Source organism: Selaginella moellendorffii, unplaced genomic scaffold (genome assembly GCF_000143415.4).
Source record: "Selaginella moellendorffii unplaced genomic scaffold, v1.0 SELMOscaffold_27, whole genome shotgun sequence".
NCBI classification, from domain to species: Eukaryota; Viridiplantae; Streptophyta; class Lycopodiopsida; order Selaginellales; family Selaginellaceae; genus Selaginella; species Selaginella moellendorffii.
Window position 1 is genome coordinate 54,323 of NW_003314288.1, and position 60,670 is coordinate 114,992.

Genomic DNA, 60,670 nt, shown 5'->3' on the forward strand with positions numbered 1-60,670 from the left:
TCAGGACCAACCTTCAAGCATCACCTTTAGGAATGTAAAGCTGCTCCCCACAATACAACAAGCCATCTAAGAACTCAAACTCATCAAATCGCCAGTAGTTGGGAGTCACTAGGTATCTAGCCTAAAGATGGGGGAAAATGTTGCTAGCGAGGTCGTCTGATTGAAGATTGTTTCTGATCGCATCCATCAAGGAGGAGTCCTGAGGGGCCAGGGAAATTGCCATAACGTGAAGCCGATTAGGACCGAGGATAACTTGATCTTGTTGATCGAAGGCAGGATTACCAGGCCTGAGACTGAGATAGGAGCGCCTTGAAAGAGCATCAGGAAGGCCCTAAAGATTTCCAGGTCTGTACTTGATAACAAAGTCAAACCAACTTAGGAATTGTGCCCACCTTGCCTGACGACAGCTCAAAACTCAGGAAGTAGCAAAGTACTCAAGATTTTTGTGATCCGTCTAGACTGTTGTTTGATGGCTTGCCCCCTCCAAGAAACAACGCCACTCTCCAAAGGAATCCACAATGGCAAGGAGCTCCTTGTCGTGAATTTTGTAATTGATCTCTGCAAGCTGGAATTTCCGAGAATGGAAAGCGACTGGATGAAATTCCTGATCCACTCCGAGTTGAGACAACACAACACCGATGGCAAAGTTGGAGGCGTCTGCCTCGATAAAGAAAGGTTGTGAGGGATCAGCATGGATCAAGACAGGAGCAGAACTGAAGGCTGCCTTGAGTGTGTCAAAGGTCTGCTGGGCAGCAGCAGACCAAGAGAAGGGAACATCCTTATGAATGATATGCATGAGGGGAAGGACAATGTCAGAGTAGTGAGCAATGAATTTGCGGTAGAAGTTGGCGAAGCCAAGGAAAACCTAAACGTTCAACATTGATTGTGGAGGCTCCCATTCGAGTATAGTCTTGAGTTTGGTAGGATCCATCATGATACCCTCAGGAGTGACAATATACCCAAGGAACTCCACAAACTCCTGATTGAAGGAACATTTCTCAAGCTTCGCGTATAGGCTGTGTTCCCACAGCTTCACCAGCACCTTGTGCACATGCTCGTCGTGCTCCTCCTGAGTTTTTGAATAGATGAGGATGTCATTGAGGTAGACGATCACCATCTGATCAAGAAGCTCCCGAAAGACATCATTCGCCATGTGTTGGAAAACTGCTAGAGCATTTATCAAGCCAAACGGCATGACAATGTACTCAAAGTGGCCATAGCGGGTTCGAGACACAGTCTTCCATTCATCGCCAGGCCGGATCTAGATCAGGTTGTATGCTCCACGGAGGTCGATCTTGGTGAAGAAGTGAGCAACACCAAGGCGTTCCAATAGGTCCGAGATCAGGGGTAGCGGATAACGGTTCCGAACAGTCACCTTGTTCAAACCTCAGTAGTCGATGACTAGCCACAAACTCCTATCTTTCTTCTTGACAAAGAAGACAAGTGCTCCAGCCAGGGACTGCGAATGCTAAATGTACCCCGAGGCAAGGTTCTTGTCCACATGCTCTTTGAGAGTCTTAAGCTTGGACGGGGATAACCCGTAGATAGGCCTCCACGGAGGTGATGCTCCTTCCTGTAAATCAATGGGATAGTCATAAGGCCAATGAACATGTAGTACACTAGCTTTTTTCTTGTCAAACACATCCCCAAAATCATGATACTTCTCAGGAAGACTGACAGGAGAAACATGCAAAGAAAAAAGGAAAATAGGTTCTTTGTGAAGGAGTTCTTTCATAGTGATTGTGGAGATAGGAGGAGGTGTACGATTGAATGGAATGATGAGACGAGGATACTGTCCAGTGTAAGATGGAAGAGAGGGGAAAGAAGAGGGTGAAAACTTTGTAGAGTCAAGAACAGAACCCCGATTTGAGTTTAGGGAACTTTTCCTGATTCGGACTCGATGAACAGCAGGGGAAGACGTGGGAGATGGTGACGTCGGAGAGATAAGCTGTAATTCCTTCCAACAGATCTAAGGTTGGTGCAGTTGGAACCAAGGAAGGCCGAGCACCACAAAGGAGGACTTGCTGTTGATGATGTTGAAGGCGATATCAGTGATGGTGGACCCGATGTGTACTCGAATAGGCAACATTTCCCTAAGTCTAGAAGACGAGACACAAAATGCCCGCCGATGCCTTCAACCGTCATATCCCGTATGGTAGGAGAAAGAGGAACGTGATGTCAAGTAGCAAAGTCCGTGTCCATGAAGCAGGAAGTTGCACCCGAGTCTAGTAGTGCCTGAGCCTTGAGTCCTGATTGTCCAGTGAAAGAAAGTAGACATGGGATGCGGAAGTTGCAGGAATTGGTGGTAGCTTTGATGAAAGGTGGTGAGGAGCTTCATAAAGAAGAAAAGTGATTTTTATTCGGGGAGTCCAAATAAACAGCTCCTACTCTGTTTGGACAGGGTCGTTTCCCGATTGCAACAAAGGTGGACCTTGAGGCAGAGTGAACTCGAGCAGTCGGGGAGGCTTCTTGGGACACATAGCTACTTTTGATTAGGATCAGCACAGTAGAGGCAAATATTATGAGATACTCGACATTGCTTCTCAGCAGGATTCAACTTCCCTCTGATGAGTCGGGGAGTACCAGAGATATCCATTGGGACCGGAGCAGTAGGTTCAAGAGTATGCCCCGAAGACTCAAGCTGGGATTCCTGAGTTTGAGACGGGAAAATGGCTGTGCATCAAATTTCCTGATGATGTTTAAAGAGATGATTGTCACATTGAACAGCTTTGTTGATGGTATCCGATAGGTCTGTGGGATCCTCCATGGTGAGCAACAAATCCTTAACACCGTTGTTGAGGCAGAAACAAAATTGATCAATTAGGGCCTGCTTATCCCACTAAGTGTCCAAGACAAGGAGTTGGAACTCCGTAGCATAGATCGAGGCAGGACGAGACCCCTAAGAGAGACGTCTCATCTTTGTAGTGGCAGCCCGAACTCGATCTGTCTTGCCAAAACATGCTTCAAGCTTTTCTTTGAACAATTGAAGATCCATCAGCTTTGGAACCACGACCCCTTTCATGCTCTTCTCTAGAAGAGGATAAAACCATGACAAAGTTACACCTTTGAGCAGCGTCTCAATCTCGCCGATTTGAGATTCAGGAGTGGGGTGCCGCCGATGTTAAAGTGCGAAGATCAGCTCCATCTGGTTCAGGAATCTATGAAGCTCTAAATGCTTGCTTAAGAACTTTGTTGGGAAACTCACCTTCGGTTCAGGAACTCTGCTTGATCCTTGAGCCGAAAGTGAAGGAAGTTTCTGTTGCATGTGAAGAAGGGTCACCTTCAACTCGGTATTCTCAGACTGGATTTTTGCAAGGACTTCGGCAAAGAAATCAGGATGACTTGGAGACTCCATTGGCAAAAAAGAAAGAAAAGGGGGGAAAAAAGCAAAGGCTCAAAACGAGCTAAAGCAAAAGCAAAAATCACAATTTGAATCAAACTGTCAAGACCCCCAACAAGATCAAGACTGGAAAATGTAAAAGACAAAGAGAAAAGCTAGTGGAAATAAAGAAAAAGCCTTAGGTTGGCGTTAATTTAGATTGTGGAGAAATGGAACACAGCTAACCTATATATACTATAGGTTGATGAAGCTCTACCACTCTTGGATCAAGGACGGTCTAAACATAGTTGAGGTTGAGGAGGCGCCATATCATCATTAAGAATGTGGTTCGAGACTCAGGAATCATATGGGAAATCAGAGAGTCAGGAATAGGGAAGTGTCTTGAGAGTCAAGAATATGGTCTATAGGTCAGGAATCCAGCGAGAGTCAAGAATGTGGCAAGAATTCAGAGATTCCTGACAGGATGTTTATTTTGTATTTTGTAGATGTTGGTGTTGGACGGCATAAATATAGGCAAGATTTCGATGCTTAAGTATGCTGCTAGGTCATAAAAATTTGTGTTAATATGTGAAGTTATTAGTAGGAGGAAGTTGGTTGAGTCTTGAAAATTCATATTCCTAGACTTAGAGTCATTATTTCTTTAGGATAGAAGATTTCCACAAATTTTCTTAGACTTTTCCAATAGTTAATATGTTGATAATTTTGCCCAAAAACCATTCCATTTTTGTAAGTTAGTACAAATTAGTGAAGGGGTTGGAGTTGACTTCGTTGGCTTCTTGGAGACATGTGGGAAACATATACAAATGTAAAGTATCATGATATATGGCAATCACTGTAAAATGATCAAATCAATGGTACACATCATCCCAAGGATTCCCACGGAAGAACTCCAGCAAAACTCGAGGATTGGCAGCAAGAGTAAGAAGAGTTGTACCATGCGTTATGAAAACTACCATCAACTGAGTTTGGTTATTCAACTATAATCACATAATATTGAGCAATTGCATCAACTACTGCTCTAGAGGTAAAGGAGGAGGAGACTATTGCTCTACTATAAAGATGAATGAAAAGGAAAGGGCTAAAGAAAAGAAATAGAAAAAGCTAGAAGGAAAGGGAGATTTAGACAATGCAAAAGCTAAATTTAAAAAAAAAGCAAAAAAACAAAAAAGGAAAAAACTAGAGCAAAAAAGAGATCTAAATAATTCAAAAGCTACAAAAATCCCAAATCCAAGCACTCCTCAGGGACAATCAAAATTGCCCCTCACCTCCATGGAATATGGAAAGAAAAAATATAACAAATATACATATCAATTAACCAAAAAACTTTAGTTTATATACTAGAGTGAGTAGTCTAGATTGAAATCAATCAGATATGTTCTTAAATCCCATTATACTAATAATAGTATATAGTATCGTAGCTATATACTTGAACCTCATAAAACATATTAATGAAATTAAAAATGTAATGGTAAAATATCTAGGTATATTCTAGCTATATCCACTACCACAAATGTTTTTTAAAGTAAAACAAAAATTGATAAATTTAAAACCATAATTCTATTTTACAAAAAGTTACTTATTGAATTACATTATATAAAATTAAATTTTTATTAAAGGTTCTTAATGAAATTGTCCCATATATATGTTGAGTTAATCCCATGTACCAGTAAACACCCAATTTTGCCATCCATACCATTTATCAATTTGAAAAAAACCATATCCATTATAAGTGACTTCTATAAAATAAGTTCCATGTAATGTAAATTAACATTCTTCAAAAAATATATTACTTTTAAAGTTTTTTATCATAACACCAAACAATTACATTTCCATATTTAGTACATACTTGAACTTCTATTGTCATATCAGGAGCCCAGTCATAATTATTTAAATTGTTAAATTGGTTCATATCAATGGTTATATTAGGATTATTATAGAGCTGTGTATTAATAAATGTACTGGAAGTGAAGGTGTTTAATTTTTTTGTATTAAGACTAAGCTAACCAACATTTGGTTTGCTTAATAGTAGTGTTATTCTTACTTAGTAATCCAAAATAAAATTTTATAATTATAAATATGTTTATAATGTAAGATTAATCTTATTGCCTAGATGGTAGAATAAAAAAGAATATACTAGAAAGTGTTTAAGAAAGTTTATAAATTATAAATACAAGATTAATCTAAATGAATAATAACCGTTAGATGGTAAAATATCCTAGAATATCCAAGTTTATTCTAGGTATATTCAATACCATCCCAGTCCACATGTTTGCTTAAGCAAACCAAAAACTAAAATATTTATTTATTTGAAACTGTGAGTGCATGCAATATGGAAAGGGAATACAAAAAATATACATATCAATTGGCTGAAATACTTTAGCTTATAAGTGGTTTGGATTGAAACCAATCCAACAACTACCAAATCCCATTATGCTAATATTAGTATATCGTAATATCGTAACCGTACACTTGGACCTCACATCATCCCCTCCTCTCAGAATAATAGAAGAACATTAGGGTTCTCTTTTAGATGGGCCGAGATCTGGTGAAACATGAGGAGGAGGCATTGATGGATCTGTAGGTGGTATCAGTTGTACAAAATATTTCAACCACTACACATGCATAATTTTTGGAGGATCGGCTTGCTGGATGTCATGCCAAACCTCATAAACTTGTGGTCTAACTTGCTGCAACACCCGATACAATTATTTCCACTAAGCAAGGAGCCTCTTAGATAAACCATATACTGTAAGATGGGGAAAATAGACTAACACTAAGTCATCCATTTTGTACTTCGCAGGTGGACGATGATGGGAGTTGTAGTGCTGCTATTGTCTCACTTGTACATGGCCTAGGTGTTCGGCAAACTTTGCTCAGACAAGTGGAAAAATGCTTGTCAAATATTGATCCCACGACATAGCATTGGCAGCTCGTAGCAATTGCAAAAGTAAACCCAACTCTATTAGTAATATTGGATCATGACCATATAGAAGTTTATATGATGAAGCACCAATAGAACTCTACACCCCTATGACATATGGATACCAAAGAGATGGTATGGAGAAGGTGGTAACCTTGTGGTACTCGTGATCATCCCTTTGAATGTCCAAATGAGCCATTCCACCAAATTGTTTGATTGCAGATGATAACCTCTCATGAAAGTGTGGCATATCCCTAATCAAGATGTCAAAACATGAAATGCCTCAGCTATAAATGTGGGACTATTATCCAAAAGAATCCGCTCTAGACAAGAAAGCTAGAACACCACTCAATTGAGGAGGAGCCATGCTAAATATCCAAGTAAGGAGTGCCACCCACACTTGGACTGGGAGCATTGACCATTCGATCTCTTGGGGGAACTAGAGCCAACTCTTAAATATTTCACTAAACTACCCCATTTGTCAGTCTATATTCACTCTAGCCTTGGACTCCTCAATAGATATATCCTCACCCAACACCTGGGTATAGCTTTCCTGGATTACATTGGCCTTTCCTCACCAAACTGGCTTCATTGGGGTCCAACCCCCACATTCTCCCTACTATACTTTTGGAATCAACAGCCACCCCCCCTAGGGGACAATCACTTTGGGCTTTCACCCAATAGCCTATATTAGTATTTGGACTCAAACTCAGACTCAGACTCGAACTCGGACTCAGACTCGGTCTCAATCCCGGTTTCGGACTTGGACTCGGTTTCAGTCTCGGTCTTGGTCTTGATCTCGGTTCCATCTCGAGCTCCATCTCAGGTCCATCTCGGGCTCCTCTTGGGTCCATCTTGGACTCCATCTCGAGTCCATCTCAAATCCACCTCGGACTCCATCTCAAACTCCATCTCGGACTCCTCTTCTTGGGTCCATCTTAGACTCCTTCTTGGGTCCATCTCGGACTCCATCTCTGGTCCACCTCAGACTCCATCTCAGACTCTATCTCTGGTCCATCTTAGACTCCATCACGAACTCTATCTTGGACTCCTCCACATATCATATGTTGGTCCTTTAGTATCCCTTTTTTAGAGCGTCACTTATTGCTCGCTTTGTGCCCCTTCCTCGAGCACTTAGTTGGGAGTTCCACTCCCGCTCTTGACTTTTTGAATTGGAGCTTTTAGTCCATATATGTCAGTGTTTTATTTCGGCCGCCAAAAAGCCATTTGAAATGGCTTTTTGGCAAAGAAAAAGCCATTTCAAATGGCTTTTTGGCAGCTGAAATATAACACTGATATATGTCACATCATTTGGCTTCCACCTCAACCACTACCACATAGCACCGTTTCAGCTCCTCTTTGGGGCCTAAGGATTTTATGTCTCACACTATAGCCACAAAATAAAGAAGGCTATCTTCAATGCAACATTGAGAATATAAATGCCAAAATGATAAGTCATCAACAAGTGATGTAAGATTTTCAAACTCTTTTCGAATCCTTTGAATCTACGGCTCAATCTTTTGAGCTTCACAAACCTCATCAACAGAAGGTAAATCTTGCTCTACACCTTGTGGACACTAAACATCAAGTACAGTAACCACCAATGGCATAGAATCTTCATCTAGAAAATCCACAGATGCTAGAACAACAGGCTCATCAGAAACATGAGAAGAGAATAAAGAAGGAAGAGGAGCTTAAGAAATAGCATCAACATTAGCCATAGAACTCCCCAGGTGATGAATAACATCAAAATTATATATCTGAAACTTCAAAGCCCACTGAGCAGTATGATCAACCAAGTTCTTCCGCTTCAATAATGAAGTAACAGCACCATGATCACCTTGTAGTAGCATCCGAGAACTATGTAAATATGCATGAAGTTTCTCAAAACCCCAAACTACTGCTAAATACTCCTCTGTCGTGGAGTAGTTCACTTCCACCAGTTGTAATATATGGTTGATGTATGCAATAGGATAGCACTGATCAGCCACACTTGAGCTCTCTTTCATTAACAGATTTGCAAAACCAATATCAGAAGCATCCACGTGCAAAATGAAAGGTCGAGTTAGACAATCCAAAAGATTAGTAATGTGAGAAAAAGGGTACATATCCAAAATCATCATTTTGTTTAACAAACGATAGTTGATACAAAAATTAATACTCCCATCAAATTTCATCAGAAGATGAGGTCCACATGCCCAAGGACTTCGCAACTTTTAAATAACACCATTTTCCAACATCTCTTTGACGTTTGCACTTAAAATCTTAATCTCTTTGGGTGACCGACGACGAACAAGAACCTTAATTGGACGAGCATCCCTAATTGGAATCAGATGATATGTGGCAATCTTGGCCCTAGATGACAAGTCAAATTCAAAGAGATCAACATACTCCTTCATAAGTTGGTCAACCGCTGCAACACAGAGACTGTTGAAGGGATCGAAAAGGGAAGAGTAGAACAAAATGAAAACATAGGAGGAACTAATGGGGAGACAAAAATAATAGAAGTAGAGGTAGAAGTAGAGGAACGAAGAGGTACGGAAGTGAAAAGAATGGATGAAATATAAGAAAATATTACACAAGGAGGAGAAGTCTCAAAGTCACACTTGGCATGATTGCATTGTAACCAATCCATACCAAGAATAAGATCAAAAGCTTGACTCAACACCACCCGCAATAACTACAACTCAAGCTTGAGATTGCCAACATGCATAACCAGATCTACCTCATCCCGCGCACATGCATGTGTACAGCCGTTGCTATAAAGAATGAAAACTAGCTCCGTCACATGACGCAAGTGTAAATAGCAATATATGGCAACAGGTCAAACAATAGAAAATAAAGTCAAACCTATATCAACCAAACTAAAAAAAAGCAAGAGTGAATCACCACCCAAAACATTTTAGTAACCAAGTTAATCAAAGTCGAAGATACAACCAACATAGAGAGAATAATAGAAGACCTCTTATTATAAAAATGAGCTTGAAAAGTAAACATTAGATGAATTGGTGCCGAATGAACCCTTTGATGATACTCCTGAACAAAAGATGGAAGGGTCGCTGACTTATTTGCGCAAAGTCTCTCCGTTACTCACACAACTCCTCATTTCCTGAATGCATCTCGATGTTCAAACTTTCCACTGCAGCAGCACCAATAGGACGTTGTTGACACCAAGGTCTCCACCCAGGAAATGAAGGCTGCCAATCTGGAAAATGCCGACAATGCTGATAAGTGTGACCAATTTCATCACATGCCCAATAATGAACATTAGAGCCACAACCTCATCCTTGCCCTTGTCCTTGGACTCAAGTCGTAGTAACATCAACCTCCATTGGAACAGGGAGCTGAAGGAGGTGTAGCGAGTCTCATAACATTGTGTCAAGCGAAAAGCATCGTTAAGAGTGGCTAAAGCAAGTGCATGCACAAGTTCAACAAAATCTTGATGAAGTGTTGGCCACAACATTCCTAGCTTGATCCGCTTTGACATATTTGGCTCTGCACAAAGTAAGAGGCTTCGAAAACGAACACCAAATTGCATCACTAACTCAGATAGCTTTTGATGAAGATGATGCAATTGTTGGAAGGCGTCATCACAATCATCAGCATGTTCGAATGTGTTTTTGAAGATGTCCGGGAGAACACTCCAATCCCCACGAGTGGCTGCATTCAAACCATTGTACTACTATAATGGCATCCCTTAGAAACACATGGGAAACTCATGCGAATATTAAGCATCATCTCAAAAATGATATGTGGTAATCACTATGAAGTGATCAAATGAATGGTACACATCATCCTCTGGATTCCCATGAAAGAACTCTAGTGGAACGCAAGGATTGGCACAAAAAGTAGAAGGAGCTGTACCACGTGCTATGAATGCCACCATCAACTGAGTTTAGTTATTCAATTACAAATGCATAGCATTAAGCAATTGCACCAACTATTGCTCCAGAGTCAAAGGAGGAGATTATTTCTCTACCATGAAGATGAATGAAAAGGAAAGAGTAAAAGAAAAGAAATTAAAAAAGTTAGAAGAGAATAGAGATTTAGACAATGCAAAAACTAAATTAAAATTAAAATCTTGAAAGGAAAGAACAAAAGAAATGAAATGGAAAAAGCTAAATCTAAACTAAAATCCCAAATCCAAGCACTCTTCAAAAACAATCAACGATGCCTCTTAACTCCACCAATGTGAGTGCATGGAATATAGAAAGGGAATATAGAAAATCTTTTTCATATAATATAAAAATTTATAGTTTTGTAAGGTCCAAATGTACAACTACAATACCATATACTAATATTAGTGTAGTGGGATTTTAATAATTGTCAGATTGGTTTCTACTCGCTCTTGTATATAAACTAGGGCTTTTGGGCTAATTGATATGTATAACATAATGTATTAAAAATGATATTTATAGGATTAAATTTCTCTTATTAATCTCAAGCTTAAGTTTTTAATTTCTTGAATTTAAATTTAACATAGTTTTAGTTTTCAGTTAAAAATTATAATAACGTACTAGCAATTATAATAACAGTTCTGATTAAATCAACTAGAAGAAGGATATATTACCATTTCAGACAGACATACTGACGATTTTTTAAGCTTCATTTATAATTTCTTAGCAGCCGTCGCAATGCATGTAGTTCTCGTTCTCCGAGAGGGAGAGCGTTGAGCTGTTTCTCGTTTATAGCCTCTGGATGGACAAGAAACCATCAGCAATGCATATAGTTCTCGTTCTCGTCGTTGTGATCGTTGCTGCCAGATCCAAATCGCTTGGATCCTGGCTCTAGGCTGCTGCACCAAAACGCAAAATGCTCGTCTCGTCGAGCACTGCTCACCAATCCACCGCAGTCGCGGCACACAAAGCTGCTTCCATCGGCCGACGCGTCCACCACCACTTGCATCCTTCCACTCTCGGCGAGGATCGGGACGAGGTCCGGCGTGGCGTGGGAGTGATGATCCTGGGACGACGACGAGGATGATCCATTCTCCGTCATCGCAAAGTCCATGCCCGCTGCCGTGGGTGCCAAAGTCGGCGTGGAGGTGGTGGCCGCCTGATCGCTGCTGTTGTGGGATTTTTGGGAGGCTTCTTCCACAATGGCGCAAGCCTCGGCAAACAACGCTGAGAGATCGCTGGCAACCGCGGCGGCTTTGGCTTGGCTGAGGTACTCTTCGTGTGCTCGTCTCAAGGCCGGGACTATTTCTGCCTCGCCTGCGGAGATCCTTAACGCTGTCACCACCTAGAGCGATTTCCACAGATGTTAGAAAAGCTCTCAAAGTTGTGTCGGCAAGCAATCCTTGGAAAAAACTATGGAGAAAACTAGTCACACCACCTAGAGAGATTTTCACAGGTTGCGGCAATCGATCCTCGGAAAAACTATGGAACGCAAACAAACAATCTAGGAGAAAACAGTCACACCACCAGAGAACCAAAAAAAGGATGAAAAGAAAACTGTTCATAGTTGCCGAGCTACAAACTTCAAAGTAGCCAAAAGAACGAGCGACATTGACAATCGCTTAGGGCAAGCCAGCAGCAAGGAAACGATACAATGCGCGAAGAAATCACTCACCGCTTGCAGCGCGAGGCCCGGATTCCCCTCGCTGATCAATCTGCGCGCTCTCTGGAGGATCGCGACGATCTCGTTGGCTCCAGAGGGACCGCGGTCCATCGCGAAACCCAAAATCTTAGACCTAAAAATGTGGCTATAGGTAACAATATCTCTTCTCCATTTTATACACAACGAGCTCACTCGGTTCGTTCTTTCTCACTCTGGAGGAAAGAAGAAAAAGAAAAAATTTAGAACTTCTCGGATCAAAATTTTTTTCAGCTCTTTTGCTGCTGCTGCTGCTCCTGCTGCTGCTCCTGCTGCTGCTTCTGCTTCTTCTTTTTCGCGCTTTCATTCAACTCATTCGCTAGAACTTCCGAGTCCGCCGTGGTGCCAAGCTTCACAATGTCCTCCACTAGAATTTTTCCCTCTGGAGAAAACCGAGAAAACTTAGCACGAAAAGCGAGAGTTTGCTTTTTCCACAAAAGCTTACCCGGATCTTTCGCGAGCTTGCTAACGAGCTCTTGGACAGGCTCGTGGCCCAGGGTGTCTTTCAGGAACATCGCCGCCGCGGCCACCTCCTCGGCTGTGACTTTACCATCCGAGTCTCTGAATGACAAAATGTGAGAAAAGAATCCATCGAGGACGAGTAAATCAAAACTAAACCTGTCCAGGATTCTCCATTTGTCTCCAATCTCGGCATCCACAGCGTCAATCTCCTTCTCCAGCTTATGGAGCATTCTGTCAACCTGGAAACAAACGAAAGGCTCTCTCTTGTCAGTCAAACATGGATGTGAAAAGCATTTCTCCACCTTCGAAATCAAGGCTTGTGAGATCTTCGTGCCAGTAGACGCGTCGTCTTTGTCCTCCTCTTTGTCCTTCATTCTTGCGGCCTGATATGCCTTTTTCGCCTCTTCCGCGCCTGTGTCCTCCAGCATGCTATTGTAGATTCCAATCTGGAAAACCCGCAGCTTAGTCAAGCGTAGCACAAACACTGTCGTACCTCTTTGTTGACAAGCCGCAGGAACTCTCCCCTTTCCTTGCTGACAGAGGATGCCGAGGCCAAGACAGCAAGTGCGCTACTGAGCTTGCACAGTCTGTCTTGTTGCTCTTTCCGCTTCTCCCTTGCTAGCTCTACAGCCTCCTGCGCAGTAGACACCTTCATCTCTGATAGTGCCTTGTCAACTTGTTCAGCTGCCTCTTGCTTGCGTCGTCTCTCCAGTTCTTCTTCCTCGTCTTCTGCCTCTTCCTGCTTCGACAAAACATGAGTCCAATCAGGAAACAAGAGGAATATAAACTCTGCATGCCTTGATAAACTCCTCCTGCGACTGCAGGTACTCTATCTTCCGTAGCCGCTCTTCCAGAGCATCTTCGCTTGGAAGGACCGTCACACCGACGGATTCCACGACCTCATCCGGCAAAGAAAGCAGCGTTGCCTGGACTGCTTCTTCGAGCTTCAGGTTGCCAGAGAGGAACGCCCTTGGAAAAAAAAATGACAAAAGCTCAGGTTAGATTAAAGCAGCATTAGAACAACGGCAACCAACCTCGAGAGGATAAGCAGTGAAGAGGGAAGAGCATGGTTCAAAGACAGATCGAGCCAGTTGCGTAGCTGCCAGAAAAATTGATTGAGCCTGACAAGGTATTCCCTAAAACCAGCATACCTGTTGTTTTAGCTCGTCAACAGAAGTGATTTCAAGTATTCCTCGTTCTCTACACGCTGACACCAGCTCCGGTTCTGATAGAGAATCTATGCCTTCGGTTTGAATCATTATATCATCGGCTTTGATGCTATAAAACACAGGCGTTTAAAACTCTTGGAACAAGCAGCAAGTAAACTTACCGAGCCAACTTTTGACGAAGGCTGTACCGCAAGTATGCGTCAGTTCCATACGCCTGAATCCCCATGTATTTGCACATGTTTAAAAGCCGGGGCCTGTAGTAGTAGTAGAAAACAAAAAGAATGCTATCATTTGTTCATACTCGAGGCAAACCTGGAGATGTTATCAAGTGTCAGCTCGTCGTTGAAAAACTTTGCGAATGCAAGTATGTCCTCGTTGCTGACTCTCCTACCAGTTCGAACCTAGAAAAGTAGCCAAACATACGAGTAAAGCTGGTTGCAAAGCATGTTGCGGGACTTACTTTCACTAAGAACTCAGTCAAGTCCTCGGCAGTCCGTTGGACGTCGCTGCTGTTACTCTTTGTCTTTACCTCCTTGGCCATTTCCTCCACTGTCTCCTGTAAGAACCTCGCGTACTCCATGCGTGCATTCAGCCTCTTCTTCAGCTTCTCCTACAGCAAGGAAACAAAGATCGTTGTACGTGATCCTAGAAGGTAGCAAACCGCTTACCTGTTCTTTCATCTTGTCTTGAAACGTCGATGGGAGCATGTTGGGAAAGACTTTGAGAAACACCGGGAGAAGGAACTCCATAAAAGGGACGATGATGAACACCGCAAACGGGACCAATCTGAAAATGTCGGCCGCTGTTCGCGTCAGCTGCTTCCTCTCGCGGCGAGACAAAGTCTGTCCCCGGAGAAGCTTTAACAAAAGCCGCGACGAGATCCTCACGTCAACCCACAGGAGCTTTGTCCCGAGCCAGTAGTGCTGCAGAGTTTCCTTGAGAGACTTCGACCACCCTTTGATCTTCACAGCCCAGTCCGCTCTACAAGAAAAAAAAAATTAAAAATTAAAAAACGAGTGTTAGATTTTTCTGCCTGGAAGAGAGGAAGGAAATACTAGCCTGCTCATAGAAGCGATGGCCCTGAGCGCTGGTCCAATCCCGATCAGAGCGTTCCACACCCTTGTCACAACGCTAACTTTCTTTGGAGCTTCTTTGGTGAGCGCTTTGGCCTTGGCGGAGCTCAATCCTTCCACTGCCTGGTCGCATTCCTCCGGAGATGGATCGTGCTTGGCCGGCTTTTCTTCCGGCTCGTCCTCATCGACCTGGACTGCCGACGAGCGCGATGGCGCGCAAGGAAACCTGGTGGAGCTAGACAGAAACCTGGATTTCGCTCCAGCGCTGGCCTGAAATTTCTCCTCCGCCAATCCTTGGACGACGCCAAAAGGCCCCAATCCTCGAAATGCCGCGGCCTTGCGATCCTGGAGGGCATGATCGGGGGCGAAGCTCGGCGTCGCGGCTTCTCCTGCGGGAGCATTCTGATGGAGGAAAGAAAAGGAATGGAGAGAATGCAGCCGAGGCGCGACGAATCGCCTCGCAAGCCTGCGCTGGTCAACACTACGCAGCATCGTCAATGCGACCTAGAGTCGCGGTGTCGATCACGGAGCTCGTGTAGCACCACACCCTAACGCCATAAACCCTAAAACTTGGAAGCCACGTAGGGAAGAGAGAATATTCTACGCATTTAAAGGAAGAAAAAAATTCCTCGACCTTCCGAGAGATTCTAGCTCGCTCTTTTCTGGCTCCAAGGAGAAATCTGAAAGAACCAACGCAGACAAAGCTCCTTGAGCTTGGAAAATCTATGATCTCACTTCACTGACCTTGTCTTGAAGCTGTGAAAGCTTGAGCTCGCATTCTTTCTTTTGCTCCAAGGCTCTCAGCATCATCGCCTCCAGCCAGTGATTCTCAGCTTCGACCTGTTTAGACGATCATCGTTGCAGCTAGTAACAAAATCTACGAGCCTCAATTCAATCACCTGGCCAAGAGCTGCGAGTCTCTGACGCTCTAAAGCAAGCTGTTGTGTTAGAAACGAGTGCTCCTGTCAAGAGCATGTAAGCTTCGCATGAAGTGCTGCCAAAGTTTGTGTACCTTTCGCACTTGATCGAGCCAGGAAGTGTCAACTATCCATTTTTTCTGCTGCCGCGGTGGTACTGCCAGAGAAAGAGCTTCCGGAGCCGGCAATTCATGAGTCCATCGGTCCTCGATCGTGTTATCCCTGGACACGCAGCTAAAATCTCCAACAGTGAGAATAGAAAACAGAAAGAAAAAAGTTTCGAGTACCTTAGAGGATTCCATGATCGATCACTCGAAGTTCCCGGTTGGACCATCAAGCTCGTGAGGCTTCTCTCGACTGCTCGCGGTCGCACTGACGGCGGAGAACCATATTTGATCAGCCTGGACCTCCTATCCGGAGAAACGCTCAGCATCTCCTTCTCCACATGAAGCAAGGCTTCGTCCAGCTCTTCCTCTCTCGTTGGCTTCTTCACTTTCGATCTCTCCAGCTCCACCACCTTGCCTTTCAGCTCACATATGTACTGATCCACCTCGTTCAAGTGAGAAGCGTGAACTTTAACCATGTCACCTTTTGGCGTGCTCTTGAACAAGTGATCCACGCTCTCGTCCGGAGCTTTCCTCATCAAAGTCCACTGCAGTTCTCTGATGGTCCCGTTTAAGAGCGCGATCGCATCGGAGCTCTCAGAGCGCTCCGTCTCTAGCACCTTTAGCAGCTCCGTCTTCTCGGCCAGAATTTTCTGCTCCGTTCTCCTCCAAGTTTCCACCTTCTGTGCGTACATTGCCTCTTGGCGTTCTCGTTCTTGCGTCCACGCTTCTTCCCGTCTTTCTAGCTCCAGTTCGGGTTCACTCCTGGCCTTTTGTAGCTCAGCCTCCTTCACGCACAGCTCTTCCCGCAGGTTTTGTATCGCAAGCATTGCCTCGCTAATCTGCTTGTCGAATACGGCAACCTTCTCCAGAGCAAATTGCCACTCTTCGTGTCTCTTGTCACCAGAACTGCTGCTTGTGTCTCCTGTCCGTTCACTGTCCATGCCGTTCTCTGGAGCTGCTACTGCAAAACTTAGCTCCGCGTTCTCGTGCTGCAACCTTGAGACTTCGTCTTCGAGCTCTTTCTGGACCACAAGCACCTTCGAAATGCGAGCTTCTTCCATCCTTTTCTCTCTTTTCAAGCAATCAAGCTCCTCCGTTTTCTTGCGCAACTCCAACCTCAAACTTGACAGCTCTTGCACCATCTCGTTCACTCTCTTCTGCACCTCTGCCACTAGCTTCCCCTTCGATGCAAGCACACTTTCTCTCTCCAGTCTTTCCTTCTCAAGCTCCCGTTCCATAAGCTGCATTTCGCTCCGGAATTTGTCGACCCGAGTTTCCATCTCAAGCTCCTTTGACTCGAGCTGTCTCCTCAGGCTTTCGGCTTCAGCAGTCCTGTTGGTTACGATGGTCTCCATTTGCTTTCTTTCCCACTGCATTTGGCTTTCCTTCTCGTTCATTTTGCTTTTCAGCTCCTCCACCAGCGATAGTGTGTCAATAACTTTCTCTTCCAGCTCGCTTCTTTCGGAACTCGCCTTCTCTGTTCCCACGCTGTCCGATCTGTTTGAAGCTCCTTCTGAATGTCTCTCAAGGTCCACAGCCATTGCATCGCCACTTTGGTCGACACTTTGTTCCGGCCTGGTATCCTGAGAAGAGTCGGTTCGTTCTTCAAGGTCCTGCTTCTTATGCTTCTTATACAGAGCAAGGTCGCGCAGCAGCTGTTGGTGCACCGTTTTAAGCGTATGAAGCTCTCGGTCCTTCTCTTCTATAAGACGTTGAGTCTCCTCTCTCTGTGCTTTTAGCGCATTTTCTCTATCCCGAACGGCTTCCTCCAGCGCACTCTTTTCATTATCCCAATCCTTCCGGTACTCTCCGGCATTTTGTCTCCGCGATCTTTTCTCCAACGCAATATCCTCTTCATACCGTTCCGTCCTCTCTTCCAGTGAAGTCACCTTCTCGATAAGCAACTTCTCCCGTTCAAGCCACATCGCATCGATTTCTGCCTCTCGATCCCTAGACCTCTTTAGCAACCGGTTAAGTTTCTCTTCGAGCTTGTCTCTCTCGGCCACGGCTGCGTCACGCTGCTTCTTCAACGCTTCAAACTGCTCGCCTTCCATCGCCTTGTGCAAGTCTTTTTTCACGCTGAAAATCGACGAGAGCCTCCCAACTTCTTTCTCAAGTTCCGTGAGGAAGGCACTGCTCGCATTTCCAGCTTTCTCTCTCGCTATCCTGTCCTTCAGCTTGTTGAAAAAACTCTCGACCTTCTTGAGCTTTACCGTCGCAAATTTGTGCGCCAACCTTTCATCCTTGAGCAGACTAGAAAACTTTGCAGCCGCTTCCTCCGCGGCCAGTCTCCGCTCCTTCTCCATCGCCACGACAGAATCTCTTTCCTTCAGCAGTCCGGAAGCGCGTCCAATCTCTTTCTCCATCGCCAGCATCTGGCTCTCCATCTGCTTGAGACGAGCACGCCATTCGTACCGCTCGTGCCGAAACTTTCTCTCGGTCTTCTCTTTCTCGAGAATGGTATCTTCCATAGCTTTCTTCTCTCGATCGTGCCGCTCGTCCGCCTCCTTGAGCATGTCCTCAAACGCGACGAGGATGTCGTGGGTGGGATTTGGCAGCGGCTTGTCACCACCATCACCATCACCACCACCACCACCATCGAGCACTTCGATATCTTTCGGTACCACATTCTCGATCATCAGAGCTTGATTTCCATCCCCCTCGTGGAGCATCTTCTGCATCACATCGGCCGGCGTGCTTTCAAGCTGTGCCATTCTAAGCTCTTCCTCCAATCTCTTAACTCTATCCTTCAACACTTCCACCTGTTCTTCCAGTTCTTGCTCTCTACGCTCGAGCTCCCACTCACGCTCTCGTCGCTCCACCTCCATGGCCTCCTCCTCGGCTCTAATCCTCGAGCACACATCGTCCAGAATTCCCTCATACTCCACCTCGTCTTCTACCTTGTCGACCAGCTGCTGGACCTTCTGCCTCTCTAGCCTCTCTTGTACCTCTTTCTCGGTCTCTTGCAAGCTCCTAATCTGCCGCCACAGCGCCTTGGTCAAGACGATCTCTGGAATCTCTGGAACATCGGGCGCTGGCTCGCCGCCCGATCGCTCCTCCTGCATTGCCGCCGCGCCATTCTCTTGACCGATTCCTCCCTGCTCGCGATCTACAATGCAAGAGGAATCCGGAGCTCCGGCATCATCCATACCAGATCAAAGCGCGCTGCATGCTCAGTCGATTGAATATTTCGAGCGCTCGATCCGTCCAGCCTCGCTGCCGCACAAAACCCTACCTCCGCGACACCGCCAAATGGAGCTCAAATATCGCCATAGCCACATTCTCTTCCTCATTGAATGGACCGGCGGATAAGGCTATTGCCCAGTGCGCTCTCGCCAGAACCTACCGGCGGACAAATCGCAAACGTAGTAACAGTTACCTGGTTTCTACTACCCGTTACCTTTCTCTCTCTGGTTTTAGGGTTAGGGCTTAAAGGAGCTTTTCATTCTCCCAGATCGATGGAGTGTCCCAAGAGTTCACTCAATTCCTTTTCTAGCAAGCTTTGGAGCTCCACTTTCGTGCGTCGATAGACCCACTGTAAATCCTGCCAGTCGAATCTCGCCGGGCCACTGTTCCAAAACCATGAGATCGATCGAAAAATGCGAGTGGAAGATCATACCTCACAGGAGATGAGAGCCAGATTTGCCGGTTTGGAGTTTGCTTGTTGATAACATAAGTTCCCAGATCACCCAGACGAACAGTGAGAACTCCCTCCTGGAAAGAACCACAGCGCTAGGAGGAAAAGAAGATCAAGGCAGCGGCTAGCTTACAGCGAAGTCAGTGTCGAAGCCATCAATCGCGAGCTTCTCCCCGTATTCCTGATCGCCCAATACAAAGTTAGAATGGATCTTTCCACCGCTCGCATTCTCACACTTACGTCGATCTTCTCTTGCAAACGGTGGAGCGTCTCGTTTGCAACACTGTGGAACTCTTTCTCGGGCAATTGAGAGCTGGAACCAAGGAAAGAAATCAGCAAATCGAATCATAGATAAGTTCTTACATACCTATAGTCGACTGTGGCAGTGCCATTCGAGCCCTCTTGAGCTCCACACCATGCCCCGGCCGAGTGAAATCCTCTCGCCTCCGCCAAGCGAGAGCTCCCGGTGGAATTCCAGCCCCGACTCGTCCTCTCCATGAGATAGTAGCGCCCAACACTTGCACTGAGCCTCCATCTCCCACTAGTAGCCCGCGAGAACAGCGAAGAAATCACACGGGCTGCTAGCTTCACCATCGCTTAGAAATAGGGTTCTGCCACGTGGCCCAACCCCCGGCCAAACCAATCAAACTGCCACGTCTCCGGCCACAGGACACGTGGCCCAATCCCCTGCCCGGCCAAACCAATGAAATGGCCAGGTCCCCGGCCCCTCAATGATGTAGCGAAAGAAGAGAGGCAGAAAAACCGATGAGAGGATCCTTCCCTGTCCCTGTGTGTTCTTCCCAGAGAGAAAGAGAAGATCGCTTGCTCTTCTCAGCTCGACTTGGATGATCCCTGGCTATTCTCCTCGATTCTAATCCCGCTAACACCGCCGGCCAATTGGTTCCTGTCCAGATCCAAATCCTCCTCATCCTTCACATTCTGGAGTAGCATCTTGGACGTCTTAAACTCGGAGTAGTGCTCGCGCCGGACATCCTCAAAACTCTTGCGCCTCGATTTCCCGTTGCTAGCACTGCTGCTAGATCCGTGATCGCTGCTGGAGGAGGCGACGTTCTCGAGAGCGTGGCGGAGGACATTGGGATCCACGGACGTCTTGGAGTCGTCGGGAATCGGCGACAAATCTCCTGCGCCAAGCCAAGAAGAAAGATTTCTCTGAAGAGGGGGAAATATTTCGGTGGATCGCGAGCAAAAGGCCAGATCTCGACGTACCAGGCGCGTGGAATGGCGTCTTTGGCTCGTCGATCTTCTGCTTGGGCGTCTTGTGCGTCTCCAGATAGTCGAGATTGTTCTCGTCCCACGCTACTCTGAAACTGGGAAACGATCACGAGCACAGAGATCAGCAACGAAGAAATGCGCTCTCGCGATCGATCGATCGAATGATCGATCTTACCTCGCTCTGCTGTGGCTGTTGCCGCGCTTCATTCCTCCGGGAGAAATGCCGGCCCTAATCTACCCTAACTCCCGATCCTAGCGCCGCCTCCTAGGATGATCGATCAGGGATGCGATTGCTCGTCGCGCCGCGATGGAATGCGCCAAAGCTCTCCCTTGCTCCAAACGACGCCGAAGCATATTCTTTTAGGATTCGATGGCATTTACTCGTTTTTTTTAAATCTCAGCCGCCCACTTCGCGCCCAAATTTTGAAAGTTTCGCGCTTTGACTACTCTTCCCACTTAGGGTTCTTCATTCGTGGGGCTTGTGGAGCGAGGTATGATCATTGAAATCTCTTGCGCTCTCCTCTAGGTAACGAGATTCTTTGCTGCAGGCCGAGAGATGGATGTGATCATGCTGAAAGACGATCAGTCGAGGGTATTGACGGAACAGCAGAGAAATCGAGCCCTACGGCAGAGGGACCTGGCGCTTGCGCGGCGACAGGCGAGAATGTCAGGTAGTACGCTGGTTCCTACACCATCCCAGCAGGAAGTGATCGATATTACGAGCAGCCCCATTCGTGAGTCGTCCAAATCGAAGCCGGAAGTGATCGTTCTAGGGGAATCGGACGATGAAGTTATCCATTCCACCGTCAGAGCTCAGCCCAGCATTCCAGCGCCGCCGCTCGTCCGGAAAGAAGATACTCTTGTGAGGAACTTGGAGAGTGAAGGCTGGAGGGAGACTAGAAAGCGGCCAAGTCCCGAGAAAGAAAGTTTTGGTCCTTGCAAGGCAGTGAAGATGGGCACCGCGGACGAAGGAACTTCTTCTGGCAACAAAAATGGCAACTTTGAGACGAAAGAGGCTACTCCTTCTCCCGAGCAGCTCAGGGTCTTGGAGGCGGTGTGTAACAGGCAATCGGTCTTTGTGACGGGCTCGGCTGGAACAGGAAAGAGCTACATTCTCGAGAGAGCCATCCAAGTTTTGAGGACTGTCTACCATCCATCGGCAGTTTACGTGACAGCGTCAACCGGGATTGCTGCGTGCGCGATCGGTGGTACTACCTTTCACGCTTTCGCTGGAGTGGGCATCGGGCTCTCGAAGAAGGAGCAGCTCGTCGACATGGTGATGAGAAGCAAGGAGAAGAAACAGAGATGGCTCAACGCTGCGGCTCTGGTGATTGACGAGATAAGCATGATCGATGCGGAGCTCTTCGACAAGGTGGACTTTGTGGGGCGAGCCGTGAGGAGGAGCAAAGAGCGTTTCGGTGGCTTGCAGCTGATCGTCACCGGCGATTTCTTTCAGCTCCCGCCAGTTCAAAAGCCCGGAGAGACCAAGTCGTTCGTCTTCAGCGCGAAGTGCTGGAAGGAATGCTTCGATCTCCAGATGGAGCTGACACAGGTTTTCCGCCAGTCGGATCGGGAGTTCGTCGGGATGCTTAACGAGATCCGCCGCGGCGAGTGCTCTTTCGCCACCGAGACGAGGCTCAAGTCTTGCACAAGCATCTCCACTGCCCCAGGCATCGAGCCGACGCGACTCTATCCCCGGCGAGCCGACGTCGACCGCGAGAACGAGCAGAAGCTCCGGTCACTCAACCCATCGTCAAAGTCCGTCACCTTCTCCGCCAAGGACTCGGGAAGAACACAGATGCTCAACGGCAGCCGCGCGGAAGCCGAGATCACGCTCGCGATCGGAGCCCAAGTGATGCTCATCAAGAACCTTGGCACCGAGCAGGGGCTCGTGAATGGAGCTCGCGGGATCGTGGTGGGCTTCACGGCCCCGGAGAAGAGCGAGCTCCGGATCTCGCCAGGCGGAGGACTCCCGGTGGTGCGATTCAATCACTCGGGTTCTAGCGAGTGGATCATCCGGCCGGAGGCGTGGAGCGTCATGGAAGGCGAGGTGGAAGTGGCCAAGAGATTGCAGCTTCCATTGATCCTGGCGTGGGCATTGAGCGTCCACAAGTGCCAGGGGATGACGCTCGACTGCGTGGAGACGGACCTCTCCAGGACCTTTGAGTACGGCATGGTGTACGTCGCGCTCTCCAGAGTACGGAGCTTGCACGGACTGCGGCTACTGGGATTCGATCCCCTCAAGATCCGAGTTCACCCCGAGGTAGTTACTTTCTACGATCAGCTGAAAGGCAGGTAAAAGATTTTAGGGTGCGAGATTTTACTTCGTATTTTTGCCAGCTGAAAAGGTGATGCGTACTAGGTTACCATTTTAGGGTTCTTCCGACAGGCTAGGGTTTGCTAGGGCCGATGCTCCAGGCATGAAACGCGAGCGGGAGGAGGCAGCAGCGGCGGGCAAGGAGGAGCGCGACGGGGCTGCTGCGATTCGCCACTGCCCAGGTTTGATGGCGCACGCCAATGGCGGCAGCGGCGACGAGCAAAAGAAGGCGGCGGCGGCGGCGGCGACGAGGAGCAACAAGTATGATCGGCAGCTCCGGATTTGGGGTGAGCACGGGCAAGGCGCGCTGGAGCAAGCTAGCGTCTGCCTCTTGAATTGCGGAGCCACGGGCAGCGAGGCGCTCAAGAATCTCGTCCTGGGAGGGATTGGCAATGTCACGGCCGTGGACGGGGGATTGGTCCAGGAATCCGACCTTGGCAACAATTTCCTCCTAAGCGCCGAGAATCTAGGCCAGCCACGAGCCAAGAGCATGGCCGCATTGCTCCAGGAGATGAACGACTCGGTGTTGATCGACCACATCGACGCCTCGCCCGAGTCTCTGCTTGACTCCGACCCGGGATTCTTCGCGAGGTTCACGCTCGTGATCGCCACCCAGATGCGTGACAGGAGCTTGGTGATCCTGGACGAGGTTTGCCGGCGCTTCTCCGTGATGCTGCTCGTCGCGCGATCCTATGGACTGACCGGGTACGTGAGGATCAGCCTCCGCGAGCACGCGGTGATCGAGAGCAAGCCCGACAACACCGTGAGCGATCTCCGGCTCCACAGGCCATGGCCGGAGCTCACCACGTTCGTCAAAGAGTTTAACTTGGAGACCGAGGACTCTCTCGTCCACAAGCACATCCCTTTCGCGATCATCCTTCTCAAGGTGTGTGAGGAGTGGAGGAGCAAGCACGGCGGCGCTCTCCCGTCGACCACCAAGGAGAGATCCGAGTTTAAGTCCCTGGTGGCGTCGAAGAAGCAGGCACAGGACGAGGACAACTACAAGGAGGCGGTGGCGGCGGCGAGCAAAGTCTGGTCTCCGCCATCGCTGAGCTCGGAAGTGAAAGCCATCCTGGAAGACGGCGCTGCCGACGTCGACTCTAGCTCCTCGGACTTTTGGATACTCGTTGCGGCGCTCAAGGGATTCGTGGCCTCGGAGGGTGGCGGAGAGTTTCCACTCGACGGTGCCATCCCGGACATGCATTCCTTCACCGAGTACTACATCCTCCTCCAGCGCTGCTACCAGGCCAAGGCCGAGTCGGACGTCTCGGCCGTGGAAGCCCACGTAAGGAGCATCCTCTCGCAGCTGGGAAGAGACCCGGACTCCATCTCCAGGGCCGCGATCAAGCACTTTTGCAAGAACTCGAGGAACTTGAGGGTGCTGAGGTACAGCTCGCTGGCGGAGGAGCTGGGCTTGAAAGAGGTAGGGGCCAAGCTCCAGAAGTATCTCCCGTTCGAGGGAGACAACGCAAACTACGCGATCTACCTCATGTTTCGAGCGGTGGACAGATTTGCCGAGGAGTTTGGGAGGTTCCCGGGGGCTATGGCGGACGAGACGGTGGAGGAGGACGCGGCCAAGCTGGGGGCGATTGCGCACAAACTGGCGGGCGAGATTGGAGTGGACGGTGGCGTCTCGGAGGAGTTCGTGTACGAGTTTTCCCGGTTTGGAGGCGGGGAGATCCACTGTGTGGGCGCTGTCGTCGGGGGGATTGCGTCGCAGGAAGCCATCAAGCTGGTGACCAAGCAGTTCACTCCCACAGCGGGGACGCTCATCTACAACGCGATCAGCTCCACCACCACAATTTTCCAGCTCTGAGAGTCGAAGGAACGCCATCTTTTCTCTCTCTTCTCTTTTTCCTTTTTTTTCTCTCGCTTCTCTCAATATTATTTTTAATCCGTGATTCAAGAGTTCGGGTGAGTTGGGCCTGACCCCGATGATGTAAATTACATCAGGTATAAATTGTCTTAAACCCTTTCTAGTATATTCTTTTTTATTCTATCATCTAATGGTTGATATATAATAAAATTAGAGTTCATAAATTACAAACATGCTTGTAACTATACTTTATTTGATCAATTGAATTAATAAGTCAGAATAACACTATTATTAAACAAACCAAGATGCAACACATAACAATTTATTTTCGCTTTAGTGAGATCCCAAAATTAGGTAAGAAAATCATGTCTAAGGTTTTAATCCATCAGAATCAATGGCCAAATTCCTCCATTTCTCTCAAATTGTGAGCTGGTAAAGTTGCCTCTCAAATTTATCTAATTCCAGAATTGTTAAAAAATTGTAGCAAAGGTTGAGTGGAGAAATTCTTGAAACTATTTCCAATATGAGTAAATTAGAACAGTTTGAGAGGGAATAATTTAACAGGTCCAATACCCAGCACAATTGGGAACTTACCAATCACAAGAGTCACTAAAGGATCACAAAGATTTTTGAGTTGGGGAAAAAAGGCATAGTTAAGATAAAAAATAAAATGATATTGATAGTAGTGGACAAAAAGGAAGTTGCAAATATGGTAGACTGTTTTTTCCATAAGTGCAGCCTCAAATCAAAGCTTTACCACCACTTTCTTGATAGAAGGGTGCACAATCTATGCTCATATAATACTCATATGGCTAGTGGTATCAAGTATGAAACTCTCTACCATTTAAACATGGAACTGGTATTTCTAGCTCAAGTGCTTACCCTTCAAGCATGTGAAACTATCAAGTTGTGGCATGCTAATATGGGGCATGTCAATGAACTAAATTTGCATGCCTTAGCTTGCAACCAATTTGTTGAAGGCATCACACTCCTAACTAGCCATTTAGGTGAAGTTTGCCATCTTGGCAAGAAAGTTTTGTAAGCTCTTAAGTTTAGACTTCCTAAAAAGTCATTCAACCCAATAATATTCAAACTTAAAAACACTTAAAAACCTTTAATCAATTGAAAAAGGGGGTGCATTCTTGTTCACGAGCCCTTTCCCTTTATATTTGAACCCTTATGGATCATCTCTCGAGTCGTTCCCTTTGATTCCTTACAATCCACCACACTTCCTTGCAAATTCATGCTCTCATGAACGGAAGTTGAGAGCCACAGCTTTTTCTCTCTCCTCTCGCCTCACTCTCTTGACACCCTTCCCCTGGAGTCAAGCCTAACCAGAGCAAACTAGACCTACCAGATGTCAATCAATATATAGTGTAACCAACTAATAGAGTCTGACCTAAGACCTCTTTCATACCAAATGTAAGCTCCCGACTTTGGACTTCCCAGAAGGTCATCCAGCCTAGTACAATTCAAACCCAAAGGCATTTAACCCCAAATATCCCAAGACCCTTAATCGATTGGAAAAGGGGGTGCACTCTTATTCATAGGCTTTTTCCCTTTATATTTAAACCATTATAGATCATCTTTCGAGTTGTTCTCTTTGGTTGCTTACAAATTTGCCTTTCATTCATATCAAGAACCATGAAGGAGCAAGTTACAAACTTGTTGGATCTAGTTCATAATGATGTGTGCTACCTATCACACTTTACTAGAGACTGTCTAGTGCCTTCTCCAACACGCAAGTGTAAGGAACCGACTCCCCGAGATGTCGTAGGCTAAAGGATCCCCAAAAGCTTGACCGAAATGACAAAGAGTTCATCGGATGGGACCAAGTCGAGGATCGAGTCCAAGACCGACTCTAGGACCGAGTTCGAGATAGAGTCCGGAATCGAGTCCGAGACCGACTCGGGGACCGAGTTCGAGTTCGAGACCGAGTTCGAGACGGAGTCCGAGATCCGAAATCGGGTCCGAGACCGAGTCCGAGGTCGAGTGCGAGGTCGGGTCCGAGATCGGGTCCGAGATCAAGTCCGAGATCGAGTCTGAGACCGAATCCGAAGTCAGATCCGAAATCGGGTCTGAGATCGAGCCAGAGACTAAGTCCAAATACTAATACGGGTCAAGGGGTGAAAGCCCAAAGCGTGCGTCTCCCAGGGGGGGGGGGCTGCAGGGGGTTCCAAAAGTATAGTAGGGATAGTGAGGTCCAGGAACCAGTTTTGAAGGGACTCTCCAGTTGGGCTTCCAAACCGACTTGAGGTTGAGACTGGGACCGAGGGGCCTTGGGTGGGAGTGAGCATGGACTTGGCTGATTCCGGAGGGGCCGTCCAAGGAAGTGCTCAAGAGCAGCTCCCACTCCCGAAAGGGAAACCGACTACGGTGCTCCCGGCTTAGGTGGAGTGGTGCCCCACTTGAGTACCTTGTGGCTCATTGGTCCTCGCCCTTCCGGGGGCTTGGGCCTTCCCTTCGGGATGGAAGAGGGGGGGTAGAGGTACCCATACCGGGCCGTTAGGCCACGGTGTTTCGCCCCGACGTCCCGAAGCAAGTGCTGCACCCAAGGCTTGGGATTTAGAGGGTCCCATGATCAAGTCTTGTGGTACCAAGGGGTGTTAGGAATCTGGAGGCTTGGTGTGCTTGGCTGCTTGTGCCTGCGGGGAGTGTAGCCGAACCTTAAGTCCAGTCTAACCCGAGGAGGGGGATTGGGAGAGATTTGGGAATCCGTAGATGGATGGCTAACACTCCGTTGCTCGTGCAATGAGTAGCTGAAACCAAGTAGGACCAAGTAGGAGCTGGTACCATAGGCGAGAACCTTGGCGAGGGAACTTAGCACAAGCCAAGGCAGAGTTGGCCGGATAGACGAGGTAAGCTGGCAAATTGTAAAGGAAAAATTTGTGGCTTACAATTTGGTATCGGAGCCTCTTCCTCAGTTCTAGCAAAGGATAGAGGCGGATTGCTGGGAGATGGCAAGGGCAGGACGTAAGCGAACCCAGGCAGAGACGGAACCTCCTCCAGAGCTGGAGCCTCCGGTCGAACAGGAGGCTATGGATGAGGAATCCTTGCATGAGGAGGACTCCAGTGAGGAAACTTCCAAACAGGAGTCCGGTGGCGAGGTTCGGTCGTCCAAGGCTCGATTGGACGTTCTAGAAGGACAATTGGCGCAGACCAATGCCCTGCTAGAGACTCTCGTGCGCAAGCTAAAGCGTGACAAGAAGCGGAAGAAAAAGCGAAAGACTGCGGATGCTGGCAGCGCAGAAGGTGCGGACCCATCGGCAGGGACTGAGGCAAAACCAGACAAGGTCGAACAGACCGAAGTGGAATCAGTCCCTCAAGCAGTTCCCAAGTACAAACCAAAGCCCCCACCGGTCTTCAAGGGAGTGAACGACTATAAGGTGGTGGAGGATTGGTTTTACGATATGGAGGACTACTTCCGAGTGTTGCGATTACCGAGCTTGGAGAAGGTCCCATGTGCAAAACCATACCTGGCAGATAATGCCAAGTCTTGGTGGAGAACGACGGAGGCCAACGAAGGACCGGTGGCCACTTGGGAAATGATGAAGGCGAGGATCCGCGCAACTTACGTTCCTCCGAATGCTACCCTGCATCTAAGGGACGAGCTGAGTAGGCTGAAGCAGACCGGAACCATTCAGGAGTATGTGAATGGGTTTATGGCAAAGAGGATACTTGTCACGGACATGGGGGATATGGATGCGTTCCATGCCTTCATATCAGGTTTGCAAACCTGGGCTCGCGGCGAAGTAATGCGGTGGAACCCGACCAACTACAAGGAAGTGTTGGATGCGGCCATCAAGGTGCATTTTAACGATAACCTGCGAAAGGGGAACACAACGGGGTTGGGATCCACGTTTAGCAAAGGGGCCAAACCAAGGGGAACGTTTAGCAGAGGGAAATTCAAGAAGAGTTTCTCTAAGAATGAGTCCTCAGGGTTCCGGAAAGGCAGATCCGGTGGCCAGCGAGCGAGTACGTGGGGGAGTCAAGCGAAAAGAGACAAACCCACGGATAAGAAGGTCAAGTCGTATAGCAGCGTGGGAAACAATGTATGCTACAACTGCAGTGAAGCGGAACACTTCTCGAGGGAATGTCCCTACCCGAAGAAGGCCAGAGCCAATATGGCCATCAAATCGGGTGAAGTCCAAACGGAGGTATGTGATCCAGTCCCTAACTCAAAGTTACTCATTACACGAGCAACTTTGGTAGAGAGTCATTCGCGACATCTACTAGCCCTCCGAGGGAAGCTCGGAGGTAGCTTTGTTAAAATCCTTATTGACACGAGTGCTTCGGATAATTTTGTGGCTGCAGACATAGTCCGGCAAGCCGGACTAACGGTGCAGCGGCTAGGCGAACCAAGGACTATAGAGTTTGTTCAAGGTAGCCAAAGCACCGATGAGGTACTTTGACAAGCGAGAGTCGAAGTAGGGACATGGAGAGTGGACATGGATTTCACCGTGTTGGACATGGCGGGATTTGACGTGATCTTCGGAATGGACTGGTTTAATCGGTTCGTGGTAGCCCTGCATGGACAAGGTAGAAACCTTGTGGTACTGGCGAATGCCCAAGGAAGAAGATCTAGGGTGGAGGCCCAGGATCTAAAGGTAGGGCAAAGCAAGGCCAAAGAGTCCTGCTTAAACCTGGTGTCCACAAGAGGACAACTCACTAAAGGAACTAAGGCAGCCTTTTTGTGCTTACTCTCGGTGAAGAGTGACAAAAAGACAGGAACGGAAGAAGTACCTTTAGTGATCCAACGAGTGTTGGACCAATTCCAGGATACCATGCCGGAGGAGCTACCGGCGGGGTTGCCCCCCGCACGACCAATAGAACATAAGATTGAGTTGGTCGAGGGTGCTGAGGCGATGGTTCGTCCCCCCTATCGGTTGAACGAAAAAGAACTCAAGGAGCTCAAGTGCCAACTAGAGGAGTTGGTGGACAAAGGGTATATCAGGTTGAGCAAGTCGCCGTATGGGGCACCGGTGTTATTTGTGAAAAAGAAAGATGGATCTATGCACATGTGCATAGATTACCGGTTGCTCAACAAGTATACAAAGAAGAACAAGTACCCTTTGCCCAGGATTGAGGACCTGTTCGATAGGTTGGGAAAGGCAAAATACTTCTCGAGGATTGACCTAAGGTCAGGATACTACCAAATCAGGGTAGCCGAGGAAGATGTCAAGAAGACAACCTGTCGAACAAGGTATGGAAGCTTTGAGTTCCTGGTGATGCCCTTTGTGCTGTGCAATGCGCCGGCAACGTTTTCGGCGTTGATGAACCATATTTTTGTACCCTATCTGGATCACTTCGTAGTCGTCTATATCGACGACATCCTGATCTATAGCGAGACGCTAGAGGAGCATGCCGAACACTTGGCGAAGGTGTTTGAGAAACTAAGGGAACACAAACTGTATGCTAAAGAGAGCAAATGTAACTTTGCTCAACAAGAGGTAAAGTTTCTCGGGCATGTGGTGGGCCAGGATGGGCTCAAGGTGGACCCAGAGAAGGTCCAAGCGATCCAGGAATGGGAGCGACCATCCAATGTACACGAGTTGAGGGCATTCCTGGGGCTATGCAACTGCTATCGAAAGTTTATCAGACACTATTCGAGAGTAGCCCTGCCCTTAACGGACCAAACAGGAAAAGGGAAGATGGTGTGGACAGCGGAATGCGAGGCGGCATTCGTCCACCTCAAGGGGAAGTTGAGGAAGGCTCCCGTATTGGCATTACCAGACTTTGGTAAGGACTTTGAGGTAGAAACGGATGCTTCGGACTTTGCGTTGGGCGCAGTTTTGAAGCAAGACAACCATCCGGTAGCGTTCTTCTCGAAGAAGCTGGACAAGGCTCAACGGAAGTGGCCTGCCCACGAGAAGGAATTGTTTGCGGTGGTCAAGGCGCTCAAGGAATGGCGACACTACCTTGGGAGACACTTCAAGGTTTACACGGACAATGTGGCAACGAAACACTTCTTGTCACAGCCCGACCTAAGAGGGAAACAAGGTCGGTGGGCCAATGCCTTGGCTGAGTTTGATTGCGAGATTCTGTACAAGCCTGGGAAGAGCAACATCATGGCGGATGCGCTAAGTCGAAAAGCGAGCTTGAGGTTGGCAATATCCAGCACAACAGCAACCTTCTGGGACGATGTGCGGACAGCATATGAGAATGATGGTCTAGCACAAGAAGTGTTGCTGAGGAATCTAGAGGCGCAGGAAGCTCACCAGAGAGGTGAGCTGCCAACGGAAGAGAAAACGGGCTATGTGGAACGCAACGGACTCATCTATTACAAGCAAACGAGGGTGTATGTTCCAGAAGGGGAACTAAGGAAGGTGGCCTTAGAAGAGTGTCATGACGGACCTCTTGCGGGACACGGCGGAGTGCCCAAGATGATGGGCCTACTCAAAAGGAAGTACCATTGGCCAGATATGGCTAAGGACGTACAAGACTATGTAAAGACATGTCCAACATGTCAGCAGGTAAAAGCCGTGACTAAGGCTAACGGGGGCTTGTTGCAAAGCATCCCAATTCCAGATCGCCCGTGGAAATGTCTTACGATGGACTTCATCACGGGACTCCCCCCAAGCGAGGGGTTTGATGCGATATTCGTGGTGGTGGACCGATTTTCAAAAATGGCACATTTCATACCCACCACAACGGAGGTGGATGCGGAAGGTGTGGCGAAGCTGTTCTTCGAACAAGTGGTTCGAGTGCGGGGAAGACCGGAAGAGATCATCTCAGATCGAGATAAGATCTTCACCAGTAGGTTCTGGAGGACTCTCCTGGAACAGTATCGCACCAAGTTGAAATTCAGCACAGCCTATCACCCACAGACAGACGGACAAACGGAAAGGGTGAATAGGCAGCTGGAGGATTATTTGCGATGCTATGTCTCGGGAGACCAGACCGATTGGGTAAGTCATTTGGGACTTGCGGAAATGTGTTATAACAACTCACCACATTCGAGTATCGGGGTGAGTCCATGGGAAGTCATCAATGGGCGAGCTATTGAAGGTCCTGTGGAACTCAGCGTGGCCGAGTATCATGGAGAGTTGCCCGCAGTGGAGGCATTCACGGCGGAAAGACTTAGCATTTGGAATCTAGTGAGGGATTCCTTGGAACGGGCTCAACAAAGGCAAACCAAATACGCGAACCAGAAGCGTCGGGATGTAGAGTTCCAAGCTGGGGAGAAGGTGTGGCTGAACACCAAGAACCTCAAACTACCAAGTGGGATCAGCCGAAAGTTGACCCAAAGGTAAAGATGCATGTATTCCTGTAAATGAATTGATCTTGAGTTCCTTAAGCAGGTTCGCGGGGCCTTACGAGATTGAGGCACGAATCGGTAAAGTGGCTTACCGACTCCGACTTCCTCGAGAGATGGGGAAGATGCACCCAGTGTTCCACGTGAACTTACTCAAGCCGTACTTTGAGGATCCGCTTCGCAAGGACCAAGTGAGACCTTTACCTGAGGTTATCCAAGGGGAAGAGGAATACGAAGTCGAGGCCATCCTCAATGCGCGCAAGAGCAAGCGACAAGGACGCGAGGTGAGAGAGTTCCATGTGAAGTGGAAAGGATTTCCACACTACGAAGCAACATGGGAACCAGAGGAGAACCTAGCGAACGCGCGAGATCTAGTGGAGGAATTTCTGCAAGGCAGAACTCTATGTACTTATGCAAAATTCAATTAAAAATATCAATTTGCCAAGTTGAGCAAGTGGCATATGTCGGGACCCGAAGGCGCGCCAAAGGTAAGCTAATTAGCATGGGTTGGATAGGTCGACCAGGCATAGGGCACTACGTCCGACTCCCCGCGGGGATGTCGAATCCGTAGACGTATTCTACGGAGGTTGGGTTCGAGTCCCAACCCCCTAGTAAAGCAAGGCTGGGTTCAAGTCCCGACCCCATACTAGGGCGTGGTGAGGTGAGGAGTATAGGGACACCTATATTCCGTTGTCATGGGCTCTTGGCCGGGGAGGCTAACTTAGGCACACCGCTAAGTGGGGGGATGCCCCCGGAGACATGGTCAACAAGTCGTAGGATAGAACGAGATGTTCGATGTGGGCATCGAACTTCTTCTATAGGTGGTGGAGTTGTAAGGAACCGACTCCCCAAGATGTCGTAGGCTAAAGGATCCCCAAAAGCTTGACCGAAATGACAAAGAGTTCATCGGATGGGACCAAGTCGAGGATCGAGTCCAAGACCGACTCTAGGACCGAGTTCGAGATAGAGTCCGGAATCGAGTTCGAGACCGACTCGGGGACCGAGTTCGAGTCCGAGTTCGAGACCGAGTTCGAGACGGAGTCCGAGATCCGAAATCGGGTCCGAGACCGAGTCCGAGGTCGAGTCCGAGGTCGGGTCCGAGATCGGGTCCGAGATCGAGTCCGAGATCGAGTCCGAGACCGAATCCGAAGTCGGATCCGAAATCGGGTCCGAGATCGAGCCAGAGACTAAGTCCAAATACTAATACGGGTCAAGGGGTGAAAGCCCAAAGCGTGCGTCTCCCAGGGGGGGGGGGGGGGGCTGGGGGGGGGCTGCAGGGGGTTCCAAAAGTATAGTAGGGATAGTGAGGTCCAGGAACCAGTTTTGAAGGGACTCTCCAGTTGGGCTTCCAAACCGACTTGAGGTTGAGACTGGGACCGAGGGGCCTTGGGTGGGAGTGAGCATGGACTTGGCTGGTGCCGGAGGGGCCGTCCAAGGAAGTGCTCAAGAGCAGCTCCCACTCCCGAAAGGGAAACCGACTACGGTGCTCCCGGCTCAGGTGGAGTGGTGCCCCACTTGAGTACCTTGTGGCTCATTGGTCCTCGCCCTTCCGGGGGCTTGGGCCTTCCCTTCGGGATGGAAGAGGGGGGGTAGAGGTACCCATACCGGGCCGTTAGGCCACGGTGTTTCGCCCCGACGTCCCGAAGCAAGTGCTGCATCCAAGGCTTGGGATTTAGAGGGTCCCATGATCAAGTCTTGTGGTACCAAGGGGTGTTAGGAATCTGGAGGCTTGGTGTGCTTGGCTGCTTGTGCCTGCAGGGAGTGTAGCCGAACCTTAAGTCCAGTCTAACCCGGGGAGGGGGATTGGGAGAGATTTGGGAATCCGTAGATGGATGGCTAACACTCTGTTGCTCGTGCAATGAGTAGCTGAAACCAAGTAGGACCAAGTAGGAGCTGGTACCATAGGCGAGAACCTTGGCGAGGGAACTTAGCACAAGCCAAGGCAGAGTTGGCCGGATAGACGAGGTAAGCTGGCAAATTGTAAAGGAAAAATTTGTGGCTTACAGCAAGCTTACCCAATCCTTTTAGGGTGAAGAAGTCAACATAATTATTTATATCCACAACCATCTTCCCATAATGAGCACTAGCATGGTTCCTTATCATGCTTTGACAAGGGAAACTCCCTCAATTAGGACACTTTACAGTCTTTGGCTGTACAATATACACTCACATTCTAGATGCAATTCAGCAGACACTAGATTTTATGAGCCAAAAGACTATTGTGGGCTATTATACTCATTTTAAGCCTTACTACCTTTATGATCTTGCTCTCAAGAAGCTCATGGTCAACTAAGATATTTCTCTTAACAAGCAAGAACTCTATTGCCATATTCAAGGTATTGCTTCCTCCAATTCTAATGTGGTGGACTTGTCCCTAATGCTGAATGAGGAGTTAGTCCAGCCTCTAGCACTAGCAATTAAGAAGCAATTTGTTCCAAGAGGAACAATGCCTCCTCCACTTGGTGGTGATATAACTTCCCTACTAACACTACTACTGTTAATTCCTCTAGTCATTTTGGTGGTAACTAGCAACACTTTTGCATCATCTAGTGAGCAAACCTCTATTGCTATTATGAATGAGCCCTTCATTGGTAAAGACACGGTTGGAGGCTTTTTTAGCTTGCCTCCACCAGATCCTTCCTAACACCACCACCTCATAAAGATATTGGGGCTGTTACACATTTAGGATGTGTGAGCAACCTAACCCTCAAAGCTCTAGAATCCAAGCTTTATGCAAGAAGGGGTTGTTTAAATTTTTTATTGCCCAATTACAAAATGTCCATGCATTAAAATAAATATTTGCTGTCATAGTTTCATTGTTCATATGTTTTTAGTTTTATCATTTTTGGTGCATTCTACATTTATAACAAGGCTGCTGAAACCAAGCTTTGAAACCAAAGTTGCTAAAACCACGCTTTGAAACCAAGGTTATAATGTAGATTTGTAATGAATAATACTCTTCTATTTCTAGGAAAATTGTGATAAGACAATTACAATGACTATTCCACTTCACATTAGAGTTAAGTCATTAATATTCAAGATCCTAAACATGTCCCGCAAAAATGGGTCTTGCACTTCCCAAATCTGCTTAATAGCTTAGTGCCTCTTGGTGCCATCTTCTGGAGTGATCTTAACAATCTTTTGTGGCCACACTTGAACATTCTTTATAGCCTCTAAAATCTTTCAGCAAGTCAGCATCCAATGACAAGTAGTCCAACTCTCTGGTTTTGACTATAGTTTATTTTTGAAAATTTAATAAATCCAAAAGAATAGATTTATGTAGGCACTTTTATATCTTTTCTGATTCTATCTATGTGGTGCAACATAAAAAAAGAATTCAGCTCAACATAAAAAGGTTCTCTTAGCATTGTATCATCTCTTTCTTACTTTGTTTTATGGTCAGTCTCAAGAAGGGAAGGACACAGTGATTTAACGTTAGAAAGAATGGATGACAACAAACATAAAAAATCAGAGCTCAATTCTCTCTCAAAATGCATCAAAATACAAGAGTAAAGAAACAGATGATACAACGCCAAAAGAACTTGTTCTTGTTGAGTTAGATTTTTCCTTTCATGTTGTACCACACAGACAAAATCAAAAAAAATATAAAAATGCTTACACAAACTTGTTCTTCTAGATTTATTGGATTTTCAAGAACAGTTGTCCACTCCAAACCCAACTCTATCTCAAACTGCACCAAAATACAAGAGTAAGAAACAGATGATATAACGTCAAGAGAACCTATTCTTGTTGAGCTGGATTCTTCCCTTCATACTGCATCACATAGAAAGAATCAAAAAAAATATAAAGGTGCCTACACAAACCTGTTCTTCTAGATTTAATGGATTTTCAAGAATAACTGTCCACTCAAGGCTCAACTCTCTCTCAATCTGCACCAAAATACAAGAGTAAAGAAACAAGATAATATAATGCTAAGAAAACCTGTTTTTGTTGAGCTAGATTCTTCCCTTCATACTGCACCACACAAACAGAATTAGAAAAGATACAAAAGTGAATTTACTCAATTTTCAAAAACCTGATCTTGTTCAGCTGTCAACTCTCTCTCAAACTACACCAGAATACAAAAGTCATATAAAAGATGATACAATGCCAAAAGAACATATTCTTACAAGAGTCATATAAAAGATGATACAATGCCAAAATAACCTGTTCATGAGCTGCCTACGCATCCTGCCTATGCACTCTTGTCATTGAGTATCCACCCTACAATACAGAAAAAATCAGAAAAGAAAAAATCAGAAAAGAGATGATACAAAAGTACCTAAACAAGCCTCTTGTTTTAGCCTTAGACCCCAGCTACTGCACTGCCTTCTAAGCCTCCTTAACATAAACTAACTGCTTTCCAAACGCACTCTGGTGCCACCATATCCACTTTGTTCACTTTGTTCATATATAAACTCAGATATGGTGACTCATCCAAACATTCGAGGCCTGAAAACTGTGGAGAGTGTTTGGCAAGAGCAATCAGCCTGGACAATCTCTTCATATCTTTTGCCTGAATGAAGAGTGCACTCAAGTTCAGCCTGTCTTTCATATCTCCCAAATGAATAGGCACTAAGATGTTGACACCCCACGCACCACAGTAGCATACTATCCCACAACACCTTTTAAAGGCCTCAACGAGATCTATCTTGTCTTTGTAGATCCTGCGGCAGTTGATACTTATCTTGCCTTGTGCGACAGCTCACACCTTTTCCTGGTGAGGCATCTTCTTCTGCTGTGCAAGCTCACTGAATGGCATTTTCACCAGTTGAGAGAAAAAGTTGTCCACTGTACACCAAGATTGTTTTTCTCCAGTCATTTCCCGTGCCTTTCTACTGCCTCCAAGAGTATGATCCTTAAAAGTAGCTCCCCCTGTTCACCTTTGTTCACGAGTTTGGATAAAGGATCTATGAAAATCCCATATCTGACTCCCAACATGGCAATGCGCACATGCTCGCTGTACTGGTTGATATCTCTAGTCGTAACCAAGGTAAGCTTATACTGCCTAATTCCAAATACCGTTTGAAACGCCTCTACTTTATCTGCATCTGTAGCACTCTCAAGCCATCGGTGAAGATCGTGGCAGGATTCAGATGCATCGATAGCAGGATCCTTGGCGAGGTTGCTCAGGTAGAGAGAGCACCAAAGCAGTCGGCCATACTTGAGCATCCACTCGTTACTAACCACCTCCTCAAAAGAATTCCCCTGTGTAGACGTAGCCGGCAGAAGTGTGCTGTTTTCCCCAATATCTCCCTTGAAGAAGACAATCCAAGGAGACAGAAGAAAAAACCCAGGGACCGGATTCGGACTCCGCGCAGAAGGATCCCACCACTCGTGTCCTAAGAACTTGCCGACCCTGGATGTAGTGTCCATGAACAGAGTTAAACATGTTCCACCTAACACTCGTGTAGATCTTCCAAGTGGGATGTACACGTTTTCTTCCCATCCACTTTGGAAGATAATAGCAACCGGGCTTCATCGAAGACGAACAGCAGCTTCAACGGTTGGCCTGTCTTCTCCATACCACCTTACAAATATACCTCTTGAAGACTTCAGTGGCTTTAGTCTCCCATCTCGTCCATAGTTCCAACTGAGTACTGGCCTTTATCTTCTCTCGAGACTTAAGTTCCTGGTCAAGTTTTTTAATCCGATTCTCCACTCCCGGCCACAAGTCCTGTTTGCAAACACCTGCGGCGTCCACGGCTCCTCTTTCCCTAGTCCTCCACCGAGCTCCTCAATGCATGCGATCCAATAAGCCAGACAGTAGGTCATGCATGCGAGATGACCTGCGTGATCTCCATTTCCCAGTGCCTGCCTTGCACGGCCGAGGAAAACATCTCTAAAATATGAAGGCTGAGGATAACAGGAGCCAGAACCCCAGCGACAAGTAAATGGTCCACACCTGTTTCCGATATAACTCTCGAACCACCCTCGACTTACCCCAGCCGCTGGACTGGAAGAGACCAACGATACGTGAAAAATCAGTCTCCTCTGATCTTGTTCAGGGCGTCGTAAAGCGAGTCTACTCCACTGCCCTCATACTCCATGTCAAATGCTCGACCTGTAACAGCAGCAAACAAAAACATTCATGCAAACTGACGCACTTACTTGCCCCCGTCGTTAACTGTCTGCCATATTGTGTCCTTGTACTGCTGCTGCTCCTCCGGTGTCAGCTTGTCCCAGCAATCTCTATAGATTTTATCAAACCATTACTCGCCGGATACACTCCCAAGATTCGAAAAGAAGCGCTGGGTACTTCTCCAACACCATTCTCACTTTTGATTCCCGCGCCTTGTTGTCTACTTGCAGCGCCATTTCAAGTACATACCGTGGGCTGACGCCTTTGTGTTTCTCTTGCTGCTCTGGCGACAACTTGTCCCAACTCTCAAGCAGCAGATCCAGATACCTCTGCTTCCACTCAGAATTGAAACCTTCAAAATCATCGAACGATAGCTCATCTCCATCGATCGCGCCCTCTCTTCTACAGCTTGCAGCAGCTCCAATGTCTTCTTGTTCTCTTCTTGCCGTCTCCTCCTTCGGGCTTCTACCGAATCCTCTCCCCAAGCCTCTTACCTCTATCGGCCATGAGCCGCCTCCGAGTTAGGGCTAGGGCGAAAAGTGGACGGCAGGGATGAACTTGGAGAAGAATCTAGGGCTATAGAGTAATTAGGGTTTATGAAACGCTCAGGCATACATGACTACTTCCCGGGTCAAAGCAATCCTTTGCAGCGACATGGTCATCGTACCCATTGCGTTTCATGGAATCATCCCAACTTCGCTTTGTCCAGGTGACCGTGGATAGTGGAGGCAAAGTTGTGCAAGCACTGCACTGTGGAGTTCATAACATGTTCTCATGGTTCTCAGGAAGTGGAGGCTGCAATGCAAGAGGACCAACAATGCTCAAAGTAAATGGTCTCACTGATTGGTAATAGCTCGAGCCCTCAAGGATACAGGGATGATGGTTAGAATGTATAGTAGAGAAGGTGATGTTTTTCAGGTTTGAGAGTCATGAGAGACAGGTGTGGAAGGAAGATTGACGTGACCAAATCACACATCCCTTATACTAAGAACCTCTATCGGCCATGAGCTAGGGCTAGGGCGAAAAGTGAGAAATGTAAAAAATCTAGGGAAAGAAATCTTAGTTCCCACCACCGGATTCGAACCCTGTTCATATTGACACTTGTCGCCCGTACATATCCGTGCGACAGTGGTGGGAAAGCTCGATGTTTTTGGTTAAGGATGAGGATACCACGCACAAGCTTCAATGGGTCAAAGACAATTGGATGATATATGACTATTGCAAGGACTTCAAGAGGTTTTTGAGGCTACCACCAGAATGTTGACAAACAGCTACTTTAGCAATTATTCTTTCCATGTTTTCTGACAAATTAAAATAACTACTAGCTGTTTGTCTTCATACATTGACCTCATAGTCCATATAATCAATATGCTGTAAAAAACAAAAATGGACACTATAAAAACTCATCTAATTAAATCTAGATGTGTGTATGTTTCAAAAATGTTAAAATTCATAGCATTTCTATTACTTCATTACATGCTTGCTTATAGCTTGGAGTCTCACTTAAATAATTCCAGTACATTTATTAATACACAGCTCTATAATAATACTAATATAACCATTGATATGAACCAAACTAACAATTTAAATGATTATGACTGGGCTCCTAATATGACAACAGAAGTTAAAGTATGTAATAAATATAGAAATGCAATTGTTTGGCATTATGATAAAACTTTTAAAAGTAATGTATTTTTTGAAGAATGTTAATTTATATTACATGGAACTTATTTTATAGAAGTTAGTTTTAATGGATATGGTTTCATCCAAACTGATAAATGGTAAGGATGGCAAAATTGAGCTTTTACTATTACATGGGATTATCTCAACACATATACAGTACAATTCATTAAAAACCTTTAATAAAAATTTATTTTTATATAATATAATTCAATAAATACCTTTTAATAAAATAGAATCATGGTTTTAAATTTATCAATTTTGTTTTACTTAAAAAAACCTTTCTAGTAGTGGATATGGCTAGAATATACCTAGATATTTTACCATCTCATTTAGATTAATTTTATAAACATGTTTTGTGAGTTTCAAGTATACAGTTACGATATTATATATTAATATTAGTATAGTAGGATTTTGGTAGATATTAGATTGATTTCAATCCAGACCACTCACTCCAATATATAAGCTAGGGTTTTTTGGGCTAATTGATATGTATATTTCTTATATTTTCTTTCCATATTACATGCACTCATATTGATGGAGGTGAAGAGCAATTTTAATTATCCCTGAGGAGTGTTTGGATTTGGGATTTTTGTTTTAGCTTTTGAATTGTCTAAATCCCTCTTTTGTTCTAGTTTTTTCCATTTCTTTTTTTTTTGCTTTCATTTTTAGATTTAGCTTTTGTATTGTTTAGATCTCCCTTTCCTTTTAACTTTTTCCATTTCTTTTCTTTTGCTCTTTTTTTTTCATTCATCTTCATGGCAAAGCAACAATCTCTTCCTCTTTTGCCTCTAAAGCAATAGTTGGTGCAATTGTTCAATACCATATGATTGCAGTTGAATAGCCAAACTTAGTTGATGGCAACTTTCACAACGCATGGTACAACTCTTCTTACTCTTGCGTTCAACTGGAGTTCTTCCATAGGAATCCTAGAGATGATGTGTATTATTGATTTGATCACTTCACAATAGTTGCCACATATCATTTTTTGGGATGATATTTAATATTTGCATGAGTTTCCCATGTGCCTCTAATGGTGCTAAAATGGTATAATGGTTTGAGCACAACCACTCATGAGGATTGGAGTATTCTCTTGGACATCTTTAAATGTGTATTTGGACATATTGACAATTGTGACAAGCTCAAAATTTACTAAATATGGAATATCCCTAGATTATGAATTTGGACACGAGACGAACACCATTGTGTTTAAGACAATCTTTACATTCTGTAGATATACCAAATGAACAAATCCAAACACTTTTCATAAATAGCATTTGGGACCGAAATAAGATTAACACAAAGGGCATGATAGCAAAGGTGTTTGATAGACATAGTAAGTTATTATTTAGTGAATATTGAGGGACTAGGCTTAATATGCAAAATCTTATCAAGCCAATACAAGACAAAGCAAAAGAAAACTAACAAACTGGGCTAAGTATGTTTGGCTAAATAGACATTTAAGAATTCTATCCTTATACTCGTCTGGCCAAATATAGATGCAAAATCCAGTTTACTAACACTTAAACAAGAAGGATTGATAAAGGGTCCAGGAATATCGACCTCTTGCCATCATGGTAGTAAGAAAAGAATATCCGAAAGGACTAACTAACATATAATTTTCGATACCCAAAGTCATATTCGCAACATTAGCGTCAACAACGTCCTGTTGATGCTATTGTAGTGGTAGACACTGAGATGCATTCTAAAAATAAGGAATTGTGCAAGTAATAAAAGGACATTGCACAAATAAATCAGTGACCTTCCATCTTTCTTTTGGGAGTATCATTAAAGGGTTCACTCAGCACCAATTCATTTAATGTTTACTTTCCAAGCTCATTTTTATAATAAGAGATTACCTATTATTCTCTCCATGTTGGTTAATATAGGTTCAAGTTTATCCTCTATTACTCAATCTATTGCCACACGTTGCCATCTATATTTATGTTGTGTGGCAAAATTGATTTTCATTCTTTATAGCAATAACCATACAATGCATGTGTGTGGGATGAGGTGGATTTAATTGTGCATGTAAGCGATCTCGAGCTTGAGTTGTAGTCATTGCAAATAGTGTTGAATCAAGCTTTTGACCTCATCATTGGTATGGATTAGTTGCAGCGCAATCATGCGAAATGTGATTTGAGCTTTCTCCCCTTTATCTCATACTTCTTAATATTTCTATAAGCAACCAAAGGGAACGACTTGAGAGACGATCCATGGGGTTCAAATATAGAGGGAAAGGGCCCATGAACAAAAGTGCACCCCCTTTTCCAATCGGTTGAGGGTCTTGGGATATTTGGGGTTAAGCGTCCTTGGGTTTGAATAGTATTGGGCTGGGTGACCTCCCGGGAAGTCCAAACTTAGGAGCTTACAATTTCTTCCATTCCTCTCACTTCTATATATCTTTATCCTTTTGCTTCTACTTTTACTTCCATCACTTTTGTTTCCCATTACTTCCTCTTAAATTTCTATCTTGTTTCTCTCTTTCCTTTTCTGATCCCTTTAATGGTTTTTATGTTGTAACAGTTGACCAACTCATGAAAGAGTATGTAGATCTCTTTGAATTTAACCTATCATCTGGAGCCAAGATTATAACACATCATTTTATTCCAACTAGGGATGCTTGTCTAATCAAGGTTTTTATTCATCTTCATTTATCCAAAGAGATCAAGATTTTATATACAAACATCAAAGAGATGTTGAAAAATGGAGTTATTCAAAAGTCACGCAATCCTTAGGCATATAAACCTCACGTGACAAAGTCTAATGGGAGTATTGATTTTTACATTGATTATTGTCCATTAAACAAAATGTGTACCCTTTTCCTCACACTATTGATCTCTTGGATCATCTAAGGCACAATTTAATCTATGCAGCAAAAGGGGCTCATATTTATAATTCAAGGTAACTATAGAGTTGTGTTAGGACTTTATAGTCAAGTTTCGTGTTTGGGAATTTCTTCTTTTTTCCAGCATTATAGAAAAAATAAATAAATTCCCAAACACGGAACTCAAAGAGATAAAGACTAACTGATGCCATCCCTATAAGCCCCTCCTACCTCAGTATATAACAAGCTTACTAGCAGCAAAAAGGTTGTTGTTTTAGATGCTCATCATGTTTGTAATGCTTGCCATAGGCATGGACGTAGGAGGAATCTCACCTAGAGGATGGCGCTGGTATGGATCGTAAGTTTCCTCTTGGGGATTATCTAGCAATTTTGAATGTATAAATATGAAGAACAAGTTGAGGGAACACACTCACCATTTCCTTTTTACAGCAAAAATCCAATATGAAATGCCACCTTTGGAAACACTTATTCGCCATTGATAAATCAAAGCTCTATTTTGTCAGTAGAAAGAGTTTACTGTATCCTAGGAAAATGCTGGTAAAAGCAAACGAAACGATCGATGAGAGGAATCACTACCACGCAGATATACCAATTGATGTTAATTATGCCCACGTGGCAGTACTTTCCATACATGTACCATTCTTAATGGGTTGTGGCTCACCCATTAACTTGATCCAACCGTTGGCAGCTGTCGGATCGAGTCAGGTTCTCTACGAGAACGTGGCTGACAATTGCCAAGTTCTCCAAAACCTAGCTGTCAGCTGTCAGATTCTGGAGAACCAGGCTACCAGCTGCCAATTCTGGAGAACCCTCTCATCCTTGAATAACATTCTTTCACATGTTCGTTAACGGTCTCGCCACAGCCCGTTAAGGCCGTTCCCGGGCACGGCCTTGCTCGTTCCCTCCAGAACGCACTTGCTGGGCTAACACCCAGCTTGCCCGTTCTGGGCAGGAACGTGCTCGCCCTACCCAGGAACTGCCTCATATATAGTTGAAATACATAGAAAGTTCTTCCGTGTCTCTTCACAGGCTGTGGCTCACCCGTTAACTTGATCTAGCCGTTGGCAGCCGTCGGATCGAGTCAAGTTCTCTACGAGAATTTTACTGTTGTCAGCCACATTCTGGAGAACGTGGCTGACAGCTACCAGGTTCTGGAGAACGTGGCTGATAGCTACCAAGTTCTAGAGAATGTGGCTGACAGCTACCATGTTCTGGAGAACCCAACTGCCAGCCGCCAGGTTCTAGAGAACCCTCTCCTCCTCCAATAACGTTATTCCATGTGTCCATTAACAGTCTTGCCACAGCCCATTAAGGCCGTTCCCGGGCATAGCCTCGCTCGTTCCCTCCAGAACGCGCTCGCCGGGCTAACGCCCGGCTCGCCCGTTCTGGGCGGGAACATGCTCACCCTACCCGGGAACTGCCTCTTCGCTGCTAACAATTGAAGCCTCTAGAACAGGCCGTGGACGATCTAGAGCAGCGTGCATTGTCTCTCAACGACGACTACGTGCAACTCCTTGCATAGAAAAGAGATTTGCGTCATGGCGCCAGGCTCCACACGCTCATCCTTCACCACCAATCCAACAGGTACCTCGCAAATCTTCTCATCCAGCTCTAAGGAAGGTGCGAGCGCGGGGATCGAGCAAGGCAGGTGTTTATCAGCCATCCATGAGCCTAACAGATTCTCCTGGAACTTGATGCTTGGCGCTTATGCCCAAAATGCGGATCTTGAGGAAGCAAAAGAGCTGTTTGCCACAAAGAGATATTGTTGCATGGGTCTCTATTCTCACAGCTCATGAAAACCGTGGAAACTTGGAGGAGTGCCAAACATTGTTTGATCAGGTTCTAGAATGGGATGTAGTTTGCTGGAACTCGCTACTTCCAGCATATGCCCATAACGGGCATATGGATCAAGCAAGCCAGATCTTTGATGGAATGCTTAGTTTCTTGGACTGTTATGTATAATGGGTATTCCAGAAAAGGTTTGTTAACGACGCGCTAAATTTGTTCATGAGAATCCCCGAAACCAACGAGCTCGGATGAACTGTTCTTGTCACCGCATATGCCCAGATTGGGCATATTGAAAAAGCCAAGGAGGTTTTCAGTAAAATGCACACCGCGACTTAAGCTCGTGGAACGCAATGCTAGCAGCAACGTCCAGTTTGAAAGAAGCAAGGTCTCTGTTTGATGGCATGCCACAGAGGAACGTTGCATCGTGGTCGACAATGATCACCGCACTGGCCGAGAGAAACCAGCTCCAAGAAGCTCGCATTCTCTCCATCGAGCTCCTTATCACGATGACGTGGTGTGGACTGCCATGATCTTGGCCTACTCCAACCACGGCCACCTCGAAGAAGCCAGGAAGATGTTTGCACGGATGCCACAACACGTGATGTTTTCTGGCAGCATGGCAATGGAGGGCGAGGCGAGAAACGAGATAAGTTTCCAGGGGATTTTCCTGACTTGCAATCACGGTGGGAAGCTCCGTGTGGCACTCGACTACTTTCGATCTATGGTGGCGGAGTACAGTATTTCTCCAAATGTGATTCACTTCCAGGCGATGGCAGATGTGCTGGGACGAGCCGGGCTGGTTGCCAAGGCCGAAGGTCTGCTGCTGGTGATGCCCTTCCAGCCGCATTTCCTCGCGTGGAAGAGCTTGATCAGCGCTTGCAAAGTTCATGGTAACGGCAAGAACATCAATGTTGCAGCTCGTGCCGCAGAGAAACTCTTGGAGATGAAACCAGGGGACTCTGGCGCTTTACGTGCTCATGTCAGCTGCGTCACATGAGTCAACAAGTACAACATTTAATTAATAGAATAACAGAAAATAATTATAAGTAAATTAAATAAGAAAAACAAATCTAATGAATAAAATCTTGATAATTATTGATATCACTTCCATTAATTGGTGCAGATTGCTCTAGAATGCCCAAGAGATTGTCAAGAGCCTGCCAGTGAGAAAAGACAAACCACTTTGATTAATGTTGCGGGTGACTGGAAGCGGCCGTACTGAGTCTGTGGTCGAAACGGAAGCCAAGGTATTACGTTCATGTTTATATTAGCATGGAAGTTCTATGGAACTTTGAATCAAACTCTTGTAAAGTTTTGGCAAAGCTAGAAGAGGAATGCTAGAGTGACTTTGAAGATAAGGATTTGAAGGATTGGAGAAGCATTATAGGAAAAAGAAGAATTGGCAAACACGGAACCACTTTTACTGGACTAACTTTCAAATATTCTTCCAGAGATAAGAAATAAGCGAAGCCATCCCAAGACAACTCCCCAGCCACCATCTAAATTATGCTGCCTCGAGCTATAAATACGAGCCCCTCCTGCCTCACAGATCAAACCATTTCTCTCTAATATACAATCCTACTTAGTCTGAGCAGCAAATCATGGAGAACAAGGCTTTCTTGGTGATATTTTTGGCGCTTGCCATGTTTGTGATGGTGCTGGCCATGGGCGTGGACGTGGGAGGAATCGCAAAGGCTGCTGCCCAGCGCTGCCAGTCGGGGTGGTATTGGTATGACAACAGTTGCCACCGTTGCCAGAGGGGTTGGGTCTGGTGCAACAATCGCTGCTGGCACAACTGAAACCTCCCGTTTCAAGGGGTAAACCCCAGCATCGTTCCTCTGAATTCATCATTCTGCAGTGCCAGGGTCTGGAAAGAAGAATAGTTTTCTGTATGGCATTGCATGGGATCCAACAATAATATATAAACTGTCCAGGCCTTGATAAAAAATGTCTGTTCTCTCTATTTCTCATCTGGATTCACAGTTTCATTTCAAGAGTTTACTTCATTTTGACTCCAGGCCTGCCGACTGAGTTTTTCTTGCGTGGCAGTTTTACTTCCTTCTTCGTGTTGCAAACTTCGTCTATGCCCCACCCAGCATTATAGAAAAGAGAAGGAATTGACAAACACGGAACAACTAACTTTTAAATATTCTAGATGCCTTCCCAAGAGCATTCTAGCGTCTTGAGCTATAAATATGATGGGCATCACCACCTCTCTCCAGTATACTAGAGATTGTTTCTCTTAGTTTTTGCAGCAAGTCATGAAGGACATGGGGCCATGGTTTGTTGTGATGATGCTGGCCATGGGAGTGGATGTGGGGAGAAATCGCAACGGTATGGCTGATGCCCTCGATAATGGCGCTGATATGTCATAACCAGAGAGCTATAAGCTCCTCTGTGTGGTGGTTTCGGAGATCTTTTGCAAATTTTTGGCTATAACTCACAGTGTGGTCTCGAGTTGCATGACCGAAATGAAAGATAATGAATAAGAACGATTCAGGGATTGCTAGTGTATTCTAAATATGAAGAAGGGTTTAGAAAAACATAGTGTGGATAAGTACTAACCCAAACAATTCCATTCAAATTGGTGAAATGACCACCTTTTTACAGAGGCAAATGCAGACTCAAGACATATAGATGATGCAAGAAGGATTTTAGAGGAGATCAACTTCAACGATCTGGTGTCATGAGTGAATGATTGTGGGCATTGCCAAGTCTCTCATATAATTCCCCTCAATGGAAAGAAGATATTGTCAAAGAGCGAACTAAATCCAAGGAACTCAAAGTGGCTTCATAAGTTGTGGCGCTCAGCATTTTCCTTAAGGCATCGGCATAAATTGTCACAGAGGGTGGTGGGATATGCACATGGTGATGACTCTCCAAGATGAGAGCTGAAAAAGACTGATCATCTCATCTCCAGGGAATATCCCAATATATCCTCACTTGGCACCTATACACACTAGGGGAGCTCGTCCTCGAGCTCTGAAGGCAGTCTTGGGGTGTTTACAGCTCAAATCATCTCTATCTGCAACAATGTTGTGAAAGAAGGGCTTTGGTAGTGGCTCAAAGCTAGTTTCCTGGTCATAAGGTAATTTGGTTCGAGACACGAAGAAGCTGCTCCAGCTCACTCTTCTCCTTGGCTTTTTGTGGGAGCAGTATGCTACTCCATCTACTAATAAGAAGAGGTACTTCATTGCTGCAGAATGTTGGAAATGTTTTGATGTGAAAAAACGCATGGATCCTTTTGTTGGCTGCTCAAGCTCTGTTTGAGACTTTCCAGGACAGGAGGCACACATATCCGCATGGTGAAGAAAAATTGATGTCAAAACGTTTGAAGCTAGAAAGAAAAGGAAAATGTAAGAACCGAATGATTAAAAAACCTCTATATGTATGTTGCTGCTCTAGATACTCCTTAAATGTAGTTGTGTTGAAGATGAACCTCGTTGAAGGAAAGGCAAGATGTGGCCATTGCTTGAACGTAAAAAGAATTTGCGTTAGTGATGCTTTTCACTTGAATTGGTCTGCTCCAAGCTGGTGTTAGCTTTGGTTGGTGAGAGTTTCTGACATCATAAAGCCAGACAAGACCCTAGCTGAGCCATGTGCCTTCCCAAGTGACGGCAAGTCTCCACATCAGCAAACAAGCCGAGTCATCCATCCGCCAAGTTCACACCCATACCATTATGTACATAACTATAGCAAAGCAATGAAGTTGAGAGAGCACTCCATATACAAAAATCCAGACATATGGTATCAAGTTTGTTTTGATCCTGATGGTGAAACACTGGTAAACATAGCAATGCAATGAGAAAGAACGTGCTAGGGCTCTTGCAATCCTTGCTAGGGTGGAGCAGTAAATCCAAGAATGCAAGTGAGCACAATGTGAACCCAATCCTTGCCTTTGCCCTCATTATCACTCTGTGTGTAAGCATCCCTTCTAGAGATTCCCACCACCTCCTCTTCCTCACTTTCCTTAGCCGTTTTCTCTAGAAACTAATGGCTTGGCTTCTAGTACTCCACTTTCTCAAACCACCCCAGCGGTCACTTTGGCTGGCAGCTTGGATGCAGGATGGGAGAAGCTGCTCTAGAAGTTCAGAAGTGAAAACTTCACAATATTGAAGACTCAAGTCTAGTTAATTTTGATGGCTAAAGATTGCTGGGACTTGGTCGAGGGAATTGAAGTGAGACCTCTTGACACTTGACCTTGACTTTAAGAACTTGAAAGCAAATTTGTTCTCGCCCAAAAGTGTTTCTTTTTACACATGCAACCTAATGAGACAATGGCAACATACATCAAGAAGCTCAAGGGCATTATGCAACAGTTCAAGCAAGTGGGTAAAGCAATCTCAAATGACTATGCAAAAGCTTTCTTGCTTCACTTTGTCTCCCTAGAGTTGTAACAATCATCCTTCATGCTCTCATTTATCTTAGCTCTACTCTAATCTTCTAGAGGAAGAGCACAAGATTGCTGAGTGTAAAGTTGGCAATTTAGGATTTCCTTAGATTGTGCATGAGTAAGCATTATTTCTTGCCAAGTAATTGTCAAATGGGGAGTCTGGGTGATGTTATAGAAGAGCTACGAGGCCCACAGAAAGTGCCTCATTTCTTCTTGTTAGCAACTTTGGTTGCAAGAGAATCCCAATTTTCCTTGGTTAATTTTTCCAGATCAAAAAGATGCTGAGAGTATCCTAGGTTCATTTGGCTTTTTTTGGCTGTTCTTTTTTGCTGGATACGTTGATTGTATCTCCTTCTGCATCTTGAGACTCTCTACATACATCCTCTTCCTACTATTTTATACACATACCTTCATTATTTAAGATCTTCTAGCTTCAGGGACAAAGTGAATATGATAAACCTCCTTGAGAGGTCCATTTGGAAGCTTGATCACCACCATGCCACAGCCTTCCACCTGCAGTGTTTATTTGTTGTTGTGGAGCCTTAGGTGTGAAACACAAATTTCAAGAGAGTCATATGAAATTAAGCACCACTATCCAACCATAACACCTCTAGAGTAGGCACCAATGACAAGTATTATCAACAACAAGTTGTTTTGAGTAAGTATATGCTGAGTGGCAGCCTTTTATGCACGGCATTCATACTCCACATGTCCCATCGTTTATAATAATTGCAAAGACCCTTTTTCTTCTTAGAGAAATTATTTTTAGAGGAAGTCAATAAGTGATGAGGATTGAAGAAGAATAAGTCCAAGGAGAAGTAGAAGTTGACACAAGGAGAAGTAAAAGTTGGCACAAGGGAAAATTGGCTTTATATCTATCAGTTGGAGTAGAATCTATGAGTTGAGTAACATATTAATGTCTAGAAAATGTTAAAAGTAAATGCAAAGAGTAGAGATTCATTAGGATATTCCTTTGCAATTTGGGCATACAAGTCTTTATTATGGAGATTTCATTGGAAGCATGGGACCTCACCTCTTTCTTATAGTCATTAAAAGTGTTCAAAAGTGTCCTTGGAGTGTTCCTTAAGAGAGAAATGTGATCTTGAGTGTTTGAGCATATGAGAGCTCAGATTGTAATGAGGATTGGAGAGATCTCAACATGGTTGGCTGTGGAAACACAACATACTTGTGCCACACGATGCCTCACGGTCATGTTCCTAGATAGGATTTCTAGTGGAATTGGGAGAAGGCTGGCTGCAAGCCCAATTTGTTCTTTCTGGCTTAAGAGTAGCACTTAGCTATTACAGTTTAAGGTCATGCACACTACATGATAGATCTGGCACTAGTTTTGTGCTAGCTAATGCAAGGGAGGGGGATGACAAGGCACTGGCTAGGCATCGTGGTAATGGTAGCAGTGCACAGCTTGCAAAAGGGATGCTGCTGTGAAATCTTTTTGTGACTTGAATTCTGATATTTCAGCCTATAGATCCAGGGCTTATGGCAGTTTTCTTCTCCACTTGAGCTTTTCGCCATTTCTTTTACTTTCCTGCAATTTGTTGCAGTGAGTTTCATACCTTCCTATTAGACAACAAGTCTCATACACAGTCACAAGAGAGCTTGACTGTTCTTTCTCTTTCTTGTTACTATTCAGAATTTGAGCTGTGACAATTTTGTAAAAGTGTCCATGCTTATGCATACAGAAATCTAGCTCTCATATTTCAAAGAATCAGCCTAGCTTTGCAAACCCCAAGTAGTGACAATAGAGTTTACTAGACAATATAGATCTGTTTATAAATTTTTGTGTACTCACAAGTGGAATAAGTGGTACACATTTGCATGGAAGTAATATCCAAGAAATAAACTTAGGAGAGATGTTGAGCTTGTAAAGCTTGAGAATCATTGTCTCCTTAGCAGTAATTTTTTTATAAACACAAAATTACTAAATAAACATTAAAAGTATATAGTTTATTATTATCAGAAATTAGACTTCAGTTTTGAGACTTTAGTTTGAGACGTAGTTAGGATGCCCAGAGTCTCTGCAATTTCCAGAATAGTTGAGGGTAGCCTGGCACTTACAAAATACATGACTCCCACATTTTTCACTAGGCTGATTATTATAAACGTGTAGGAATTGTTGCTTGAGAGTTACACCACTCACGGAAGGATAGGCTCCACTACAAGTAAAGATGGCACCAGAAACGAGAGAAGTATAAATAGTTCCATCGGTGTAACTTGATATTGCAGTTCGGCAATCAACACGAGAACCACAATAAAAAGAGCCATCACAATTATCACTAGCACAACTTGAGAAGCCAACGAAAACCACAAGAAGAAATGCAACAAGTGAGAACAGCTTGACAGACTTTCTTATAAAAAGATTAGTGTGATGAGAGAATGGAATTCAGAACACATCATCCTCGCGGACCGAGAACCTCTGCAGGTTCCAGTTGAAGTTGTATGCTACCAAATCCTCCAGGGTTATCAACATATGGGAAGAGTGTGATCCAACGGGTGAGATTGGCCATCAAACGTGGAATCTTTCAGGCACCAAGCGTTTACTTGAGCAGCCGCAAAACATCGCCAACCAAATACAAAGAACCAGTGACCAAAACCTGAGAGAGAAACAACCGCTTACACCATAAAGAGTTTTAACCAAGTACCTGGAGATGAAGATTTGGATGGCGAGCGGAGCAAAAGCGCAGCCAATCAATGGCTGCTGGTAGCGATGGCATCACTGCACTGGAAACTCCAAAATGGCATGAGCTATAGCCGTTTTCCAGGCCGGAAAGAAACTCTCGACGATAGTCTCCGGCTTTCGAATCTGCAAGATAACTCGCAAGCACTTCCAGTTGGAAAACTAGCTCGATATTTTACCTTTCTCCTTGAAGGACTCCCAGTGCTGCTGTAACACCTTTTGCCACGAGAGATCTGGATCAACGGGAGAATCGTGAGTGTTGTCAATTGACGTGTAGCTCGAGTACGGGGGTACGAATATCGCCAGCTCGAGTGAAATATCTACAAACAAGAAACATGAACTTTCAGCCAGAGAGCTTTGCTTCATCAAGTCGAAAAACCTTGTTGTTTGCAGATATCTAGCAAGGGTGGGAATAGAAGGTTGGGATCGCGCTTGGGCATGCAATTGAAGAGTAAGATCTACACAGACAAATAACACTGATATCGTTAGCCAACTCAACAAAATTCACCTGTCTAGAGTTCGAAGTTGGTGTGTTAAACTGCTTAATATCGAATGCCGATATTTCTTCATTCTCTTTGTGGATGTTGTCGGCTCTAGCAGCGGAAGAAAACCACTTAGCACAGGCTTCCATACTTTCTGGGCTATGAGCCCCGTCCAGGTAGAAGCTTAGCTTCTTCTCACGGACAATCTCTGCTCTTCCTGCCCACCGCACTTCAACGAGCCCCTTAATGTATGAATCAGGTAAACGACCTTGCTCAAGAGCCTTCGCAACGAGAAAAGGAGGCTGGACTCTCAAGTAGAAGAGAACAATTAAACGCTTACCTCGTTCAGGATTGCTTTATGCTCTTGGTGATCGGTTCTCTCCGCCCAGCCTCTGCAAAGCGCCACGGCAAGTGCAGCGTTGGTCCGTTGATGCTCTCCTTGCAGTCCAAGCTTTAAGTCTCCCAGATTATAAGTTTCCAGAGGAGCAGCAGTTTCTAAAGGTATCTGCTCACAACGAATGCGTCAGTTCGGCCTAGATTTACACAAAAACAATGCCTACATTTAGCTCCAAAGCACGCTTCTTCAGAGCCTCCAATGCTTCAGCTGGCTGTGGCACTGTAACAGCTGGTACGCCTGCCTTCAACCGGTGCCAAGACGTCAGAAGAATAGATAAATCTAGATACCAGTACCTTGAAAATCCCAGCCTTCTCCGTTGCAATTTCCGCGAGTGTGTTTCCTACAAACGAGCACGTCAGCAAGCGAACACGATGATTTTAAAAAAAGGAAACCAAGAATCTCCATATGGTCGTAGCCGAGTGATGCTACTCCACAGATGGCTGGATTTCGAACCTGAGAAACAAAAGGACAAGTCAACTTCATCGGCAGCTTAGCTGCTTACCACATTGGTTGCATCACAGCGACCTCCTAAACCGACTTCCAAGATAGCAACGTCAACCTGTTGGTCACGAGTTAAGCCGTAAAGCAATATTAAAAAACATAGTCTAGTTTTCTCACATCCTCCGACGTAAACATCTTGAATGCCAAAATTGTGAGGAACCGAAAGAGACGTGGCATAGGGAGCCCCTGCTCGGCCTCATTTGCCTGCATTTGCCTATGAATTACAAAGAAAAAAGAACAAACCAGGTTAACCCACCTGGAGATGATCCCAACACCACCAAAAATACTGGTTAAAAGTCTCCTCGGAGACCTCCTCCCTGGTTTAAACGAGCACTGTAAACTTGATAATGCCACCACAACACTTACCCGTTCAATCTAAATCGTTCTCTAATGTCTAGCAAATGAGGCGAGGTGAAAAGAGCAGTCCGGAAACCAGAAGCTCGCAAAATTCTCTCCACAAATGCACAAGTAGAACCCTGTCACAGACTAAGGCTCGTCAAAAAAGAAAGAAACTGGTTTTAAGTACCTTTCCCTTGGTTCCAGCCACATGAATTACGCTTAATTTCGATACTGGCTCCTCCAACCCGAGCAGCTGAAGGAGGAAAAAAAAAAAAGCTCGAGAAGAAACCAAAAACCGAAGAAAAAATGGTACCTTTAGATGGTCAGCAACGAGCTGGAAATGGTTCTCCCATCGGCTGCTATCGTGGGTGCTTGGCGAACGATCCAAATCCACCACTGCTCCCCCTCCTCCACGCTTCTTGGTGATTAGACCATTGAGAATTTCGATAGCGTCCCGGAAGCTACGACGATGCGCCATCGCCAAGGACTGCGCACAACCCTACAGCAGGAGAGCACGACGACAAGCGAGTACTTTGACGCGCCAGGCTAGATAGCACTCGCTTTCACTCCACTCACCTGGGCGCCGGATCTGCGATCGTGTCCGCTCATCGCCGGGAGGATTCTCGAGTGGAATGATTGAGCGAAGCGCATTTGAAATCACCGCCCTCTCCTAGGGTTGCCGGCAGCATTAGCCGATCGAGCTCCCGGGACCTGCATTCCACGGGAATCAATCGCTGGCGCTCGATCCGGCGCATCCAGCTCGCCGCGCCGCGCCGCGCGGATTCCCAGTGGCGCTCCTCGACGAGCATCATCGAAAAACCCTGGAAATATTTACCAAGATATCGTCTACGTCTTTAGAGCGCGAAGGATAAAACAAAGGTAAATTTCTTAAAGAGCAAATAGACAAAAGATATCAAACTCTGCCAAACAACCTTGGCATTATTTACTTCGACACACAGTAAAAAAACGAAATCCAGTCACACAAACAAAGAACAAAGCACACACCATATAATCTCTTTTTACCATGTGGAGTAATGGTAAATTTCTTCCTCAGTTCTTGGAGCAGCCAGTACCAGTCCAGCTCCGCCCCAATGGGCACCGGTTGCAACTGTTGTTGTACCAGTACCAACCGGACTGGCACTGGTTGCACTTGCCATTGTACCAGTACCACCCGGACAGGCACTGGTTGCACTTGCCATTGTACCAGTACCACCCGGACAGGCACTGGTTACACTTGCTATTGTACCAGTACCACCCAGTCGGGCATTGGATGCACCTGCCACCGGACCAGTGCCAACCGGACCGACAGCTTTGTGCCTGGGCCTTTGCGATGCCATTGCCAATGTCCACGCCGATTAAGAGGAGCATGACTACCACTCCAATGAAGGCCACGCGAGAAGAGTAGCTCGCCACCATTGCCATTAGCGAAGAATTCTTCTTGATTGAGTTGAGTGAGATGAGAAAGATTTTGGAGAGAAGTTTGCTGTGAGAAGCTTTGATTTCTGGGATGGATGATGCCAATGAAGGCCGAGGAGGCATTTATAGTGCCGAGAAGTATGAAGAGATTACATGTAGAGTCAATTATAATAGACTTGTGGCCATGGTGTATACATGGTATATACAGGGGGTTTTTTGTACAGACTCTTGTTACTGTTTGAGCGGCTCTTGACTTGGACCAATGGAAAGAAGAAATATTGATAAGAATATGGCTAGCCGTGTTCTTCTGTTCTCTCTGTGGATGAATCATGTAATTTTTAGTAATTTTGTGTTTGTTCCAACACAACTTGGCCTGATCTCTGGTACAACATGCGTTCGTGTCCACTATAGTATACATTACTTTTAGACTCTCTCGAAATTATTGCTTCTTCTTGGCTTGATCGGGTTGGGTTTTGGAGCTTGCAGACCAGGCAATTCCTATCTTATCCGAACACCAGCGCCGGCCAAACACCGCCAAAAAACTAAAAGACTGGTATAGATCTACGACAACAATTGATGCTGTAAATTGATTTTTGTGTTTACGGCATCAGTTGTTCTTGCTGTTCCGTTTGCTACGTAACAACACCAACATGAAATAAGGAGCGAAAGAACTGCCATCCAGGAAAAGCTCAGTGCCTGGAGACAAGAATCTAAGTAAACTCTCGAGATGAATTAAATAGTTTAATAACAACATTTTTACATCGCATCAAATCTTTTTATTCTTGGTGTGTTTGGGCTTAAAGACCTCAGTTTCTCCAGCAGCGGCCTTTGCGCCAGCTCCAGCCGCTCTGGCATCGGTGGCAGCTTCCGCCATACCAATACCAGTTTTTCGGGCAGGGGTGACAACGATTGTCATACCAGTACCACCCTATCGGACAGCGCTGCGCAGCAACCTTTGCGATTCCTCCCATGTCCACTCCCATGGCCAGCATTATCACAAACATGGAAACAAGCCCAAGGCAAACCAGCTGAGTCTTGCTCATCGCCATTGCTATATACTTTGACTGACGAAAAGAACAAGAAACCAAATCAGAACTATTAAAGAGCTTCTTCTGATCTTTGAGCACTGAATCAGGATGATGGCTAGGAGAGAGATTGTGGAACCCTCTCTTGAGAGGGGTATCTATATACTCGCCCTTGCAACGACCGAGCAAGTTTCTGCGTGCATTGTTTGCGGATAACTTTGTGTCCCATCGGTTGACGCGCGCCGTTCGCTAGACTTGGTCTTGGGAAGGATCAGATTCGTTGACAAATTGATTTTCTAAGTACGTAGTACTCTCAATAATACGGAAAAATAAACTTTTCGTCCTTCCACAACGACTTGACGAAGTCTGTCGTAGCAGTAAGCTCCAAAACGAGCGCTGTTGATATAATGTTAGTCAATTTGCTGCACCTTTTTGGTGCAACAACAAATCAGGGTCTTGCTCATCGCCCCTGCTGCTTCTGCTGCAAAGTACGAGTTAGATCGGGAAATGCTTGCTCGGTTGCGAGTATATAGACACCCTCTCAAGAGGTTCCTGAACTCTTATTGTCGATTTATTATGTGATATTAATGGAAATTTCAACTAATAATGTTGGAGTGTTTTCTACCATGTGGTCGATCAATTTGCAGGAGCTGGGTCGCAGCAGATAGAAAGCATGCCTTCCACTTGGATCATGCAAAGTCTCTCGTGATACCAGGCATGAGTCATCCTGCTACCTGTGTGATTATTTGTGGCACCCACTCGAAACGAAAGAGGTCCCCTGATGTTGCTCGATAATGCGGTGGCCGGCTTCATCATGCAAGCTCTGCTCGGTAAAGCAAATCAGGTGGGCTTTATCTCATGGTTCCATTCCCAACACGAAGATATCCAAAAAGCTTAATCTTTATGTTTGTAAACCAAGAAAGTTTGCGGAGTAATTCCACCCGAGCTCACAACTCTCGAGATGAAGCAAAGTTTTATATGTATATTATTATTGCTGCACGATACAAAGTGTCTTTTATTCTTGTTTCCAGACCCTGACAGTATGAAATCATAGAAATTACGAGTTGATTTGAGAATTGCAGTTACCCCTTAAAACCTGAGGTTTCAGTTTCTCCAGCAGCGATTGTTGGTCCAACCCTTTCGGCAGCGGTGGCAATCATTGTCATACCAATACCACCCTCTCGGGCATCGCTGGGCAGCAGCGTTTGCGATTCCTCCCATGTCCACTCCCATTACCAGGAGCAACACAAACATAGCCCAAGGCAAGCCAGACGAATCTTAATGACCAAGAACATCTTAACATTGACGTACACTAAAATAGAAAGAGCGCCAAATATTCTTCAGAAATCTGGAATCAATCTATGCATGGATGTAGAGCTTCCAGCTTTTGGTAACATCATAAATGTAAACACAACTGATCCAAAGCAATATAAATAACTAAGTGTTTTTGTTTTGTCAATGAAAAGCTGTTTATTTTGTCCCGAGACTTTGCCATCCTAGTCTCGACGTGGAACTTAAAAGAAGATGCAAAAGCTCTGGCATGTGACACGGTAGTCAGGAGGCAAATTTGTCAACGAATCTGATCTCTTTTACAGACTAAGTCTAGCAGTTTTACCACATACGGCAACACTTATACACGCGGAAATTTGCTCAGTCGTTGCAAGGAACGTATATAAAACGCCCCTCTCAATCGAGACGAAATCATCACTTACACTTCTCTTCTCAGGAACAGGTTAATTATGTGCTTGCAACTCTTTAGGATATGAATTTGATTGTGTTTCTTGTTCTTTCCACTTTGCAGGTCTATAGAATGGCAGTTGGAAAGTTTGTTGGCTGAATATATATATATATATATATATATATATATGTTAAAAATCCATGCATTTTGCGAACGTTACACTGCGACAACCATTTTCCAGAAAACACACCATATTTATCATTGATAATCTCAGAGCCTGAACATCGGAATAGATTTCACACAAGATTCTATAGGACTCCAAAACATTCCCGTTTCCAAGCCACAGTTTTATTCTACGTAGTTCTTCACCCATTCGACATTCGCTCCCATGGTTCCAGGCCCCAGAGATCACTCACAAACTTTCATTAATTGACGCAGCGGCTGCCATTCCAGCGCCACCCACGCTGGCATCGATGGCAGCTGTTGTCATACCAGTACCAATTGCATTGCACGCAGCGAGATCCATTCCAGTACCATCCCCTGCGGCAGCGCTGCGCCACCGCCTTGGTGATCCCCCCGACCTCCACTCCCACCGCCAGGAGCATCACAAACATCACAACCAGGCCCAGGCACACCAATCGAGTCTTGCTGCTTGCCATAGCAATCGGTCAATCAATCGATCAATCGATTGGAATTGGAGAAGAGAGAAGGAGCAAACCAAAGCGAAAGAACAAAGGAGCTCTAGAGAGTGTGTGGGGGATTGTAAGAGATGTGCTGTTTATATAGCGTCGAGAGTGTGTGGATAGATACAAAGACCGCGCAGTTCCAGGCCAAAGTCTTTCATTACAATTCGCGCCCACCATTTGAAAAGACTCAATTAAGGTTTGCATTTGTTAAAATCGGTCACCACTTGGCATAATCCGCAACGTTGAGTTTGGACGGTCAGGATTGCAGATCATTTTCTCTGTTCTTTAGACGGGAATGGGGTCTTCTCAAGTTCGGGGTCGCGGCATTTGGATTTCTAGGGCTCTTGCTGGGGAGTGAGGGAGCGGCGCGATTCTCCCCTTACATTTTATGCGTGGAAGGAATGTGGTGCTTGTCTCACTCTCATAGGTATTTCTCTCTTAGTTTTTGTTTCCTTCTTCTTAGACAACAATGTATTTGTTTGTAAGGGGTCCTTTGCTGCTCATGGAGCTCGCTGTGCTTCTCATAAACGCTAGCGCACGAAAGTCTTAAATTACTTTGTTACTGCAGGTTTCCAGAGACCTCTTTCTCAATGCATTCGCACAGGCCTTGAAAATTCTGGTGTCTAGTGCTGGAATTTACGCTGTTACAGTCGGAAGCGACTGTGGAGCTGCGAGAGCTTGTCGAGAAGAACAATGTTGCCACCAATGTGTTTTTTTCTTTACAGACTTTTACACTGTTTGACTTGGACCAACGAAATATGACCATTGGCTAGCTATGTAATTCTGTTCACTTTTTCGATGAATCATATAGTTTTTAGTAATATCTTTGTTCCAACTTGGCCTGATCTCTCGTACAACATGCGTTCGTGTCCACTATTCTAGTACATTCTTGTGGATTTTAAAGGACAAAACCACATACACCAGACTCTCTTGGCTTGATCGGTTTTTGGAGCTTGCAGACCAGGCAATTCTTATCTTATCCAAACACCAGAGCCGGCCAAATACCACAAAAAACTTAAAGATCAGTAACATAATTCTTGCTGTTTTGTTTGCTACATAACAACCAAAGAACTGCCACGCAAGAAAAGCTCCATGCTTGGAGACAAGAATCTACTCCAGATGAAATTAAACAGATCACATTTATCCTAATTAGGATTTAGGAGGATCTTACATCATTCAAACAAAACCTTCCGATTTATGGTGTTGATAGATTTTTGGGCTTATCCATGACTCCGGATATCTAAGGTTTTCCAGCAGCGGCCATTGCGCCAGCTCCAGCCGCTCTGGAATACCAGCATTTCGGGCAGCGATGACAACCATTGTAATACCAGTACCACCCTCTCTGGCAGCGCTGGGCAGCTTTGCGATTCCTCCCCCCGTCCACTCCCATATCATCACAAACATGGCAACAAGCCCAAGGCAAACCAGCTGAGTCTTGCTCATCGCTGGACTGCTATTGCGAGTGAAAAGAACAAGAAACCAAATAAGCACTATTAGAGAGCTTCAAAGATCTTCTGAGCACTGAGTCTGTTAGAAGAGAAATTGTGGAAATCTCTCCTGAGAGGGGTATCTATATACTCACCCTTGCGACGAAGAAAGTTTCCGCGTGCATTGTTTGTGGATAACTTTGTGGCTCATCCGTTGGTCTTGGGAAGGATCAGATTTGTTGACAATTTGGTTTTCTAATACGCTTTTCGTCCTTCTATAATATAATGTTAATTTCATTATTAATGCTATTTTAATGTCATATCATGCTAAACCACCATTCACTGCTTCTGGTGCAAAGTACGAGCTAGATTTATCGGGCAATAGTTGCTCGGTTGCGAGTATATAGACACCCTCAGCTCTTATTGTCGATTTAATATATGATATTAATGAAAATTTGGCTGGAGTGTTTGGAATCACTTCTACCACGTGGTCGATCAATTTGCAATCAGCCAGTAGCATCGATTGTCTCACCTCGAGGCATGAGTCGCGCCCCTGCCGGAAAAACAGAGATCTCCGGGATCATGGATAAGCACAAAAATTTATAACTCAAGAATCAACACCATAACTCGTAAGGTTTTTCATGTTCACCAGGATCTTCTGAATATCTATGCTGTTTTAGATCTTGTGTATTAGAATAATAAAAAAATTCATCCGATGTAAAAATGTTGTTTGTGTGGTCAGGTCATTCAGCTTTTCTTGGGTGACGGTTGCTTCTCTCCTTTTGTCATGTTGGTGTTGTTATGTAGCAAACTGAATAGCAAGAATAATTGATGCCGTAAACACAAATACCAGTTTACGGCATCAATATTTCTAGTAGATCTATACCATTTTATTGTTTGGCGGTTTTTGGCCGGCGCCTGATCTGCAAGCTCCAAAACCCAACCCGATCAAGCCAAGAAAAAGCAATAATTTCAAGAGTATGTGGCTTTGTCCTAACTAAATAATGTACTAGAAGCTCATAATATAGTGGATACGAACGCATGTTGTACCAGAGAGCAGGTCAAGTTGTGTTGGAACAAACATAAAACTACTAAAAATTATATGATTCATTGAAAGAGTGAACAGAAGAATCATATTCTTATCAATATTTCTTCTTTCCCTTGGTCCAAGTCAAGTATTATAGGTCAAGCCGCGGAGGTAATGGAGAAGTTGGTTTGCCACGAGAGACTTTTAATTCAAAGAGTGTTGGAAACACAAGGTATGCTCTCGATCTGCGTCCCAGTGATCGATTAGATCCAATCTTTTGTTAAAGTAAATATAATATACTACCATATTATTAACAGACTTCGTCAAATCGAGAAGGATCGTCGTACTTAGGAAACCAAGTTGTC

The 60,670-nt window shown here is 45.4% G+C and overlaps 9 protein-coding genes and 1 long non-coding RNA gene across 15 annotated transcripts; 4 read left to right on the plus strand and 6 right to left on the minus strand.

The window, feature by feature from the left end:
* Positions 1–10,801: 10,801 nt before the first annotated feature.
* LOC112348127 lies at positions 10,802–11,951 on the minus strand. Its single transcript, XM_024680198.1, has 2 exons — positions 11,832–11,951; positions 10,802–11,501 (listed from the first exon to the last, which is right to left on the minus strand). Exons 1-2 carry the CDS (start codon positions 11,928–11,930, stop codon positions 10,974–10,976), a joined length of 627 nt encoding a protein of 208 aa, XP_024535966.1. The 5' UTR covers positions 11,931–11,951; the 3' UTR covers positions 10,802–10,973.
* Positions 11,952–11,969: 18 nt separating this feature from the next.
* LOC9629388 (plectin) lies at positions 11,970–18,761 on the minus strand. The gene is made up of 18 exons (XM_024680233.1): positions 15,764–18,761; positions 15,572–15,710; positions 15,459–15,521; positions 15,304–15,399; positions 15,216–15,239; positions 14,546–15,063; positions 14,155–14,467; positions 13,947–14,096; positions 13,799–13,887; positions 13,648–13,740; positions 13,469–13,595; positions 13,352–13,416; positions 13,115–13,286; positions 12,811–13,056; positions 12,620–12,763; positions 12,474–12,556; positions 12,301–12,416; positions 11,970–12,237 (listed from the first exon to the last, which is right to left on the minus strand). The coding sequence occupies exons 1-18, from the start codon at positions 18,730–18,732 to the stop codon at positions 12,086–12,088; spliced, it is 5,559 nt and encodes a 1,852-aa protein (XP_024536001.1). The 5' UTR covers positions 18,733–18,761; the 3' UTR covers positions 11,970–12,085.
* A 244-nt stretch (positions 18,762–19,005) lies between these two features.
* On the minus strand, positions 19,006–20,798 carry LOC9629628 (frataxin, mitochondrial). 3 transcript variants are annotated; one of them, XM_024680200.1, is made up of 7 exons: positions 20,629–20,798; positions 20,448–20,548; positions 19,588–20,362; positions 19,461–19,533; positions 19,354–19,401; positions 19,208–19,297; positions 19,006–19,152 (listed from the first exon to the last, which is right to left on the minus strand). In XM_024680200.1, the coding sequence occupies exons 3-7, from the start codon at positions 19,812–19,814 to the stop codon at positions 19,060–19,062; spliced, it is 531 nt and encodes a 176-aa protein (XP_024535968.1). In that variant the 5' UTR covers positions 19,815–20,362; positions 20,448–20,548; positions 20,629–20,798; the 3' UTR covers positions 19,006–19,059. The 3 variants fall into 3 exon arrangements, with proteins under 3 accessions (XP_024535968.1, XP_024535967.1, XP_002975375.2); XM_024680199.1 differs by having other exon boundaries at positions 19,203–19,297; positions 20,629–20,795; XM_002975329.2 differs by lacking the exons at positions 20,448–20,548; positions 20,629–20,798 and having other exon boundaries at positions 19,203–19,297; positions 19,588–20,397.
* Positions 20,052–20,660, minus strand: LOC112348140 (protein phosphatase inhibitor 2-like). The gene is made up of 3 exons (XM_024680234.1): positions 20,629–20,660; positions 20,448–20,542; positions 20,052–20,362 (listed from the first exon to the last, which is right to left on the minus strand). Exons 1-3 carry the CDS (start codon positions 20,658–20,660, stop codon positions 20,052–20,054), a joined length of 438 nt encoding a protein of 145 aa, XP_024536002.1.
* A 134-nt stretch (positions 20,799–20,932) lies between the features above and the next one.
* Positions 20,933–22,825, plus strand: LOC9629629 (ATP-dependent DNA helicase PIF1). Its single transcript, XM_002975212.2, has 2 exons — positions 20,933–20,944; positions 21,002–22,825. The coding sequence occupies exon 2, from the start codon at positions 21,010–21,012 to the stop codon at positions 22,750–22,752; it is 1,743 nt and encodes a 580-aa protein (XP_002975258.1). The 5' UTR covers positions 20,933–20,944; positions 21,002–21,009; the 3' UTR covers positions 22,753–22,825.
* A 17-nt stretch (positions 22,826–22,842) lies between these two features.
* LOC9629389 (NEDD8-activating enzyme E1 regulatory subunit AXL) lies at positions 22,843–24,671 on the plus strand. The gene has a single exon (XM_002975213.2). It carries the CDS (start codon positions 22,874–22,876, stop codon positions 24,584–24,586), a length of 1,713 nt encoding a protein of 570 aa, XP_002975259.2. The 5' UTR covers positions 22,843–22,873; the 3' UTR covers positions 24,587–24,671.
* A 10,184-nt stretch (positions 24,672–34,855) lies between these two features.
* On the minus strand, positions 34,856–38,474 carry LOC9629390. 4 transcript variants are annotated; one of them, XR_002992972.1, is made up of 7 exons: positions 36,124–38,474; positions 35,972–36,065; positions 35,878–35,910; positions 35,784–35,816; positions 35,666–35,731; positions 35,583–35,615; positions 34,856–35,532 (listed from the first exon to the last, which is right to left on the minus strand). XR_002992972.1 is itself a non-coding variant. In XM_024680299.1 (6 exons), exons 1-5 carry the CDS (start codon positions 36,029–36,031, stop codon positions 35,583–35,585), a joined length of 225 nt encoding a protein of 74 aa, XP_024536067.1. In that variant the 5' UTR covers positions 36,032–38,474; the 3' UTR covers positions 34,856–35,532. The 4 variants fall into 4 exon arrangements, 2 of the variants coding, with proteins under 2 accessions (XP_024536067.1, XP_024536068.1); XM_024680299.1 differs by having other exon boundaries at positions 35,972–38,474; XM_024680300.1 differs by lacking the exon at positions 34,856–35,532 and having other exon boundaries at positions 35,546–35,615.
* Positions 38,475–43,989: 5,515 nt separating this feature from the next.
* Positions 43,990–45,461, plus strand: LOC112348141 (pentatricopeptide repeat-containing protein At4g21065-like). The gene is made up of 4 exons (XM_024680235.1): positions 43,990–44,195; positions 44,426–44,430; positions 44,650–45,218; positions 45,363–45,461. The coding sequence occupies exons 1-4, from the start codon at positions 43,990–43,992 to the stop codon at positions 45,459–45,461; spliced, it is 879 nt and encodes a 292-aa protein (XP_024536003.1).
* A 5,512-nt stretch (positions 45,462–50,973) lies between these two features.
* Positions 50,974–53,891, minus strand: LOC9629630 (folylpolyglutamate synthase). The gene is made up of 16 exons (XM_024680327.1): positions 53,623–53,891; positions 53,360–53,545; positions 53,234–53,299; positions 53,074–53,183; positions 52,964–53,024; positions 52,825–52,911; positions 52,709–52,765; positions 52,599–52,659; positions 52,500–52,546; positions 52,370–52,447; positions 52,150–52,314; positions 51,836–52,090; positions 51,707–51,785; positions 51,507–51,647; positions 51,293–51,453; positions 50,974–51,244 (listed from the first exon to the last, which is right to left on the minus strand). The coding sequence occupies exons 1-16, from the start codon at positions 53,695–53,697 to the stop codon at positions 51,188–51,190; spliced, it is 1,686 nt and encodes a 561-aa protein (XP_024536095.1). The 5' UTR covers positions 53,698–53,891; the 3' UTR covers positions 50,974–51,187.
* Positions 53,892–58,154: 4,263 nt separating this feature from the next.
* LOC112348182 lies at positions 58,155–58,672 on the plus strand. The gene is made up of 2 exons (XR_002992973.1): positions 58,155–58,278; positions 58,338–58,672. It is a non-coding gene; the product is annotated as an uncharacterized LOC112348182 (long non-coding RNA).
* Positions 58,673–60,670: the final 1,998 nt, after the last annotated feature.

Coding starts and splice junctions, on each gene's coding strand:
- LOC112348127 (XM_024680198.1), bottom strand. CDS start 11,930: ATGGACCGCGGTCCCTCTGGAGCCAACGAGATCGTCGCGATCCTCCAG. Junction 11,502..11,831: donor CGGGCCTCGCGCTGCAAGCG/GTGAGTGATTTC, acceptor AAATCGCTCTAG/GTGGTGACAGCGTTAAGGAT.
- LOC9629388 (XM_024680233.1), bottom strand. CDS start 18,732: ATGGATGATGCCGGAGCTCCGGATTCCTCTTGCATTGTAGATCGCGAG. Junction 14,468..14,545: donor GCCATCGCTTCTATGAGCAG/GCTAGTATTTCC, acceptor TTTTTCTTGTAG/AGCGGACTGGGCTGTGAAGA. Junction 13,417..13,468: donor TTGACGAGCTAAAACAACAG/GTATGCTGGTTT, acceptor TTTTTCTGGCAG/CTACGCAACTGGCTCGATCT.
- LOC9629628 (XM_024680199.1), bottom strand. CDS start 19,814: ATGGTGAAGCTAGCAGCCCGTGTGATTTCTTCGCTGTTCTCGCGGGCT. Junction 19,298..19,353: donor GCTTCGACACTGACTTCGCT/GTAAGCTAGCCG, acceptor GGTTCTTTCCAG/GAGGGAGTTCTCACTGTTCG. Junction 19,153..19,202: donor TGGCTCTCATCTCCTGTGAG/GTATGATCTTCC, acceptor GTTTTGGAACAG/TGGCCCGGCGAGATTCGACT.
- LOC112348140 (XM_024680234.1), bottom strand. CDS start 20,660: ATGAAGCGCGGCAACAGCCACAGCAGAGCGAG. Junction 20,543..20,628: donor AACAGCCACAGCAGAGCGAG/GTAAGATCGATC, acceptor TCCCAGTTTCAG/AGTAGCGTGGGACGAGAACA. Junction 20,363..20,447: donor GACGCCATTCCACGCGCCTG/GTACGTCGAGAT, acceptor GGCTTGGCGCAG/GAGATTTGTCGCCGATTCCC.
- LOC9629629 (XM_002975212.2), top strand. CDS start 21,010: ATGGATGTGATCATGCTGAAAGACGATCAGTCGAGGGTATTGACGGAA.
- LOC9629389 (XM_002975213.2), top strand. CDS start 22,874: ATGAAACGCGAGCGGGAGGAGGCAGCAGCGGCGGGCAAGGAGGAGCGC.
- LOC9629390 (XM_024680299.1), bottom strand. CDS start 36,031: ATGCGTAGGCAGCTCATGAACAGGTTATTTTGGCATTGTATCATCTTT. Junction 35,732..35,783: donor ATCTAGCTCAACAAAAACAG/GTTTTCTTAGCA, acceptor ATTTTGGTGCAG/ATTGAGAGAGAGTTGAGCCT. Junction 35,616..35,665: donor CATTAAATCTAGAAGAACAG/GTTTGTGTAGGC, acceptor TATGTGATGCAG/TATGAAGGGAAGAATCCAGC.
- LOC112348141 (XM_024680235.1), top strand. CDS start 43,990: ATGGCGCCAGGCTCCACACGCTCATCCTTCACCACCAATCCAACAGGT. Junction 45,219..45,362: donor CTGGCGCTTTACGTGCTCAT/GTCAGCTGCGTC, acceptor TAATTGGTGCAG/ATTGCTCTAGAATGCCCAAG.
- LOC9629630 (XM_024680327.1), bottom strand. CDS start 53,697: ATGCGCTTCGCTCAATCATTCCACTCGAGAATCCTCCCGGCGATGAGC. Junction 53,184..53,233: donor TGGCTGGAACCAAGGGAAAG/GTACTTAAAACC, acceptor AGTCTGTGACAG/GGTTCTACTTGTGCATTTGT. Junction 51,454..51,506: donor GGAGTCCTTCAAGGAGAAAG/GTAAAATATCGA, acceptor GTTATCTTGCAG/ATTCGAAAGCCGGAGACTAT.